General features: G+C 42.4%; 1 protein-coding gene across 1 annotated transcript; it reads right to left on the reverse strand.

Annotated features, from left to right (window-relative positions):
- Positions 1-489: 489 nt before the first annotated feature.
- Positions 490-53,711, reverse strand: LOC141103691 (sodium/glucose cotransporter 4-like). The gene is made up of 15 exons (XM_073593580.1): positions 53,591-53,711; positions 48,269-48,340; positions 35,565-35,669; positions 34,198-34,362; positions 29,681-29,786; positions 23,474-23,554; positions 23,135-23,340; positions 20,204-20,339; positions 19,653-19,760; positions 14,527-14,677; positions 11,797-11,965; positions 6,822-7,037; positions 3,547-3,670; positions 1,711-1,788; positions 490-981 (listed from the first exon to the last, which is right to left on the reverse strand). The coding sequence occupies exons 1-15, from the start codon at positions 53,702-53,704 to the stop codon at positions 773-775; spliced, it is 2,040 nt and encodes a 679-aa protein (XP_073449681.1). The 5' UTR covers positions 53,705-53,711; the 3' UTR covers positions 490-772.
- Between the last annotated feature and the right edge of the window lie 9,115 nt (positions 53,712-62,826).

A 62,826-nucleotide genomic window follows, 5' to 3' on the forward strand; every position in this document is an offset into this window, starting at 1 on the left:
GCGGACTTTGCGACCGGACTCGAGTTCGTCGGACAGATTTGAAACATGTTTCAAATCTAAGTCCATCAAACTTTTGAGAAAACAAAGTCCGCTGGAGCCCACACACGGTCGAATTGTCCGACGGACTCTGGTACACCGAACCATGTATGCCGGAAAGTCAGATCGTGTGTACGCGGCATATGTGTCATCAAGTGTGAGTGCTTGCAGGGAAATTATATTTATACTTATATTTCCAGAATCTAGACATATGTAACACTCCCATCATTTTTCAACTATCAAATCCCTGATGAAGGTGTTGGAATACCAGAAACGCGTTGGGTATCGGGGTACACTACCCCAGGAGAGTACACATGACATGATGATACATTTTTGTACTTGTTTTGTCTTGTCTTTTGATGGAATGTAACTGAGTTTTGTGTAGACGCTTTCACGTCTTTTTATTGTATTTCAATAAAATACTTTTTACTTTATAGAGTTGTTGGTCTGTTAAAGTCCCATGCAAGGGGGATACTCATACTTGTTTATGGTCCTTAGTCATGACTGGACCTTCAAACCTCATAATCCCAGGAACAATTGGCTTCACTCCAATTATACTGTGAAATGTAAGCAGTGATTGGTTATTTGGTCATTGTGGTTTGCCATATTGTATTAAGTTCATACATTGTGCATGTCACTTCCTTTTCTAGCTGGAACGGTGTATCCTTCCAGAACTACACATAGTGGATGTTGACCATTCCTTTAACTTAGTCACTGTTAACTGTCCAAAGATATCTTAAGCAAAATATCCCCATAGAAAAACATTGAAGGTGAGGAGGATGACAGCGTTAACATTGCACACATTTCTCCACAGCGGCTCTTCATCAATACTGGTCAGCTTCCTCTGTAATTTTTCCTCTTCCTCTGTAGACAGCTTGACTTCAGGCTGCATCGACAATCCACAGAACCAGAAACCAACCTTCTTCCACCAGGGGTATGAAGTGGCTGCAATCAGAATGTGGCTATTATCATTACAAGAAGAGGACATGGGGCAAATCTCTCCCCTAAGAAGTCTAGGGTGACCTGACTTTTCTAATCTGCAGAGATGAACTCAGAATCGTGCTAAGCTTTGGATCTTGGAGCTGACATTCTGCATCCACTCTTCTCACTGCTACTTACTTGACAATTAGCACAAGGGACATTACTTACAATCAATGTGAAGTGTCCCGTGTGCTGCTAGCTGAGTATTTTGTTGAAATTCTCAGACCTCTGATCCTCCCTACCCCTGCAACAGTAATCTTGCAAAGGTGCGGGTGTTATTATGAGCCAAAGGATCTGTCATATGAGTTTGTCAAGAGTGACGACTATGCCTGCCCCCACCCCCCTATTCATAGAAAATGTACTATAGCCTTCTATATATTCATAGCCTCCACGACTGAAAAATGATCTATGAATGGACCTTTTATTCATCCACCCATTCTCCATTCCACCTTTACAGATAGTTAAAAAAGATCATTGTTGTCCTGCTGCTAGCTCTATAAAGTGGCGTTGGACCTAAATATATGAGGGCACCATCAGATGGGTGGTCAATCAACCACAGCTCAAGGAACCCCTAGACACCTGTACAGAAACCCTTGTTGGGAACAGTTATTTTAGACTAACCATCAAACTATATCTTCAATGTCTTTTTTCAAGGTGATCAGCATTCATAGGGATAATACTCTTCTCACTCACCATTGCCCACTGATTTCTGCTCTTTGATGGATGAACTGTCGTTTAAAACGTCAACTTGTGGTTCTACTGATCCCCCTGCTGTAAGTGTAAACAGAGGCTAATATTAAAATATGTATTCTGATGATGAACCTGTGGCCAGAATATATACATGTATACATGTATTCATGTTATTAACAAGCACTTAAAACAAGCCCTCACTGACCTCTGTAGATGCATATATTGTGCAGCAAATTATAAATTATACTCAGAATTCAAAGCAGAATCAATTAAGTTGTTGAAGTCTTGTCTCAGCAGTTCAGCTCACCTTGCTCCCCCTTGCTAGAGCTTCTGTTCTGTGTATACATTGAAGCAGTATTTCTTAACCTTTTTTAGGTCAAGGCACCCTTTAAAACTATGGACAATCTCAAGGCTCAATTCTAAATTGTAAAAACTATTTTTAGTTTTACATGAGACCGCAGCAGTGACACAAGTAGAACACCCAACATTAGAGGTGATTTATTCTTCCAAAGTAAATACACTTTTGCACATTGGAACCGACTAGTATTCCAATCTTTCTTCTCTCCCTCAGCTTCTCTCCATCACTCAGCTAATGTCACCCCAGTGTTGATGGAGAGGGGCAAGGGAGGGTCAAACAAGGATGCTGTGTAGGTGATCAAAACCCTTCCTATCAACAGTTTTGACATCACTGGTTGATAGGATGCCGGTGGCTAGAAGGCCATAATGGTGCACAATAAAAACCTGTGGCCTTGTGTAACTAAAATGCAGGCTTGATCCACCTATTGGCTTGTATACATTTTTGGGCAATTTTTAGGCATTCTGCCAAGGCACCCCTGAAGAAACCTTAAGGCACCCTGGTTGAAAAAGGCTGCATTAGAGATTAGTAGTCTGGAGCCCTGCTGGGCCACTGCTGGGAAGTCGGCTAAAATAGTGTTAATTTTGTCAATGAAAATATTTTAGTTGACTAAATTAACACTGGTGGGAAAGGGTAAGAACCTCTGTTGAGTTATTTGAGTAAGGAATGGTTAGAAGCCCTCTTTTTTGCTGTCATCTGGGGCCAATCTGAGATACTTCCCTTCACTTTCTGTACCTAAAATACAGCTAAAAAGTAAGTGGAGAGCTCTCCAATGTGAGTGCATATTCATTCTTCCACAGCTGTCGTCAGAACAGGTTTCTCCATTGGAAGATTTCCTCTCACCTATTGTTCCTATGTAATAAAAAAACTTGGATTTCCTATACTAGAGACAATGGTACTCAGGACCAATAACAAGGGTGAATCTCCCAAGCAGGTAAACACTTTTGAGGAGTCTAGGAGTTGATTTTATGAAGGGTTAGGTTGACTAAAATTCCAACACATTCAGGGGATCAGGAATTTGTCTGATGAATGGGGGACCTTTTGAATCCCTGAACTGCATTGGATTTCTAGTAAATGTAACACTTAGATCAACTTCTGGATTTTACAAATGTGTCTTACTCTTTCCTTCCATTACTCTAGTCTGCATGAGATGTGCCTATATTTGGTTGTCCTTTGGAGAGCTTGCTAAAGGGAAACCCATTTGTCCTAACCTAAACAGACATTTTAAACAAGATCTAGTGCTCAACACTTCACACCTTCTGACAGAGGTTCTAACTTTTTCACGTTCTACTCGAACCTTAAAAAAATTACCGTACTTTACTTTTTTTTCTTTTTTCTTCAGCTCATTTGAAGCCTTTTGAGCTGAATCATTCCAGTTATAAAGTAAGGGTTGTCATGTGGGACATTATAATTTTCATGAGACTAGCTGTTAAATGCTCCTGCAGGAGGTCAGTATATCAGTAGAATAGGTTAACATAAATTACCTGGGACATTCTCAATTGGCAAGGTGCTAGAAGGTACTGCAGCATTATCTGATGTCTTTTCATGTTCCTCCAGGCTGGTATTTTTCTCTGGTCTATTTCGTGTCCACCAAGTGAAACGACCAATCTAAGCAAATCAAAGGAAAATACAGTGATTATGACTAAGAAGAGTAACACTTTAAGAAAGGAAAACATGAAGCAGTTTTACCTTCCTAAAATTAGTTCCCTTTTACAGTTCAACCAGTCCTTGGTCTAGGGTTGTCACCTTTTCTTCAAGCTAAACCTGAACACTTTAGCGGTGCACAGCAAAATAGTTTTTTATGGGGGAATACAGTGAACTCTGGTGTAAAGGGGGACTATGTAGTTTAGAATTATCGTTTTATCTCTGGAGTTAATCCCCCTTTTGATGTATGTCAATATTCTGTTGGCTTTGCTTTCTGCATCCTGGCATTGCATGCCATTGCTGAGCCTGTCATCTATGAGGACCCCCAGGTCCTTTTCCATCCTAGATTCCCCCAGAGGTTCCCTCCCTAGCGAGTAACTAGCCTTCATATTTTTGGCACCCAAATGCATTACCTTACATTTTTCAACATTAAACCTCATTTGCCATGAAGATGCCCACCCCATTCATTTGTTTAGGTCTTCTTACAAGGTTTCCACATCCTGCATAGAAGTTATTGCCCTGCTTAGCTTTGTATCATCTGCAAATACTGAGATTGAGCTGCTTATACCATCCTCCAGATTGTTTATGAATAGATTAAGCAGGATTGGTCCCAGGACAGATCCTTGGGGGACCCCACTTTCTACACCAGACCATTCCACGTACTCGCCATTTATCACCACCCTTTGGACTCGCCCCTGTAGGCAGTTTTCAATCCAGGTACTCCCCCTATGGTCCATGCCGACAGACCTTAGTATGTACAGCAAATGTTTGTGGGGAACTGTATCGAATGCCTTTGTAAAATCCAGATACACCAAATCTACAGGCCTTCCTTTATCTAGATGGCAGCTCACTTCTTCATAGAAGGTTAATAGATTGGTCTGGTAATAACGATTGTTCATGAATCCATGTTGATTACTGCTAATGTTACCATTTTCATTACTGAAATCTTGGATATAATCCCTTAACATCCCCTCCAATAGCTTGCAGACTATTGATGTTAGGCTAACTAGCCTGTAGTTCCCAGGGATGTACCTCTGCCCGTTTTTAAATATTGGTGCCACGTTGGCTTTTCTCCAATCAGCTGGTACCATTTCAAGTTAGTAAACTGTCCACAAAAAATTACGAACAATGGTCTGGCTATCACCTGGCTGAGTTCCTTAAGGACCCTTGGGTGTAAGCCATCTGGTCCCAGTAAATTATTTATGTTAAGTTTTTCAAGTCTATTTCTAATTCTGTCCTCTGTTAGCCAAGAGGGTGCTTCCTGTGACGTGCTATGAAAATTAACATTAATGTCTTGGTTACTGTATCCCCCCGTTTCTTTTGTGGAGACTAAGGAGAAGAATATATTCAAAACCTTCGCCATCTGTCTTTGGTAACCAGAATCCCTTCATCATACTTTATGGGACCAATATGTTCTGGCCTCCCTTTTCTTACTGTTTTAATACTTAAAGAATTTCTTGGGATTTTTTTACTCTCCTCTGCTTTGTGCCTTTTGTGTTTTATCTTAACTGCCCTGATTGCACTCTTACATTTCTTATGGACTTCTTTGTACAGTTGGAATGCTGACAATGACCCCCCAGCCTTGTATTTTTTTAAGGCCTTTTCCTTTGCTTTTATATGCATACCTTCGTGTACTCACTTGCTCAGAAGCAGGAGAGGGAAAAAAGGGAGGGAGAGGGTAGGCTTTGGTCACAGACAGAGGATGATGAGCTCACTCACCTGAGGATGTAGGCTCAGGCATCTTTCATCCGCTGCTGAGCTTCACATTTTCCACCTACACATCCCTTTTCTAAGGCAAAGCACCCCAGGGATTGGAGTGTGGGTGAGAAGACACAGAGGGGTAGGGGCGGGCAGGGGAGGAGCAGATCAAGCCCCCTCTCCTCTCCCATCCATGTGGGGGATGGAGGGAATTCTGCTAGCTCTGGGCAGGCTGAGAGACAGTATCACAGACACTAGGCTTAGACAACTGCAGCCAGCCCTCCAAGTATTTAGGGTGTGCCCAGGCACGCAGTGCCCATGTGCACGCATATGCACTCGGTGGTTGTGGTACTGGGCTACTTGCAGAGCCACATGGGTGTGCACTGGGCAGCAGGGGGAATCTGCACTGTATGGGGTGATTAGGGTGTGCTCAGGCAGACCCGGAACACCCCGTGTGCACATGCCTATAGGTCTGAAAAATATGTCCAAGTTTTAGGCGGTCTGAAACCTGGACACATGCTTCAAAACCTGCACTGTCCTGGTGAATCCCGGACTGGTGACAGCTCTACCTTAGTTGTGCCTTGAAATATGGCTGGTAAATCCTGGGCAAGACTAAGAGTATGGGTCTGCGGCTACATTACACTCTCTTGGTAGCCTTGGTATCTCTTTGCTTTGCTTTGTTTCCAGGTACCTCTTAAAAAGATGACAGTTTTCCATATAATACCAGATCAAGTGCCAATTTCATGTTTTTAGGTGTGTGAAGATGGGGCTGGCTGCTGGAAGAGGGAACAAGTTATCATGTAAGTCAGAAAACCTATACTGATTGCTGTTGCTCCAAACTGATATTCTCTCTTTTCCCCATTTCCCTACTAACTTCCCCTTTCATTGACATGCACACGCTGATAAAGTTTTTTTACTAGGCCATATTCACACTGAGCATTTAGCCCTTGTGGATCAAATCCCAGTGTTTTGGGGTTTCAAGGAGGCATAGGTACTGTGTCCAGCTTTGCCTCCTGCAGCCTGTCAAAGTCTATGACAAACTGCAATACACTGTGGCTGGATGCATTTGAAGGCTGTACCCAGTAGTACTCGCATTTAGGGCCCTATGCGTTTAGAGACATATGCAGGAATTCTGTTTTCTGGGCATACATAGGGCCCCAATTGAAGGTACCACTTGGTACAGTGACGAGATAGTACTTTCATTATTCACTCTTTTTGCATTGCTAAAAGAAGTGAAAAAATAATTGAGACAGAGAGACTCCTACTTCAGAAAGCAGGTAAGTCTGCTGACAGATGAAAAGCTCTTACCAAGCAATATAACAAGACAGTGGGTGATTCAACTCAAAACACCCAAACCATCTGTTTCAGAAAACCTATCTTCCCCTATTTGATTGAACTAAGTAGAAGACAGTCTTACCTCCTCATCAGACATAGCTGGGGTAAACAGGCTGATCACAATGCAGACAATTGCTGTAAACCCAAAAAGAAAGATTGCAAAATACAAATAGTGAACATCCTTCAGCAAAGCCGGACGGGTGTCCTTCTCTCCGCAGTTTGGGGCTTGATATACAAAATCCATTATCATTCGAACCAAACCCACCACCAGCCCAATGATCAGACCCCAGAAGGCTCCCTGCAAAAGACAAAAGAATACAAGTAACCAATGACAGAACTGTGAAGTTACTTAAAGTACACCTGTGATTTTGTGACAAATAAAGTGACATAAAGCAAGATTGCAGAGAAGGCAGGTACTTACCAACTGACCTTGACCTTCTTCCTGATACTGACCTTGACTCTAGCCTAGATCTAGTTCAGATCTAGCCATCTTGTGACTATGTGTGTGTATGTATATATATATATATATATATATATATATATATATATATATATACATACATACATACATATTTATACATACACACAGTATCACACAAAAATGAGTACACCCCTCACATTTTTGTAAATATTTTATTATATCTTTTCATGTGACAATGCTGAATAAATTACACTTTGCTACAATGTAAAGCAGTGAGTGTACAGCTTGTAAATTTGCTGTCCCCTCAAAATAACTCAACACACAGCCATCAATGTCTAAACCACTAGCAAGAAAAGTGAGTACACCCCTAAGTGAAAATGTCCAAATTGGGCCCAAAATGTCAATATTTTGTGTGGCCACCATCATTTCCCAGCACTGCCTTAACCCTCTTGGGCATGGAGTTTTACCAGAGCTTCACAGGTTGCCACTGGAGTCCTCTTCCACTCCTCCATGATGACATGATGGAGCTGGTGGATGTTAGAGATCTTGCGCTCCTCCACCTTCCATTTGAGGATGCCCCACAGATGCTCAATAGGGTTTAGGCCATGCTTGGCCAGTCCAACACCTTTACCATCAGCTTCTTTAGCAAGGCAGTGGTCATCTTGTAGGTGTGTTTGGGGTCATTAGCATGTTGGAATACTGCCCTGCAGCCCAGTCTCCAAAGAGAGGGGATCATGCTCTGCTTCAGTATGTCACAGTACATGTTGGCATTCATGGTTCCCTCAATGAGCTGTATCTCCCCATTGCCGGCAGCACTTATGCAACCCCAGACCATGACACTCCCACCACCATGCTTGACTGTAGGCAAGACACACTTGTCTTTGTACTCCTCACCTGGTTGTCGCCACACACGCTTAACACCATCTGAACCAAATAAGTTCATCTTGGTCTCATCAGACCACAGGACATGGTTCCAGCAATCCATGTCCTTAGTTTGCTTGTCTTCAGCAAACTGTTTGCGGCTTTCTTGTGCATCATCTTTAGAAGAGGCTTCCTTCTGGGACAACAGCCATGCAGACCAATTTGATGCAGTGTGCGGCGTATGGTCTGAGAACTGACAGGCTGACCCCCCACCCCTTCAACCTCTGCAGCAATGCTGGCAGAACTCATACGTCTATTTCCCAAAGACAACCTCTGGATATGACACTTAGCACGTGTACTCAACTTCTTTGGTTGACCATGGCAAGGCCTGTTCTGAGTGGAACCTGTCCTGTTAAACTGCTGTATGGTCTTGGCCAACGTGCAGCAGCTCAGTTTCAGGGTCTTGGCAATCTTCTTAGTTTAGGCCATCTTTATGTAGAGCAACAATTCTTTTTTTCTGATTCTCAGAGAGTTCTTCGCCATGAGGTGCCATGTTGAACTTCCAGTGACCAGTATGAGAGAGTGAGAGTGAAAACACCAAATGTAACACACCTGCTCACCAGTCACACCTGAGACCTTGTAACACTAACAAGTCACATGACATCGGGGAGGGAAAATGGGGTAATCGGGCCCAATTTGGACATTTTCACTTAGGGGTGTACTCACTTTTGTTGCCAGTGATTTAGACATAAATGGCTGTGTGTTGAGTTATTTTGATGGGACAGCAAATTTACACTGTTATACAAGCTGTACACTCACTATTTTACATTGTAGCAAAGTGTCATTTCTTCAGTGTTGTCACGTGAAAAGATATAATAAAGTATTTACAATAATGTGAGGGATGTACTCACTTTTGTGAGATACCGTACATATACACACAAATCTGGAGAAAGTACATAGGGGAATCTTTTGCAGTTGGTGATCACCGTAAAAGTCAGTATGTGTAAGGCCGGCTGCAACGGATTAAAGAAAACCTGTACTATTGCTGACCTCTCCTTCTGAAAATGCTGGTTGATTGGTTTTTAATGCTGATACATTGGCTTTGGTAATTACTGACTCAGGACAATTAAAAACATAAGGAGTTGTGATTTTACTTTGGCTGAACATGCAGCGAGAACTCACTATCGGCAGGTTTGTCATACAGAATACTGCAGGGCAGTAAAACATCTGTGTGTAAGCAGGTTAACTTTAATTCTGCCCCAGCTGGAAGGGTTAGTGTTAACATGCTTCCCGGGTCTTTCTTGGCAAGCCTTCTTGGGTCCGACCCACTGACAGGGTTCCGGTCCAGAGATATGATGATGATGATAATGGGGTGTGCATAATGTAAGACATGACAACGTTGCCGGAGCCCTTCCATCAAGTTTACTACCGAAACTGGAGCACCTGAGGATAAAGAGCCTTCTACAGTGTATGGGATCACTGAAACCTGCAGTTCACCTGAAGATAAACGTTCTGGAGATCTGCCATATTCGACTCTATCCAGTGCAGGTACGCCGGGGCAGCTACAAAGCCTGAGCTAGGAAAACATTTAAGGAAAGACTGTTACTTGTTTATCAGCCGCTTCAGCCCTGGAAGATTTTACCTCCTTCCTGACCAGAGCGTTTTTTTACGATTCGGCACTGCGTCACTTTAACTGACAATTGCGTGGTCGTGCGACATGTCTACCAAACAAAATTGACGTCCTTTTTTCCCCACAAATAGAGCTTTCTTTTGGTGGTATTTGATCGCCTATGCGATTTTTATTTTTTGCGCTATAAACAAAATAAGAGTGACAATTTTGAAAAAAAAACGCATTATTTTTTACATTTTGCTATAATAAATATCCCCCAAAAATATATAAAAAAAATTTTTTTTCCTCAGTTTAGGCCGATCATATTCTTCTACAAATTCTTGGTAAAAAAAAAAAAAAATCGCAATAAGCATTTATTGATTGGTTTGCGCAAAAGTAGGGGATAGTTTTATGGCATTTTTATTAATATTTTTTTTTTTACTAGTAATGGCGGCGATCAGCGATTTTTATTGTGACTGCAACATTATGGCGGACATGTCGGACATTTTTGACACATTTTTGGGATCATTGTCATTTATACAGCGATCAGTGCGATTAAAAGTGCACTGATTACTGTGTAAATGACACTGGCAGTGAAGGGGTTAACCACTAGGGGGCGGGGAGGGGTTAAGTATGTCCTAGGGGAGTGATTAGTAACTGTAGGGGGGATGGGCTAGCAGTGAGCTGTGATCAGTGACACTGTCACTAGGCAGAACGGGGAGATGCTGTTTACATCAGCATCTCCCCGTTCGCCCTCTCCGTGAGGCGATCGCGGGTATCCCCGCAGCGATCGAGTCCGCGGGACCCGTGACCCGACTCCCGGAGCTCCCGGCCGGCGTACCTGTAAGTCCATTTTTCACATTGGGGTATGAAGACAGTTTCGTAGGAGTTAATACCGTGTGAAGACACAAGCGGTTACCAACTAAACTTTCTCTAGCAGCCTGTTGTAAGTGTGTACATGTGGCAGGTGGGATAGCCTCTGGCAGGAGGAGTTGTTGTAGGCACCCTCTCCACGAGTGCTAGGCACCGGGCTCGCAACCGTCCTGGGAGTGAGGTAGTGGAGATACACTGGATAGGTGCAGAGGGCAACAGCCCTGCGTGTCCCTCCTAAATGCAAAAGTGACCATAATGGTGTTTATTAACATTGGGAGACTTAACTGGAGTTCAGTTGTCTGTACAAGTAAAGGTAACCAATGTGTAAGGCAAGTGACCCTGTTAGGGGGGCCTAGCATGGCCCAGAAGAACCCACCCCAGGGTAGGCCTCCAATGTGACCCACACTTGGCGCCCAATAAAGAGGGAAACATGGAGGAGGTACCACCCGCCTACCCACCTATCCCTTACATGTGTGTATGTTTTGCTGCCTCACTGGCTTGATGAGTGAGACATAGCTCTCTTTTAGAGACTTACATTCTGCATCATTTTCGGCAGCGAAGCGAAGAAGTGACAAATTGCTCCACTTGCCAACGAGGGAGCAACAAATACAAGCAAATGTTTTCTCTGCACATCTCACTAGGGACAGAATTACCTTGGGATTTAGAACACCGGTTTTATGTCTGTAGGTGTAAAAACAGGGTAGTGTCTTAAGAAGCGTTGAGTACGTTGAGTATAATGCTTATAGCTGAAAATCTAAAAGGTGAGAAAAATCAATGGTACTTTAACTCTACAGGATCTACCAAAAGAAAATTTGGGGTTGACTGACCCTTTGATTGTATAGTTGGTATTCAGACACTGCAAAAGCTGTAGTACATGACTGACCAAAGTGTTGGGAAACACAAAGATACCTGGAAGTCAATTTAGGAAATAGTAAATACTTCCAAAAACCAAATAAGTTATAGGTAGTGTCATCATTTGATGCACATAGGGGGTTATTTACGAAAGGCAAATGCACTTTGCACTGCAAGTGCACTTGAAAGTGCAGTCCCTCTAAATCTAAGGCGTAGATCTGAAATGAGTGGAAGCTCTGCTGATTTTATCATCCAATCATGTGTAAGCTAAAATGCTGTTTTTTATTTTCCTTGCATGTTCCCCTCGGATCTACAGTGACTTGAATTTTCCTTTAGTAAATAACCCCCATAGTCTCCAACCATGATCAGGACCTATGCAGTCTTACATCTTATTTCATTGCCATTGTACAATAGTTTGCAATATTCATGTGATGTACTTACTGATTCATTAGCTCTCTTGACAAAAATTGCCAAAATAAATATGGCGGTGACCGGTGGGGAGAGGTAACTAGTGACAGACTGCATATAATCAAACAGTTGCCCGCTGTTTGCTGCCTGGATGATGGGGATCCAAAGGATACTTATACCCACTAGTATGACTATGAATACTCTGCCAGAGAGAGAACATAAAACATTATGTAAACAAAACATTACAGTAAATGTATGATAATTATACAAGGTGAAGTTTAAAAAATGTGATATTATGTTATTGCAGTGTTACTAAAACCAGGACCCTGCATTCACCATATCTGGTCTCCCACAATGCACAGAACATGGAAATGCAATAGTTATAGTAAATATAAACTGCTAAATACCTTTTCTCATTAGCAGTATAAAGCAGTCTTGTGACTTCTATCAGTGTCTGGTTAAAGCTTGTAGGAGGAGTTTTCATTCTACTCTGACTGTCCTATGAGGATACAGGATGCCTGGCCCTCTGTCTGGACATTGCTGATTGGCCCTGTGCTGATCACATGCACTCTCCCATTAAAATAAAAAAAAACTCTCTAGCAATACACACCAAACTGGGCATGTGCAGCTTTTCCCCTAGCCTCTGTTCTATCAGGAGATGGTTTGGGGACTGTGGGAGAAGGGGAGGATTAGAGAAGACAGATCATACAGCCTTTTTACACAATGCAGAGAATTAACCCCTTAGATTGCACAGTGAGTATAACAAGCATGCTTTATTGCATATGCAGACTGATTTTACTGTTGTGGGTTTAGTAACACTTTAATCATGGAGGTTGTTCTGCCCCGCTTTCATGCATTTTGCAATTCTTGTATTGAACTGCAGTATATTATCATTTTTCTGTAGTATGCTGACATTTAGTGGTGGTTTCTGGCCACTACAGATAGTTTACTAATAGTTTTGTCCTCTGTTCTCCCCTCCTCTTTGGTGCTAGTTGTTTAGTCCTAGCCAGACCCTCCCCACTTCTTCTAAGTTCCCTCATCAGTGTTAGTTATCAACAGAGATGGGGCTTAGGAAAGTAATTGTCTTCCTAAACTTCAAAAGACTGTAAAAACATCCTCTGTACTGCAACTGTTTGGAGTAAAATTGATTTGGATTAAACTTCTGTGTCTTATTGAAGAGTTATAGGCTAAGTTCACCTTTTTTTCCAGCAGAATTTCACTTTTCATAATTAATAGAAGCCTTTTCTAATGTCTTTTCTACCCAAGCCATCCCAATGTGCTTATCTCTCACTTACTTAGTCCATGGAAGTTTTGAATCTCCACCTTTCTGTTCAAAATGTTAAAAAATGCTTTCTGAAGATACCTGTTCCTGTAAATCATCATGCAACAATGCAAGAAACTTCATATCACATCGTGCACTGCCTTACTGCATCACAGTAATTTTTATTTCCACCTCTCCGTATACACATTCCAAAAATAATCAATCCAACGCGTTTTGTCATCACGGATATCAAGTGGAATGGTCACTCCCCTTGATGTGATGAAACGCGTCAGTTTGGACCAACATGAGTGACGCGATCGCGCCAGTTGTGACCCAGAGGTTAGATGCACAACAGGAGGAAGGATCTAGATTACCTGTAATCCAACATTGCAACATAACATACCACTTATTTTTTATAATGGCCTTGTGAGTTTGTTTTTAATCATTGAATTAAAAAGATTTTAATCAATGCTACACTATGGGAGCCTTATTGTTTTTCATTTAACTTGGATGGATCCTTTCTGGAATGTGGAGAGCTGTTATCTGGAGGTTTGACGATTCCCAATTACTTGGAGTATATACAAAGCTTGTTTGACCATCCGTTATAGGCGGTCACACATTCTGGTAAGGTGCATTATTCAAAGCACTTTTTGTGTGGTGGAGGGTTATCTCTCTTCGCTTTCTGGCAGAGAAGTCCCCTTGGATGATTACTTCCGAACACTGCTGGAATCTTTGACTAGAACTTTTTTCTATGTTTGATTTATCACATATTTGGACTTTGTTTATTTTAATTTTTTCTATACATGTTTTTTTTCATGTTCTTTCACTTCTTTGGAGTTTTTTCCTCTTTGAGGTGGATTTATCCTTCTCATAATAATTTTCATTAGATTCAAATTACCAATTTTTTTTCATTTAATTGCTCATATATCAATTCATAAGCGCTATACTTTCTTATGTATTATTAAATGTAAAATAACGTACGCTACAATCGTTGGTCATTGGGCTGCAGTCAGGATCTCACCATCAGGCTGAATCAAAATGGCGCCTACTTCCCCCGGGCATAATAGGTTTGTCTCTACTACTCTGCCTTTCCTGGGCGTTTCTCTGACCCAATTGAAGCCTTGTTTTTTTTCTACTTGGCCTGCAGAAGTCGCACCATATTTGAATAGTGTGTGTGCATGTGTATCGACATCCCCAAATGGCTGTGGATTTCATAGGAAGGCTGGCCCAAGTGACAAGTGGCGCTCATGCATGACTTGCTTAAGTCCAGCAGCGCCATTTTGGGGTGGTGCCTTCAATTCTTGTGGTGCCATCCCTAACATGGCTACTCAGCAGAGCAAGGTTGCGGAGGACTACACTATCAGGGAGACTGACACGGACATTTGTTTGCTGGGGACAGACACCTCAAAAAGGGGTCTGTCTCCTGCAAACAGGGACAGATGGCAACCATACTATAAATAGTTTAGTTTTATTTTACACATGTTACTCAATGAATACTGCACCTGCCAACAATCATAAGCTCTTGTTCTGTGGCATTTCTTCGAATACGGGACCAGACATCCAATGTGAAGATTGTGCTGGCACTATTGAAGATGGACGTGAGAGAGCTCATCAGAGCAGCCATGATTACCGCTATCATTAACCCCTTTAGTCCTAAAATATAAAAATCCATTACAAGTCATTTCTGAATAAATAAAAAACATTTGATACAGAAAAAGAAAAACTGTGTGGCATGCAAAAATTACACATTTGCTTTATAGGTGTATGCCATCTCATGAACTTATCGCTTTTTTAATATTTACATTATTACTTAGTGCTGTGCTCCCAGTGCAATGACACTGGACCTGTCGTGCCTTCAATATACACTATACAGTATTAAAGGAAGACAATAGCAAATATTTATTCGCTATTGCCACACAAGTGGGTCTGCTCGGGTGGGTCTGACGCCTTTTTTTTTTACGCCTATTAGAGCCTCTGGTTCTAATCACGTGCTCCAAAAAAAAAGAAACCCATTGGAATCCATACATCCAGCTCCCCGCATGTAGATTAGGAGGCCGGACGCATGGATAGGGGGGACGGAGCTCCTGCGCCCTGCTTTACGGGCTGCCACTGCTTTGCGGCTATAACAGCTTCAACTCTTCTGGGAAGGCTGTCCACAAGGTTTAGGAGTGTGTCTATGGGAATGTTTTGTGCACTGGTCCAAATCATTTGGTGGAGGGGGATTATGGTGTGGGGTTGTTTTTCAGGGGTTTGGCTTGGCCCCTTAGTTCCAGTGAAGGGAACTCTTAAAGCCCTTTCACACTGCGTGGGGGAGTCTGCAGTAAAGTTTTAGCGGCGCTTTACTGTCAATTTTGCAGCGCTTTTGGAACTGAAGGGATAAAAGCGCCCGCAAAGCGCAACTGCTCAGGCACTTTGCAGGCGCTCTGGCGGCGCTGCCCATTGATATCAATGGACAGGGGCACTTTAGGAGCAGTGTATACACCACTCCTAAAGCGCCTCAAAGAAGCTGCTTGCAGGACTTTTTTGGACGTCCTGCCAGTGCAGTGCACTGAGGCTTTCACACTGGGATTGCAGATGAGGCTTTTTTCAGGCGTTTTACAGGCGCTATTTTTAGCGCTAAAGCACCTGAAAAACGTCTCCAGTGTGAAAGGGGTCTTAGGGCACTTTCACACTGGGGCGGGCAGGCGTTGGCGGTAAAGCGCCGCTATTTTTAGCAGCGCTTTACCGTCGTTTTTGCAGCACTTTTTGGCCACTAGCAGGGTGCTTTTAACCCCCGCTAGCGACAAAAAAAAGGGTTAAATGTGCCGGCAAAGCGCCGCTGCCCATTGACTTCAATGGGCAGCGGCGCTTTAGGAGCCATGTATACACTGCTCCTAAAGCGCCTCAAAGATGCAGCTTGCAGGACTTTTTTCAGCGTCCTGCCAGAGCACTGCTCCAGTGTGGAAGCCCTCAGGCTTTCACACTGGAGTGACAGAAGAGGCGCTTTGCAGGCGCTATTTTTAGCGCTATAGCGCCTGTAAAGTGTCTCTGTGTGAAAGTAGCCTTAAGGCGTCAGCATACCAAGACATTTTGGACAATTTCATGCTCCCCACTTTGCGGGAACAGTTTGCGGATGGCCCTTTCCTGTTCCAACATGACTGCACACCAGTGCACAAAGCAAGGTCCATAAAGACATGGATGAGTGAGTTTTGGGTGGAGGAACTTGACTGGCCTGTACAAGTCCTGAGTCCTGACCTCAACCCGATAGAACACCTTTAGGACGAGTGCAGACTGCGAGCCAGGCATTCTCGTCCAACATCAGTGCCTGACCTCACAAATGCGCTTCTGGAAGAATGGTCAAACATTCCCATAGACACACTTCTAAACATTGAGGACAGCCTTCCCAGAAGAGTTGAAGCTGTTATAGCTGCAAAGGTTGGGCCAACTAGTAAAGGCAGGTGTCCCGATACTTTTGACTATATAGTGTTGCAACTACAGAGTTGTTTGTAGCTGTTGTACCTGACTCTCCTGCCCATTCACAAAAAGACATTGTATTATGTGAACCCATTCACAAAAACCAAAGTATTCTATGAATGGACAGCAGAGGGGAGGGGCAAGCAGAGCAGCTTCTGTACATCAGAGCACATATTTCCTGTCAGAGGGCTGAAAGTATAGCGGTAGCTGTTAAGAAAAGTTGTAAGTAAATAGTAAGCTGTAAAGTAAATTGTAAAAAAAAAGAGATTGGCATACACCTCATTGGACATAAACTCTTAAAAATCAGCTTAAATTGCTGTAATACCCAGAGATCCCCTTTAAGTAATGACAACGTTTCCTAGTGGAAATGTAAACATCTCTGGTTCATAAGGGGTTCAAAGGTCTGAGAACTGAAATGGTTAAAGTATATGACAAGCCAAAACTTTTTAATTTATTTCCGTGTTGCTATTGGAGCATTCCCGTTACTTCCTGTCTAGTAAAATGTTGTCAGTGACAGGACTGGTGCTACCGTAAGGTGGCTTAAGCATGCGCCTTAGGGCGCCAGGATGGGGGGGAAGCAGCACTTTCTGGAGATTCAGATATTTACAGTGTTGCAGACGTGTTTTTTTACACACTCCTGGCTGCTACAGCGGCCGGGAGTGTGTGTACTTTAGGAAAGCCAACTGTCAACTTTCATGTTGAATTGATACAAGTGGCTGTGAAGCCGCCAATCACTTCCACCACCACCTTTGTGATGTGCCGCCCCTGCCATGTACACCAGGCTCCGCTGTCCCACCTGCAGGCCTGGTGCTGTCATGGCGCTGACAAGAGCGGTGGGAGCTCAGCAGAACTCCATCCGCTCAGCCCCCCTCCTGTACACAGACCAGGAAGTGACGTGTATGATGTCACTTCCTGGACCGAAGCTGTCATTCTCCAGGATCAGTGCTGGGGGAAGCAGCTGATGGAATCTTGGGGTTTATTTACTAAAGGCAAATCCACTTTGCACTACAAGTGCACTTGGAAGTGCAGTCGCTGTAGATCTGAGGGGGACATGCAAGGAAAATAAAAACAGCATTTTTGCTTGTACATGATTGGATGATAAAATCAGCAGAGCTTCCCCTCAGATCTACAGCGATCCACAGCTACTGCACTTCCAAGTGCACTTGTAGTGCAAAGTGGTTTTTGCCTTTCGTAAATCAACCCCATAGTCTGTGTTCCATCAGCTGCAGTGGATTAGAGAGGGGACATCCAGGGTCTAATAGATCCCGGGTGTCTCCATTAAGAGAACCTGTCACCCATAAGCTACCATATAGGGGCTATTGGTCCCCTATGTGATAGCAATAAAAGTTATGTAAAAATAAATACAAACTAAACCAAAAATGTTTTAAGCATATAAGGAGACCTTTAACAAAAACAATGAACATTTTTTTTAGAGCCTCCCTACACACACGCCTACGAAAAAAACACGTGCGTCGGGGCACCTACGTATGAAAACGGCAATTGTCCTGCACATGTTATATATATCAGCGCACACGCCAGAATGAGTGCAATAATTTTAGCCCCAGTGCTCCTGCGTTACTCTAAACGGATGACCTGTAGGGGATTTTAAATCATTGCGGGCCCAAGCAATGTTCAGGTTTAACATGGGTACCTATTTACTTGACACAATCTCATCTATTATAATTTACTAAAATTAGTTAGGAAATAAATATTTTGTTCTCTAGGGCAGTGTTTCTCAACTCCAGTCCTCAAGGTGTCCCAACAGGTCATGTTTTCAGGCATACCATTATTTTGCACAGGTGATTTGACCCGTTTCACTGCCTTAGTAATTACCACAGCCGTTTCATCTGAGGGAAATCCTGAAAACATGACCTGCTGGGGCGCCTTGAGGACTGCAGTTGAGAAACACAAAAAAAAGATAAAAATGTAAAAACTGGCTCCGGGACTGCTGTTTTGCAGGGGGTGGTGAAAGACGTTGGGGGGATTGGGTGGTGTAAGGACAGTGGGGGAAGGGGGCGGTGGGCGCACCTTCACCTAAGTAGACAAAAATCTTAGCACCGGCCCTGGACTTATCAGCAAAACAGAAAGTGAGGATATATCCAGATAGCAGTAAAATCCCAAAAAGGTTTCTAACCCTTCCCTAATCTATCGAAAACTAGGGAAAAAAGTTTTGGCTTCACATATAGTCATGTGGTTGTTAGCACTGCTAATGAAGAACAGACCATCAAAAACACAAGAAAGTAATCTTTCTAGGTCCAACCTTTGGTCGGCATATTCCACGCAGAATTCTACTATATGACACTGTGCAAAGTGCATACAAAATGCCAGCTCCTGGACCCTTAGACCTGGTCTCTGCAAACAGTATGGAAATGATCAATAATTGCATCACACAACTAAAATGATATTATGCATCGCACAGTGCAACATTCAGGGACTACTAGGCGGAAAACTGCTTAAAGTGGTTGTAAACCCTTACATATACCCAGTGAAGTGATTGTCCTCAAGTTATACACAGAGAGCAAACAATTCCTCCTACATGAGCTGTACCTGTTTATCTGCGGTCCTCTCTTCTCCGTTCAAAGTCCAGAATTTAGAAAGCTTGTATGAGCTGTCAGAAAGCTGAAATGACACTCTGTAGAGCTCAGTGAGGAGAGCTCTGAGAGCTGATTGGCGGGAAGGGACACACCCCTCCATACAGCTCACAGGAACAGAGGCTGTCAATTAGCTAGAATTCTCTTCCATGTCACTTTTTTTCTCTTGGTGTCAGGAAAACTTGTCAGAAGAGAATTATGCTGATAGCAGAAGAATGAATCAACAGACAGAAATAAAACTTAGTGCCCTGGATTGAGACACTATAGAGGGATATGAATTGTTAATGTTCCATGTCTGAGGTTTACAACCACTTTAACAACGCATCCATTGAAAATATATTCTTTTTTAAAGATATTTTTAATTGAGAATGTATTAAGCACCGCCAGCTAATATGATGAGTTCCCTGGGTAAGGTCCCAATCCGAGGGAGTTTATATGTATTAAAAACACGTCTTGTTGGCAAAAAACAAAATAACACCTAAAATCATATATGAATGCAAACACTTTTTCAAAGCATTTGTATGAGAAGAACTTTTATGGTTGTGTAGACATACACTAACAGAGAAGATAAAGTGACATCTCACCGACAGGCATGAGTGTAATTACCAGCTTGGGATAGGCAATGTTGGAGCAGCTTGTTTCAATCTGACAATATTTCCGGCATTCGTCTGGATGAACACAGCCAATCTCATCTGGAAGAATGGGGTGAATGGTAAAGGAAACTTGTAATGAGAGAAATATTGGATCTGTCCCTGTTGGTATCTGTCTGAGAATATTAGTTTCTTGGTAACAATTCTTTCTGGGTTACTAACCCAGAACAAGTGGCATGTTAGTTGCAGTGCCTCTGAAAACAATAAAGCCATTGGATCAGCATGACAGCCAGGCAACTAGCATTTTCAGAAAGAGAGGATGGCAGCGGCAGCCACTATGTTCATATATTTCACATTATTTGGGCTAGGGTTGTATTTTCTGACATAAATCATACATGGTAGAAATATGGCAAACCCTTTCAGATGGTGCTAGTTCCTACCTGTCATTCTTATCCTCCAGCTTCACTATGGAACACATATAAAGGTCAGGTGTTTTGGCTATACGTGAGCTTAGAGCCAATATCCAGAATCCAGAGGGATCTCACCTGGAAACAAGGCTCTGCTAATCATTCCTGGAAGTACTACAAAGAATGCTGGAAGAATTTTCAGGTAACCCCCAACTATGGAGCCTCCCTTAGCGTGGGAGAGGTTCTTGGCTGCTAGGGATCGCTGAACGATAACCTGGAACACATTTAATAAATTATTTTAATAGTAAAATAAGAATTATTTTTAAATAATAATAATAATATTAAGTGTGTATATATAAATATAAAACTTAGTGACCACTGAATAACACTGATTATCTTCTTACAATGGCATTAGACAGTTGGTGGGATATATTAGGCAGCAAGTAAACATGTTGTCCCTGAAACTGATGTGTTGAAAGCATACAAAATGGGAATTGCATTTGTGGCTGTGTAGATGCAGAATGGTCAGGATGCCCATGATGACCTGTGTCCACAGCCAAAAGCACCTACAGTCAGCATCTGAACTGGATCAACGGAAGAAGGTGGCCTGGTTTGATGAACCATGTTTTTTTTTACATCATGGATGGCCAGGTGTGTGCATCAGAGATGGCACCAGTTTGCAGTATGGGAAGAAGGCAAGCTGGCAGAGGCAGTGTGATGCTTTGGACAATGTTCTGCTGGGAAGCCTTGGGTCCTGCCATTCATGTGGATGTTACTGTGACACATACCGCCTACTTAAACATTGTTGTTGAACAAGTACACCCCTTCATGGAAATGGTATTCCCTGATGGCAGTGGCCTATTTAAGCAGAATAATGCTTCCTGCCACACTGCAAAAATGGTTCAAGCATGGTTTGAGGAGCACAACAATGAGTTTGAGGTGTTGGCTTGGCTTCCAAATTCTCCAGATCTCAATCCAATCAAGCATCTGTGGGATGTGCTGGATAAAAAAGTACGATCCATGGAGGCCCCACCTCACAACTTACAGGACTTTGCTACTTGCTGCCAGGTACCACAGCATACCTTCAAAGGTCCAGTGGTGTCCATACCTCGACATACCAGGGCTGTTTTGGCAGCAAAAGAGGCTGTTTTGGTGGAAAAAGTGGGACCTACTCAATATTAGATGGGTGGTCACACCATTATGGCAGGTTGGTCTCTCTCTCTCTCTCTCTCTCTCTCTATATATATATATTTACAAACAGTATAGGATAATATAATAATAATAGTCAAATAATAATTCCTGAATGCATTTATTTAATTTAATAGTAAAATAAGAATTCTGTAAAGTTTATCTTATTAAAAGCCCTTTACCTAGAAGGCATATTAAGCATAATTATCATTTTTTCTGCAGGAACCCAATCAGGTTCTTGATTTTATTGAATTTTAAAGCAGTTGGTAGGTGGGAAATGTACTGGACCTGAAAACAGCTGGGGGGTTTTAAAAGCAATTTATCTGCTTTTTTTCTTTTTACATTCTTGTTTTCTTACTTATTTTATTTGTATTTTGTCGTATATTCTCAATTCTAGCTCTGGAAGATTTTTAATATTGCCTTGGATAGTGTCTTGTGATTTGTTCAAAGACTAAGACTTTAGATTATAACCAAAAAAAATAAATTACCAGACTTGAAGGTAAGAGTCCAAAATGGATTGGTCCAATAAAATAGCCCAATAAAGAAATTTGCCTAAAATTTACAAAGCTAGATAATACGTTTCAGGCGTCTGTGGAAATGCCCCTTCATCAGGGCTTGTAGTGTTTGAACTTAAAGGTAATAAGCTATGAATACTTGAGAGGAACCAAATAATGGTAATAATAATAATGAGAAGTTGGTCTTTGCAGCCTCGTTGTGGCAGGGGGAGGGATCCTTAGACCCATGGAAGCTCCAACCCAGTGTACAGCAATTTAGTGCGAGGATTCAGTAGGTAAGCAGGGTGGCTTTAAACGACTTCCTTCTGATGGCTTGGTGCCAGATACCACAACATACCTTCAGAGGTCTAGTGGTGTCCATGCCTCGACATGCCAAGGCTGTTTTGGCAGCAAAAGGGGCTGTTTGGGTGGAAAAAGGGGAACCTACACAATATTAGGTGGGTGGTCCTAACATTATGGCTGATCGGGGTATATACAGTATATTATAATAATATAATAATAATAGTCAAATAATAATCCCTGAATACATAAATTAATTTCATCTAATAGTAAAATAAGAATTTTGTCAAGTTTGTATTACTGAAAGCCCTTTACCTAGAATGCATATTAAGCCTAATTATAATTTTTTTCTACAGGAATTCCATCATGTTCTTGATTGTATTGAATGTGAAAGCAGTTGGTAGGTGTGAAATGTACTGGACATGAAAACAACTGGGGAAAATTTAAGAGTATCTGGGGTTTTTTTCATTCCTTTTTTTTTTTTTTTTTTAATTCTCGTTTTCTTACTTATTATATTTATACGGTTTTGTCCTATATTCTTAATTCCAGCTCTGGAAGATGTGTAAATATTGCCTTGGATAGTGTCTTGTGATTTGTTCAAAGACTTATGCCGCGTACACACAGTCGGATTTTCCAACGGAAATGTTGGATGTGAGCTTGTTGGTGGAAAGTCCGACCGTGTGTATGCTCCATCGAACATTTGCTGTCGGACTTTCCGCCAACAGATGTTTGCTAGCAGGTTCTCAAATTTTCCGCCAACAAGTCCGTCGCGGAAAAGTCCACGCATGCTCAGAAGCAGAAGCGGTCGGTTTTTCCTTCCACTTTGTGCTGGTGTATCATATAAAATCCCAATAAAATACATTTACCTTTTTGGTTGTAACATGAAAAAAAAGTGGAAAATGTCATGGGGTATGAATACTTTTTCAAGGCACTGTATATAATATAATTCCTTTAATGTGTTTTGACAATTTATACACTTGCTAGGAATGCATATATTTTCAAGATTTCTTTCAACACAGTGCTCCCTAAAATATCTTAGAGCTGTGAGATTCCTGAAAGATATGACACCACAGCGGGATCACCTTACCTGATCAGTGCACCAAACCCAGGTGGCCAACACTGTCAGACCAAATATAAGGCCAGGCCAGGGTAGGTCCCCAGTGATGGGGTCACGCATCATATGGAATGCATCACTGCGGGGCAGATGGCAGGTTGTGTTCGGGACAATTATTTTTGGAATAGCTTCCATGTACTTCTGCTCCAGTCCTGTGTACCAGCCAATCTCATTAAATGCTGGAGGGATAAACAGATTTGAATATAACAGTTATGTTATCAGTTTTTTGTATTTATGATACAAATGCTAGTAATGGGGTTGCCATGTTTAGGTATTATGGAACAGTAATACAATAAACAGCAGTATACTTACATATAAACATAAGAATAAAAGCCCCCACCACCATAATGACTGTCTGTAGGGTGTCAGTGTAGATAACTGCAGTAAGCCCACCTGTTATAAAGAGATGAATGGACATTAATGGACAACAATTCAGGCATTTAGGCATACCTCCCAACATTTTTAGATGGGAATGAGGGACACCTACCAGCAAATGTATGTAGGCATAGGACACGCCCCCTGCCACACCCCCTTAAAGGAGAATTAACCAAAAAAAGTTAATTAAATCCACAAGGGCTTTTTTTTACCACTACTATTATTTTATACTGGCTTTTAAAATTTACAAATGTAGCAATTTAGAATTTGGATGAAAGGTTTAGCACTGGGAAACACTTTTTGAAAGATAAAAAGTGCATTTTATATACAACTATATGGATCAGACCAAAATGAGGGACAAATGAGGAGGAAAGAAGGACAGAGGGACATTGCTCCAAATCAGGGACAGCCCCTTTGAAATCAGGGACAGTTGGGATTTAGGTAATGCATTCAACATGTGTTCCTGTATTTGCCGAGGATGTGAACATACAAAGAGGTTGATTTACTAAAGGCAAATAGAGTGTGTACTTTGCAAAAGGCAGTTGCACTCTGCAAGTGCAGTTTCTCCAGAGCTTAGTAAATTAGGTAAAGCTCCACTTTACAAACAATAACTAATCACATGCAAAGGAAAAAAAAATGCATTTTGCTTGCATATGATTGGATAATGGAAATCAGCAGAGTTTCTTCTCTTTTACCAAGCTTTGAAGCAACTGCTCGTGCAGAGTGCAACTGTACTTTGCAAAGTGCACAATGTATTTGCTTTTAGCAAATCAACCCCATTATGTCTTTCTAACCAAAGAAAATACTCAAGTTTCTGATGCATGTATGGCTATAAACTAGGGTTGCACCTATACGCTTTATTAATTGGCGAGTTTGAGTACCAATGCTTTTGGTCAAGTACTCGCCCATATTGAATACCGAAACTTTGCGGTGCTATTTGAGCTCATGCAAATGAATGGGCTCAAATCGCAGTGAAAATAATTGCGCACTGCATTCCTGTTCAAACTGCATGCAATTATTTTCACTGCGATTTGAGCCCATTCATTTGCATGAGCTCAAATAGCACCGCAAAGTTTCGGTATTCAATATCAGCGAGTACTCGCAAGAGCAGTTGCAGAATCGTATTTGGTTTCTCCCACCGCTTCTGTGTGGATCCAAACTTGTCATAGTGATTTCAACCCGGGTTCACACATGAGGAGTGCAATAAACCGCATGCGATTCGGACAGGAATCGCACTGCATTTCTGTTCAAATTGCATGCGATTCTTTGCAGTGCTATTTTAACCTATTTATTTGTTTGGGCTCAAATCGCACCGCAAAATATCAGTTTCTGAGCATTTTGACGAGTACAAGTATTTGTGAAAATACTCGGCATTTGAACCATGCATCTCTACTAAAACCTGTCCATATAATAACATTTCTGTTGTGAGGCTGAACTAGAGAAATCACTTGATTCCCCTATCCATGTTAAACAGTATTGGATGGATGACTCTGCAGTGCCGGTGTCCTGAAAAAATCTCCAACCTATCAAAATTCCAACCGCGTCATAGGTGGGTGTATTGCCCATGTGCGAGCGCGTGCACAAGAAGGGGCTTCTTCTGCAGGTCAGATTGTCACGTAAAAGGCATCAAATACACCAACTGCTCTCGCCACCGCAGCGTGCCTGCGTGGCATTCGTATCACAGACTAAAAGAATGGCATCAAATACTCCATCTGATATCACAGCATTGTGCCTGCGCAGGATCACTGCTGCGATCTCAGTTGGAGTATTTGATGGCATGGGCAATGCTGCCACCTATGACACGGTTGGAGTTTTTGATAAGTTGGAGATTTTGGCAGAACACCGACTATTGTATTCTGACAACCAGAACCCACGGCTGTCAGAATACCTGAACAGTACCTATAGCTGATTGGATGCAGGTGTTTTTCAGCTGAGAATCTTCCAATTGGCTCAGTGACAAAAGACGATTTAAAAAATCAACTTTTGTCAAGCCAGATGGTGTCAACAAGGCAAAGCATGGAATTAATTTGTATAAGATTAAACAAGAAGCAGCTGAAATACGATCAGTGTATGGCAAACTTTACCAGCAATGCATCAGAGCTTACGCATTTTGTGCTATATAGGAACCTATGAGTAATGCCTCGTACACACGATTGGATTTTCCGACGGGAAATGTGTGATGACAGGCTGTTGGCGTAAAATCCGACCGTTTTTACGCTCCATCAGACAATTGTTGTCGGATTTTCCGCAGAAAAATGTTGGATGGCAGGTTTTAAAATTTTCCGTGTACAAATGTGTGTTGTCGGATTTTCCGATCGTGTGTACACAAATCTGTCGGACAAAAGTCCGAAGTACAAACACGCATGCTCGGAAGCAAGGATGAGCCAGAAGCGGTCGGTCTTGTAAACTAGCATTCGCAATGGAGCATTATCATTCGTGACGTGGCAAATTATGAAATCTCCAAATGCAGCGCACAATTCTCTTCTTCTTTAATGGGATAATAATGAAGCTGCTTTGCTGGTGATACTGATGGATTATTGCAAAACAACTTTTTAAAGGCTTTTTTCTATAGTGATATCAAGAATAATATTATTATGCTTTTTTTTTTTATTTAGGCAAGTTACCACAACACCATTATCCTGTAGTTTTTAAGATCAAAGATACAACTATGTTGGTGTCCCTTGTCAATTTTACATTTTTTTTTAATGTAACTGCCTACTCCCAAACTGTCATTTGAAGTAAAACACATAGCCAAGTATTATTCTACACATTTTTTTTATTGTGCATTAAAAAAAAAGAAAACAAATAAAATTAGACATGCTATCTGCCAATAGAACTTAACCAAAAAGTGCATTCTATGCATCCAAAAATATAGAAAATATACCAAATCAAATCATTATTATTCAACCAAAAAATAAAATAAAAGCCTCATGAATGTGTCCTACTTCTTAATATAGGGGGTCAACAATGCCAAGAGTTGGTGAAAGCAGGGGTCCAGCATCCGGAGAAAATTCCGAAAATCATCCGGATTATTCTCCTGGAGCTCCCGCAGCAAAGGCATATGACATAATTGGTCACGATTAATAAAGCAACCAATTTTTGGTCCAAGAAATCCTCCTCCTCCTGTTCCTGGACTGGACTTGGGTCAAAGCAATAACTCCAAGGCCAATAATAAATAACACGTTATCTCCTCCGATTCCACAACATGGCTGGTTGAAGAACAGCCATTCAGAAACTAACTGAAAAGCGCAAAATGAAAAACGCGAACTGAAAAGTGCGAAATGAAAAGCGCGAATCAACACTCACCAAACTTTTACTAACATAAAATTAGCAGAAGGAGCACAAAGGGTGGCACTAAAGAGCTAAAAAAAACACGTAGTACATCAGTACATTCGTGTTTGTTGGCAAACAGTTCTTTGCCGTTTGTATGCAAGACAAAATCCAGGCACAAGCCTTCGGACAAGAGTCCAAGGTTTTGTCTGTGGAAAATCCGATTGTGTATACAAGGCTTAAGGGAGGTTGGATTGCCACATACCTCACTACAAGCAGTAATCATAAATGAGAAGCTAGCAGCTAATTTGTGGTTTACTGCACTTTTATCTGTCATTTTAGAGTTTAGTGCAAATAGGCTACTGAACTTCCACTGATTGTAACGTCACATAAGGGTTTCCAACTCGTCCTTGATTTACACAAGACACAAATGTTTTGTGCAGTTGGTTTAAGTTAACTGACAGATTCCACTCATGGAACAGGCATAACTTAGTTATGTTGATTTAAATTGTATACAAACCAAAAGAATGAATTTCACTTATATGGTCCCTTTGGTCTGTTATATAGCATTGGAAGAATTTTTAATTCTATTCAATAAGTACAAAAAAAAAAAAAAAGGGGGGCCATGAAAAGTAGTTTTACGTAACCGATCCTCTGCTCTCCTGGCAGTCTGCACTCTCCTATATGTTCCAGCAGAGGACTGTCCTTCAGCATCCTCGTGTCCAATGCAGGGCTATCGGCTCTGCTTGGTCTTGATAGCATCAGAGGAACCACTAGAACATTGGGTAGAGGAGGCTGTGGGGTACTTTCTAGCAATGCAGAGCGGAGGATCGGGTAAGAACTTCTTGCAGCCCCCTTAAGCTCTATGGGCATTTAGCTCTTGCAGTGTGGGGGCAGCCCGACTGCATGACAGCAACTTTTGTTTATTATACACAACAAATCAGTGTGATGCTACAACCCTCAGACTCATGTATAATGTGAAGGAGCAAACGAGTGCCAGATCTGAAGCTGCACAGCTATCACAGAAGTATCCAGAACAAATCTTTATTAGGAATTCCACAGGAGTACAAAACCTTACATAAAGAGAATACTGATGTGTTTCAGCCTACAGAGTGGGCTTTAGTCATAACCATTCTGGCTGAAACGCGTCAACAGTCTCTGTATGTATCCTGTGGATTTCCTAATAAAGAAAATGAATGTTATGAGCATTTATACGGTGATGCTGGTCCATTCGTTCTAGCAATTTTTTCTTGCTTTGGAGTTTACTTTTAAAAGATATAATAAGCTGATAAAGGGTTAAAGTAAAGTAAAGTCAGAAGGTTTTTTTATCTTATTGCATTATACGCATTAAGGAAAAAAAGCCTTCTGCATGCAGCAGCTCCCCTAATACTTACCTGAGCCCCCTCTTGATCCAGCGAGGTTCACGAGTGCCTTCGGCTGTCTGGGACTCTCCCTCCTGATTGGCTGAGACACAGTAGCGTTGCAATTGGCTCCCACTGCTGTCAATCAGAGTCAGTTAGCCAATGAGGATATAGAGGGGCGGGGCCAAAACACATCTCTTTGTCTGAATGGACACATGGAGCTGCTGCTTGGCTCGGGTGCCCTCATAGCAAGCCGCTTGCTGTGGGGGCACTGAATAGGGGGGAAGGTCCAGGGAAGGACCCAAGAAGAGGAGGATCATATCATTGTATAACATGTTTGTTATTTTTATAGAAAAAAAATGAGACTTTAGTATCACTTTAAGGGCTTGTTGACATGTGTAGCCGGGGGGGGGGTCACACAGTTGAGTCTTGGTTTTACTGCCCCAACTGTCTGCCTGAACAGAAACATGCAGTCACTTACAGCTGTACACATGCTGTGGCAAAAAACAAACACCTGTCTCTTTTGGCAAGTGGTGTCTGTTGCCGATTGCGACAAATGCAGGTTAATGGGGCCACCCTTCAAACCCACAGGGCATTGCCAGAGAGGGGAATCTTAAAGTATAACTAAACGCTAGACTTTTTTCTTTAGTACAGGATAGAGTCGAGAGTGATTTGTCACTTGTCAGTTTTTTATTGCTGTCTGTGCCCCCATTAGAGAGATCCCCCCTCTCTATTTGTCCTGTTTACCGTTATTATTAAAAGTGAAAGTAGAAGAAAATCCTATACTTTGGGTTGTCCACAGAAAAGTAATAGAGGGGAAATCTTCCAATGGGGACACCAGTTCTGGTGACTTGGGAGTCCCCAAGATATTCTCTTAAAGTGGTTGTAAAGGTAGAAGTTTTTTTTTTTATCTTAAAGCGTTCTATGCATTAGGATAAAAAGCCTTCTGTGTGTAGCAGCCCCCCTAAGCCCCCCCCCCTAATTTTTACCTGAGCCCCATCCCCATCCAGCAATTTTGCACAAGAGACTCGGCTGCCCAGGACTCTCCCTCCTTCCTACTGAGACAGCAGCAAAGCGCCATTGGCTCCCACTGCTGTCAATCAAAGTCAGTGAGCCAATGAGGACTAAGAGGGGCGAGGCCGGGCTGCAGCTCCATGTCTGAATGGACACAGGGAGCTGTGGCTCGGATTGGGTGCCCCATAACAAACTGCTTGCTGTGGAGACACTGAACAGGAGGGAGGAGACAGCAGCAGGGACCCGAGAAGAGGAGGTAAATCTCCCCAATGGCACATATATGGCAAATATAAACCTTACAGGGGTTATAACCCTCCCTTACTATATCCAAAATGAAAAAAAAAATAAAAATGCTGCCTATAGTTCTACTTTAAAGTCTGATAACTCACTGACTAACCAAATGACCATTATATACTTGTTCACATTCCTATTCCCACTAATTCCTTTTGCAAAGTTCAATCCAGAACAATCTTTAGAGGATAAAGAATATGACACTTACCAGCAATAGTGTAAATTGCGGTCACAACCAGCAGTAAGACAGTGGACAGGTAAATGTTCCATCCCAGTGACACCTGGATGAAGAGGGCTCCAGAGAAAATGTCTGTCTGAAACAGAACAAAAAAAGTAGAATAAACAAAAATTTAATTCAGCTAAAGTCGATCTCCAAGCAAACAGCCCATTACATGATTGCATGTGAGTTGCTTAACCACTTGCCGACAAGCCACCGCAGTTGTACTGCAGCAGAATGGCACGGCTGGGCGAAACAACATTATGTACTTCGCCCTGTGGCCACTAGGGGCGCGCGCCCCCTGCTCGCCCACGGAGCCAATGGGAGTGCCCGGCGGTCGCGATCACCGCCGGGCTCCCACGATCGCTCGGGGCACATGGAGAACCGGAATCTGTGTGTGTAAACACAGTTTTCGTTTCTCTGAGGAGACAGATCGTCTGTTCATACAGAGTATGAACAGCGATCTGTCATCTCCCCTAGACAGTCCCCTCACCCCTTCAGTTAGAACACACACTAGGGAACACAATTAAACCCTTGATTGCCCCCTAGTGTTAACCCCTACACTGCCAGTGACATTTTTACAGTAATCAATGCATTTTATAGCACTGATTGCTGTATAAATGCCAATGGTCCCAAAAATGTGTCAAATTTGTCCGATGTATCATAATATCGCAGTCCCGATAAAAATCTCAGATCGCCGCCATTACTAGTAAAAAAAAAATTAATAATAAAAAGGCCATAAAACTATGCACTATTTTGTAGACGCTATAACTTTTTCACAAACCAATCAATATACGCTTATTGCGATTTTTTTTTTACCAAAAATATGTAGAAGAATACATATCAGCCTAAACTGAGGAAAAAAATTTTTTTTTAATATATTTTTGGGGGGTATTTATTATAGCAAAAAGTAAAAAATGTTGCGTTTTTTTCAAAATTGTCGCCCTTTTTTTGTTAATAAAAACGCAGAGGTGATCAAATACCACCAAAAGAAAGCTCTATTTGTGGGGAAAAAAGGATGTCAATTTTGTTTGGGTGCAACGTCACACGACTGCGCAATTGTCAGTTAAAGTGACGCAGTGCCGAATTGCAAAAAGTGCTCTGGTCAGGAAGGGGGTAAAATCTTCCGGGGCTGAAGCGGTTAATCTGCCAAAGGATTTGTATCTCTGTTCATTCAGTCCTGGGATTTACACAGCTCTGCCACATAGCAAAACCTTTTGTGTGGTGGGGCAGGAGACCTGACCTTCCTCTGTAGCAGTACCTTACTTTCACTTACAGGAAGGGCTTTTTTCCAGCACCTCCAGCACTAAATGTATGGCAAGGGGTGCTGGGGTGTGATGGAGGGTCTACTGATGATGGCTGCTGGGACATCTATTGTTGCTGGTGTGGATCGATTTTTGCATAGCTATCTATTGTTGCTGGTAGGGGGATCTTTGGTTACCGGGGGGTCAATTGTTGCTGGAAGGGATCTACTGTTTAGGGAGGGGCCTACTGTTGCTGGCTACTGGAGAGTCTATTGATGTTGGCTGCTGGAAGATCTGTTGTTTCTGCTGGGGGTCTATTGTTGCTAGGGGGGGTGTTTATTGCTGCTGGCCATGGGGATCTTTTTTATTGCTTTTCTTGTTATCATTACCAAATACCATACAAATTACAAAATGATACTCTGTATATTCTCTAAAGGGGCCGGTACTGGGAGGTGGGTAGGGGGTGGAGTCAAGGGTCAGTGCTCAGAGGTGGGTAGGGGTGGAACCAAGGGTCAGTGCTCAGAGGTAGGTAGGGGTGGAATCAAGGGTCAGTGCTCAGAGGTGGGTAGGGGTGGAATCAAGGGTCGGTGTTCAGAGGTGGGTAGGGGGTGGAGACACAAAGTGACTTAGAAGGGGGGAGTTCCTGCACCTATTATCTGAGAAAAAAAGCCCTGTAGAGGAAGTCAGCTGTCAGTCAGCTGGATAATGTCACCCAACTATACCGCCTTTATTTTAAATAACTCACGTAATTTCCTGAAACATATTCAACAATAACTAGTAAACTTAGTATCTCAAAAACACATGCATATTTTTAATACATTTCAGATATAGGCAGATGAGGACTGGTCTGGTGGGAATTTGCCCCCCCCAGGCCAGTACCTTTAGGGCAGGCCATACATTATACACTTTTCTTTTTTTTTTCGTTCTACCACCTGGTTAAATGAAAAAAAAAAAATGTGCCGATTCCCTCATCCACACATTTGAGTGCTATGGTGTTCTTATGGCAGGGAACCTTCCCTGTCATCAAAACACAATGATTAGTGTTGCTGGCTATAGCTAGCAGCACCAATAATTCAGAAAAATATAACAGGGTGATTATACAGAAGTCAATCGATAAATTGACTTCTGTACAACTAGGGTGCCTATACATGGATTGAAATATGACCGGTCCCTGCTGAACCGGCCAAATTTCAATCCATCTATGGCTGGCTTAAGTTGTGTCTGTTTGGAGAAACCTCATCATTCAGACATCAATCACAATGGTACCGTCTTTCAGTGACACATGCTGGGCATCATATAGCTACCGGCCTCCTACGTAGACCTGCAATTCAAGCTCCAGCACCAGCTTCCTTTGATGTTCTAAAATGTCATATGACTGAATGCTGATATCTACAAAGAAAGTTGGTGCTATAAGGTGTGAAAAGGTGTGTCACAATAAATCATGTCCTTTAGGAACCTCTACCTTTCATACTGATTAATCGATGAAACACAACACTTTGCATGCTATACTTTCTTGAGCCCTTCCATGAAAGGACTAGTTGGTTGTGTTTTCCTCCTCAAATGTCACCAGTCCTCTCTTGGACAGAGTGCTCATAAACTGACATCTCCCTTCAATGGCTTAGAAATAATACAGTGTCAAACAAACTAGGGTAATAGGGGAAGATTACAGAGAGACACTGCAGTCCACACAGTCTAGCCAATGGTATATGAAGGGAATACTCCAGCCTTGGATTGCCTAAAGTTTATTAAAGCCAATTTTTTGCCTTCTGTGTTCCATCAAGATTTCCCTTTGCTTCCTGTCCTGTAGACTAAACAGGAAGTAAAAAGAAGTCTCTCCAGTAAAGCTGGCCATACGCTTTAGATCTAGGCCATAAACCTTGTCTGCCCGACGCATTTGATTTTCCAAAAGAAAGATGATGGATGGAAGTGTGCAGACAGGGCCAACCATTGAACAAATTTTGGTCGGTTCATGAAGAATTGGACAAAATGTTGCTGTGTGTATGGCCAGCTTAGGGAAAATCATCTCATAAACTAATCTTTCTCAGCTTTTTTTACTCCAGAGAACCATTGAAATAATTTTCAGATTTCAGGGAACCCCTGCGAAAAAAAACATTTATTTAAGGGTCATTGGGAAGAATGCCCCCAACTTTGGATGTCATGAAAGAATTCTCCTCTAAAACCGCGTACACAAGTGCGGAATGTCCGACAGAAAAAGTACGACGGAAGCTTTTCATCGTCTATTCCGATCGTGTGTAGGCCTCATCGGACTTTTTTTCCCCGAAAATTCTGACGGACCAAGAAATAGAACATGTTCTAAATATTTCCGACTGAACCAATTCCCCTATCGGGAAAACCGATCGTCTGTATGCTGTTCCGTCGGACCAAAAACGACGCATGCTCTGAAGCAAGTACGAGACGGAAGCTATTGGCTACTGGCTATTGAACTTCCTTTTTCGTGTCCCGTCGTGTTGTACGTCACCGCGTTCTAGACGGTCGGACTTTGGTCGGACTTTGTTTTGACCATGTGTAGGTAAGACCATTTTAATGGAATTCTGTCGGAGTTCCGTCGGGGGAAACCTTCGAAGTTTATTCCGATGGCAAAACCTGTCATGTGTACGCGGCATAAGGCTTCATGTACACTACAGCTCCTAAACTTGAGTTTAGAAGCTTTTGGCATTTTTTTTTCCAAAGCTCCTAAACTTAACTCTATAAAAGCATATGTGTCCATGGACACATAGGCTTTGAGGATCGTTTAGAAGCTGCCTCAGTTAGGGGAGGTTCAACCTCCCCAAACCTCCCTCTCCTGAACACAGAAGAATTGTGTTCCGGATAAGACTGTTTTGACCACCGGCTGTAAATCATGGCAAAATCACAGTAAAATCATGGCACAATTTTGCAGTTTTTGCGTTTTCCCATGGCTGATGGTTAAAGTAGGCGTGTACATGAAGCCTTACAGTGGGGATCAGAAGTCCCACCCTCACAGACAGTTAAAAAGATCATTGGTGTAATGCTGCTGGCTCTGCCAAGTGGTGTTGGCCCCCAAACTATACAGGGATCATACAATTGGAGGCTAGCCAGCAATAGCTGAGGGAACATCTAGCAAATTCTGAAGGAACCCTAGGGTTCTACAAGACCCTGGTTGAGAATGGCTATCTTAGACAGATGTCATTGCAACAAGTCCCCAGTTCCTACCTGTGCATTACAGTACATAAAAACCAACATGCCTTTTTGTTCACCTATCCTGTGATTCTAGGGTCAACGCACCGAAATTTTAGTGAAGATGTAGAGGAGGAGCGAAAGAAGAGACATGTAGATACAAATCCGTTTACCACCAAACCGCTTTTTCAAGTATTCAGGCATAGTGACAACTCCAGCAGCAATGTAAACGGGAACAAAGATCCATCCAAGGGCTACCAGCACCCAGGAAGCCTTAAATTAAAAAGAGAAATTGGTGTTAGAGGAACAGCCCATCTCACTCTTTTTTGACATGGATGAAGTTAGTAAATTTTGACCTGAAGCAATCCTACCAACGCACAAATTTATTTATTAACTAAACCAATTTGTATAACACTTCCCATTTTCTGCAGCACTTCTACAGAGAGCTTTGAACAAATTACAGCAGGAAGACCCACTTAAAGTCGGGTTCAATTGAGTGGAAGGCAGTTCGTCTACCACAGTTTTTAACTGAAGGAGAAACACAGTGAGTACATAGAGAATCAATGCAGTTATTGTTCTTGAATTAAACCCAATATTTAAAAGCTGCAAGATAACACTGTCAGGCATTTGGTCATTTTGAAAAAAAACTTTAAGTAAGTTTCCTTATACTGAAAATTTTCAACCCAGTTTTAAAGCCTTATTATCCATTAGGATCCCCCATGAGCCTTCGATGAGGTTTAAGAGAAAGGCTCATTATTTTCATATGATCTGAAATCATAGATTTTCCTTGGTCTAATTTCTATAGACACGTTACTTGCTCTTAAGTTTACTATTCTATTTTTTTTCAGATTTGCACAGTGATTATGTTTACAAATTTGTAAATAGTTTCTTAAATTTTGTAATATTGATGCTCAGTTTACATATGTGCGAATTGGATGCGGATTTCCCCACATCCAATTCACATGATATGCGAGTGTGTCGGGCACACAATGGGGCCGGTTCACACAGCTCCGGGGCGGGCACGGTCCAAATTCCAAAAGGGTCCTGTGCAGTTCAGGTGCGAATTCAAGCAAAAATTCGGACTTGATTCGCACCGGACCCCATGTTGGAAACCGTGGCTGTACATATGTGAACTCAGCCTTAAACTTGAGCACCAGAAAACCCCAGTTAAATTAATGTATTTTTTAATACATTCTTACATTTTTGAATGCCCTATCCACCAAAATCCTACTTTCTACACAGAAATCCCACTGAGCTAGTACAACAGACACATCCATGCTGAAAACATTAGCAATTTCAAAAATGTGACAGTTATTTTAAGTCCATTAAGGTTTAAATATTACAGCCACGTGGCTTGTGTAAAACTTTTTGAAATAAGTCCATTTATTCTTAATGTTATCTCTAGTATAATTTTTTTAAATGGGAAAATGCACTGAAAAACAGTTATTCTTACAAGTTACAGAATACAGACTTACGTTCCATTCAAAACCAGAAACTGCCAACCCTCCTGCAGCCCCTGACCCAGCCATCCCAACAAAAAGACCACTTCCAACATTGCTGGACATCAGTGAGGCTCCAATCTGAAAAAAACAAAACAAAAAAAACCAGAGTATTATTATTAAAAACATACAGTTCATCCGTGGCGTAACTAGAACCTTCAGGAGAGGAGAGGGGAGGGGGGAAGCCGGTAGAGCTGCAGGGAACAAGGGGTGGTCAGGGGAGAGCACAGGGGGGCTGAAGAGCACACAGGAGTGCAGCAGAAAGAAGATGGATGGGAGGAGCATACAGAGGAACTGATCTCTCCATTTTCCTCCTGAAGGCCTGTGGGAGGGAGAGGAGTAGAAGCGGGCATTCAGTATGTGCGGAAGAAAAATGGAGAGATCGGTCTCTCTGTATGCAGCCACCCATCTGCTCCTCAATCCTCCTATCCAGATGTACAGGGGGAGTCACACAGGCCCCCTGGAGCATAGGGACAGGTTGCAATTGTGACCCTTGTGACCCCTGTAGGCACACCCCTGCAGTATGTTATACATAACAATTTTAGTATTTTGAGTAAGGGTCCAAATTTTCAATGCTTTTATTGCTGCATCCTGGGAGGAGGTCACATGCGCTACTAAAACCTGAAGCATCAGGTATTTAGCAAGGTCTCAGCTGGAGCCATGCATACATGGGGGAGAGGAGTGAAAGACAGTATCAGTGGGCTGAACTTATTTTTACAAGACAACCTGTCCTTTTGTCATGGTATAATGCACTGCATTCTCAGGATGCTGTGCATGCCTAACATATAAATCTGTGGAACAAGAGATTGAGTAGCGGTTGAAGAGGTATCAAAACACATAATCATCAGGTGATGTTCACCTTTAGATTCTGTTCTGAATATGGCTAAATCCTGCCTTGTTAAAAGAAATAATTGATATGCACATATATTTTGATGGAGCTCAGTCCTTCTTTCTAAAGACCTAAGATAGACTAACCAAGCTCCTTCAAATCTTTGACTTATTTACACTGAAAGACCCATGAGTGCCTTTATACACACACAGTATATATTGGAATGACCAACTCTTAACATCTATCAGCCACTTATACTGCTATTTAAATTTAAGTTCTTGTAAAGGCAGAACGTTTTTAACTTGCATTCTCTGCATTAAGGTAAAAAACTGCTCATCAAAGTGATCCACATTCCGCACCACCATTACTGCTCTTAAAATCTTGTTTATTGTAGAAACCACAGTGTACAAGTCAGGAATACAGTGAGTTAATGTGTTTTAGCCTACACGGCTTTAGTTATAACTATTATGACTAAAGCCCTGTAGGCTGAAATGTGTCAACTCACTGTATTCCTGATTTGTACACTGGTTTCTACAATAAACGAGATTCTAAGAGCAGCTACAGTGGTGCGGATCACTTTTATGAATATATGGCACAGCTGTGATAATAAGGATCTGGCACCTGTGAGCTCTACTACTGCTGGATTGCTTGGATAGTAGCACTAAGTACTATTACCTCATCAAAAAACCTTCTGCATGCTGATCCTCCCAGCCCTCCCTTATATTTACCTGAACCCGATCTTGATCTAGTGATGTGAACGAGAGCAATGACTCTCTTAGCTTTCTCCCTCCTCATTGGCTCAGATACAGTCATGGGTGCCATTGGCTCCTGCTGCTGTCATTCACAGCCAGTGAGGAGGGAGCGTGGGGCAGGGAAGAGCAGCATGTGTCTATGGACACACAGAGCCGTCTCAAAAGCAAACAACTTGCTATGGGGGCACTCAGCAAAGGGGAGTAGCCAAGATCATCAGCAGGGGACCTGAAAAGAGGAGGATCGGAGCTGCTCTGTGCAAAACCATTAAACAGAGCAGGTAAATATAATCTACTGTATTTATTATTTTAATTAAAACAAATATAGAATTCACAATCACTTTAAATTAACATCTTTACACTGGCAGTTTGACAGCAAATCACACTTTCAGCCTTGTGACTTGAATAAATAACAGATGTCCCAGACTTGGTAGCTCTATATTGATTTGATTATGGAATTTGGTGATTTCACAAACCTAGACACCACGCGTCCAGTTTTTGGACAATCAACATCTCCAGAGACAGATTCTATGACAGTGGTCTCTAAACTGTGGCTCAAGGGCCGGATGTGGCCCTTTGCTTGCCTTTATCTGGCCCTTGGGGCGTTATTCCTGCCCACTGACACCAATCGTGGGGCACTATTTCTGATACTGACACCTGCAATGGAGCACTATTTATTCCAAAGAATGCCAGGATGTTTTCTGGTACCAATGATGGGGCAGTATTCCTCCCATTGACACCAACGATGGGGCGCTATTCCTCCTACTGACACCAACGATGGGACACTGTTTACTCCCACTGACGCCAGAATGTTTTCTACTTCCATTATCCACAGTCAGGCCCCCTAACCTCTGAATGACAGTAAACTGGCCCTTTGTTTAGAAAGTTTGGACGCCCTTGTTCTATGGTAATTGGATAAGGGTGACTGAGACGCTATAAATGCTGGGGTATCATCCTTTGAACTAAGTGGTGAAACTTCTTCAGCATTACAGATCAGGCTGGTTGGATTTGACTAACTACTTAAAGCTATACCATAACCTGGATAAACGAGAACTTTCACAGGTGTCTTATATTGAAAGTTAATATTTTTAAACATTACCAAACACTTTATTCCTTGTTAATTTGTTTAATAGTAATTCTGAACATTTATTAACCAAACAACACCAATGGACCTATATAGAAGTAATACTGTGACCAGGGAACTATTAACTTGGCAACATGCCTTATTTTAGAGTTTGAACTGCACACTTGCTCCACATGGGATAGGATCATTTTTGAAGCCCAGTGTTTGAAAAACTAGTGAATTTGTATTTTGCTTGTCTTGACAAATTTCTCTGTCTTCTGAACTCGTAAGTCACAGGTAAACAACCATTAACTTCAATGCTTTAACAAAATATTTTAGAGATTTCTTTTTGAATTTTCCAAATACGATATTGCTTGTAATCAGATTACAGTTGGTGTGCTTGGAATATAAAGGTGCCTTGAAACTGGGCACAGTGTGGCCAGATCTCCAACTTGTTTTATTGTCCTCATCCTGCTTTGTCACAGGGGAAAATCCTCACAACGAGGTCACATACAACACTCCAATCTCAAGTTGTAACTATTTTTTTCACTCTATCAATAGCTAAATTAAATGCATTTACTTGAGGCTGGCTTAAAGTTGTTGTAAACCTCAGACAAGATTATGAACAAAGCATATCCCTCAATAGTGTGTACTTGTCTCAATTAAAAGTTCTAAGTGTAATTCCTTTCTGCTGCCACATTCCTCTGCTATCAGCATGAATCACTCCTGACAAGTTTCACCAAGAGAAAAAAGGGTGACAAGTGAGGGACCTCCAGCAGATTGACAGCCTCGGCTATGTTCCTGTGAGTTGTGTGGAGTGAGATGTGTTTTTTCCCTTCCAATCAGTTTTCAGACCTCACCTCATTGAGCTCTGCAGAGTGTAACTTCAGCTCTCCGCCCCCTTTTTTCTGAACTTTCAGACAAGCTTATAATTGAACAATTGAATGGATATACAGAAGAGAAGACTGCAGATAAACAAGTACGATTTATGTAGGAGGATTTGTTTAATCCCAGTGTATCACCTGAAGATAGTTCCTTCACTGAGTATAGGGAAGGATTTACAACCACTTTATTAGGCAAACTTTGACTTTTTGGGGTTTTAAGGTTCATTCACACCAGCAGTGTTTGCCAATGCAGGCACAACACACTGCAATGTTGTGTGCTAGAAAAAAAAAAAAATATAGGACATGTTGAATTTTTGTGCAGCACATTCTGACCTGCTGAAATGTGCCGGAATGCATTGCAATAAGCTGCAGACTTTAAAAAATAAATAAATAAGGACCAGGAGGTGTTTAAACATCACATGGCAGCTCACGTTTTTACTACACACCAGCGCATATGTGTTATGCACACAATAACGCATAGCAAAAAGCCTGGATATGGAACATTTGATAAATCTTTAAGCTGGAGACATTCTTAAAGATAGTTTCCAAGGTACTTTACAAGACCTGTAATATACATGTGGTTATAAGTAAATATGTCCTCATATAGGTAGGTATTAAAAAGAAACAAGGATTATATGTGCACTGTTATTACCACTAAACTGAGCCATATGTTGAAGTTTTGGATTAGTATGCTTGATGACACCAAAATCTGTTTGCTGTCACAGTGTCAGGGTTTGTTATATTCAAAAATTAAAGCGTATGTAAAGACAAAGTTGTTGTTTTTTTTTTTTGGATAGAGTGTTAAGTGTTCATTTGGTGCCCATGTCCTCACCGGGGAGATTCACCCTCTGTATGTGTCCTGGTGACAACTGTCACAAAACAAAGTGATGAGAAATCTATACCGATCAGCCATCACGTTATGACCACTGACAGGTAAAGTGAATTACATTAAATATTTCATGACACCTAAACATGTGTTGAATATATTAGGCAGCCGGTCAACATATTGTTCCTGAAGTTGATGTGTTGAAAGCAGAAAAAATTGGCAAGCATAAGGATTTAACCGACAAGGGCCAAATTGTAATGGCTAGATGACTGGGTCAGAGCAACTCCAAAACTGCAACTCTTGAGGCATGTTCGTGGTCTGCAGTGGTCATGACCTAGCAAAAGTGGTCCAAGGAAGGTGAACTAGCAAATGGGAGACAGGGTCATGGGTGGCCAAAGCTCATGGTGGTACGTGGGGAGTGAAGGCTGTCCCGTGTAATCCAATCCAATAGAAGAGCTACTGTAGCTCAAATTGATGAAAAAGTTAATGCTGGTTCTGATAGAAAGGGGTCAGAATACACAGTGCATTGCAGTTTGTTGTGTATGGGGCTGCATAGCCGCAGACCGGTCAGGGTTCCCATGCTGAGCATCAGAACTGGATTCAGAAAATGAATCACATTTTCTATTACACCATGTGGATGGCCGAGTAAGTGCGTTTCTTATCTGAGAAAGAGATGGCACCAGGATGCTGTTTGGGGAGAAGGCAACCCAGATGGCAAGGATAACTTGCCACAAATTTGTGTCAGTGTTGAATTGCAAGTCTTGTTAACTTGCTGCACATTTTCACTGGCAAGTTGCACACCTGCAGAGCACTTGAAGCACAAGTTCTAGTTGACACTTTTCTAATTTGTAGCAAATTTGCATGGTAAGTCTCTAGCAAGAGCAAAGTTGCAGTGGTGAGTCTACAGAGCTCTGAAAGTCTACAGCATCAAAATTCATCCACAGTGACCCCTGTGGTGGGATGACTATTGCACAACATAACTGAATCAGAACTTGCAGCAGAGTTACAGAATGTCTGCAAAGAAAGTTGATCTGGAGTCATGCAATGCTGACTTGCTGCAATTGTGCAACAAAGTTGTAAAGCCTGGCAAGTCTAGCAATAGTTTAGCAAGCCATTTCCGAATTGTAGCACAATTGCTTGCTATCTGGAAAGTTAGTGGAGGCTGTGATGCTTTGTCTAGTGGTGTCCATGCCCCAATGGGTCAGGGCTGTTTTGGCAGTAAAATGGTTACCAACCCAATGTTATGGTGGGCGGTCATAATGTTATGTCTGCATGGTGTAAACCTTAAGATTTCATGCAAACTGCTGTAGAGCGGCCTTCAAGTGTACAGAGCCTGCATGATGAAATACCAGGGGCCTGTTGCAGGCATGTACAACTGTCCATTGAGATGTTTTAGAAGAGGCGGCTGGGGTTGCACACACACTATCTGTGTTCAGTGTATATGTCAGTGCGTATTCGGAAGATGGATGCAACTCCTGGTGTTCACCCATGTACAGCCACCTTTTCTAATGCATCTCAATGGGTGGCTTTATGCAGTGGGGAATGTCATTACAGCTCTGCATGCTGTACGACCCCTGTATGCCCGTATGCATGAAACCTTAGATTTCTTACCAGAACAAAAGATGATGGTAATTCATCTAATGGGCACAAATGTTCCAGTGTTATCTGTCTGAGAGCATTGCTCCCCTCACTTTGGTGACATCTCCTCTCTTTTCTATTGTGACTCCAAGAAGGAGAAGTGAAGGAAAATCTCTCCAAATGAGACACAGATGGCAATCCTTCCCCACTCTATCCGAAACAAAACAATGTTTTTGGCTTTATGTACATTTAAAAGAATCCTTGAATGAGAAAAACATGGCGGCTGCCATTGTTGACCACCTAAATATACTAATTGCTTGGCTGTCATGCTGACACTCTTCCTTCAATACATGGTATCACAACAGCTTCTGTCTTTACCGACCTGCAAACATTTTATGGAACAATGACTCTACGGTGCTCAAGCCACATGGTCAACACAGTTTCCAGGCAACTAACATTTTCAAAAGGCGTACAGCAATGGCAACCCCCGAATTTCACTTATGATAGATTTACTTTGAAATGCACATAGACTCAAAATCTATATTTAAGTATGTTTGGCATCACTCCTTACTGCTGGAGTAGTGTCTGAACCTGAAGGAAGCTGTAAACATAATCGCATCCCCACTGGCCCAGTGAGCTGTGTATGGGAGATTTCCCAACCCCACAGCTGCATGTAACAAAGGGGGGAGGATGCTTGTGACATCTCTAACCTAATATGACCACAGCTTATTGCCCAGCAATACAGCTAACTTCTGAGTTTGGACCGAACCCAGTTCAGACCAAACTCAAGTCCATTCCTGCTCACTGTACTGCATTCTTAAATTTTTTTTATATTTTTATATTTGTATCTGTTGCAAGAAGTCTTACCTGGAGATCCTGCCAATAACAGCACTTTCTGTTGCAAGCTGACAACATTAAGCCACGGCTTTGCAATTGACAGCGGTGTTGTCCACTTGTTGTGCAGGCTCCTTCAGGTGACCATTGGGCTGCCTAACAGCCAAGTGAAGGTGTCAGCACAGCAGGCTGACACCACTGCTGCTAATTGCGAGACAGTGGCTTAGCATTGTCAACATGCAACAGGATGTGCTACTGGCAGGATCTCCAGGTAAGAAATTTCACCAAAAACTATTTACAAGAAATTGAAAATAGTTTTACAAGAAACTTCACAAAAAGAAATCCAGTTCTATCAAGAAAAACTGTATACAGTGAGGCAAGATGCCAACCTTACTGAAAATAAGATTTAAAGTAGAACTATAGGCAAAACTTCTTTTTTTTTCTATTTTGGAAAGAGTAAGACCCCTTTCACACTGAGCCGACCCGGGCGTCAGCGGTAAAGCGGCGCTATTTTTAGTGCCGCTTTACCATCGTTTTAGCGGCGCTATTCGGAAAAGGGGTTAAATCCACCCGCAAAACAGCAGTATAGCAGCGCTGCCCCAATGTTTTCAATGGGCAGGGGTACTTTAGGAGTGGTGAGTTCACCGCTCCTAATGTGCTCCAAAGAAGCTACTGGCAGGACTTTTTCTGATGCCCTGCCAGCGCACCGCTCCAGTGTGAAAGCCCTCGGGCTTTCACACTGGAGTGAATAGAGCCGCTGTTTCAGAGCGCTTTGCAGGCGCTATTTTTAATGCAAAGCACCTCAGTGTGAAAGGGGTCTAAGGGTGGGTTATAACCCCTGTGAGATTTTTTTTTTTGCCATCTGTGTCCCATTGTGGTGATTTCCCTTCCCTTCCTGTCCCTGCAAATTAAGGGAATTCCTTGGGGACTCACAGGTCACCAGAACTAGTGTCCCCATTGGAAGTTTTCCCCTCAATTACTTTTCTGGGGAAAACTCAAAATTTGTGCTTTTCCCCAGGCTTTCCGCTTCTCCCATAATATCACACATAGTGTGAACCATTGGGAACTGGCCTTAAAAGTCTCACTCAAATGGTATCTTACCCCATGTAGATTAGAAAAAATGTTTGACACAAGCTCTTTGCTATGTTGGCGTTGTTGTGGAGCCTCAGGCATCATCATGCACATTCTATGGTCATGCAACAACACTCGAAGCTTCTGGTGGAAAATATTCCATTTGATATATGAGGTAACCGGAATTACCACCCCGGCACATCCAACACTAGCCTTACTCAATTTGGATACAGATGAGTTTCCAGTTATATATTGTGGTATTGTGGCTAATATCCTATTGTCTGCCAAGTTGTGCATCACTACGGTAGTTATTGGAAACAAGACCTAGCACCAAATCCATCAGAAGTTGTGAATACAACCCACAAACATTTTCTATGGGAAAAGTCTATAGCTCTCCAACAAAAAACCTTCCGTGGTTGTAAGATCATTACTGTATATGGAAACCTTGGAGCCTTTGGTACCCCTCTTAGGACCCTAGATTTCTTTATACTCCGTGATATTTACAATTTATGGGAGCTGACTTATTTTTAAAGGTTTAAGTTCCAGGGTTGCCTCCTGCCCCTTAGCTTCACTACTTCACTGCCCCAGAGCAAGCCTGTGCATGTGCATCCCATCAGATGCTTTATCCAGGTCAGTAAATGAAGGAGAAGGATAAAGCTTCCAATTCAGAGCCCGTACTTTCAAAAAGTCACCAGAGACAACATTTGTGTTTCTCCCCACATAAATTCCTTGTTACAGTTAACACTGAAGAAGGAAAATAGAAATACCAACACAAGGTTTGGACTTTGGCAATTTGTATATTTATTAGAGCATTACAATTTGCAACAATAGCATTAATGCTGCCAGACTATGAAACTGAGATGAGGATTATCTGGGTTGTGGCTGTACATCAGGGACGTGCGGTGAGGTCAGCGGCTGGTGAGCCATTGACTAGTATCAAAGCCAGATACACACAGGTTACATACGCCGCAAACATTAGAGCGAAAACAATAATTCTAGCACTAGACTTCCTCTGTAACTCTAAATATGTAACCTGTAAAAAATGTTAAAGCGTCGCCTATGGAGATTTTTAAGTACTGAAGTTTGGCGCCATACCACAAGTGTGCGCAATTTTAAAGCGTGACATGTTAGGAATCTATTTACTCAGCGTAACATCATCTTTCACATTATACAAAAAAAATTGGGCTAACTTTACTGTTTTTTTTTTTTTTTATTCATGAAACAGTTTCTTTCAAAAAAAGAAAACGCAATTGAAAAATTGCTGCGCAAATACTGTGTGACATAAAAAGTTGCAAAGACCACCATTTTATTCCCTAGGGTGTCTGCTAAAACAATATATATAATGTTTGTTGGTTCTGAGTAATTTTCTAGCAAAAAATTATGATTTTTACATGTAGGAGAGAAGTGCCAGAATTGACCTGGGTGGCAAGGGGTTACCATAAGTAAGTAATATACAAATAATTATTAAATATTGTCTTTAAGGTAATTTACTATATTTTCAAAAACTGTACTCAAGCAGTTGGCTAAATGGACACATTACTGAAGTTATGCCACGTACACACGACCGTTTTTGTCGTCGGAATAAACTCCGAAGGTTTCTCCGACGGAACTCAGACAGAATTCCATTCAAGCGGTCTTGCATACACACGGTCAACCCAAAGTATGACCAAAGTCCGACCGTCCAGAACGTGGTGACGTACAACACGTACGACGGGACTAGAAAAAGGAAGTGTAATAGCCAGTAGCCAATAGCTTCCATCTCGTACTTGCTTCAGAGCATTGCGTCGTTTTTGGTCCGTCGGAACAGCATACAAACAAGCGGTTTTCCCGATAGGAATTGGTTCCGTCGGAAATACTTAGAACATGTTCCATTTCTAGGTCCGTCAGAATTTTTGAAAAAAAAAGTCCGATGAGGCATACACATGATCGGAATAGACGATGAAAAGCTTCCGTCTGACTTTTTCTGTCGGACATTCCGCTCGTGTGTACACGGCTTTAGAAGTTAAAACTTCAAACCAGTAATTTCACCAGTAAAATTATTATCTTATAACATATAGTATAATAATTTATGAATTAGCTTGTTTATAACAGTACCTTTTCAACAGCAGCAGATTCTCATTCTCCCTCTTAACTGTGTGAGAAAAAAATGGTATTATGGGTAAATCTTATACCAATAAACCTATGTTTTTTCCTTGTAGTTAAGAGGGCTGGGCTGGAAGGGAGCATTTGTCTTTTAAACACATGCCCCCTTCTATGACACTGCAGTGAGAGGCGTGCCTCCACTGCAGCATTTTTATTGGACGACTTGGTCCAATAGTACTTTACCATTGGTCCAAGGCTCCAAGCTATCCCTTGAGCTCAGTGCCTCTGACAAGAAGTGAGAGGCACTGTGAGCTCATCCTCTCAGTCTGCTGCAAACAGAGTGTGCCAGCTTGTATTTAAACTGGCCGCTCTGTATGTAGTTTCTGAGCTGAGCAAGGAGCCCCATAACTCTGGAACCATAGATGATAGGAGCCCCAAATTTTGACCTGTGCTTTTCTATTGTGTAGTATGCATCAAACGTATGTAATTGATTTTAACCGCTTCCCGACCGCCTCACGCAGATATACTGCGGCAGAAGGGCACATACAGGCAGATTAACGTACCTGTACGTTGCCCTTTAAGAGGCGGCTCGCACATGCGCCCACCGGGAGCTCCATGACCACGATCGCGAGTCCCATGGACCCGATGTCCGCGGGGATACCCACGATCGTCTCGCGGTGAGGAAGAACGGGGAGATGCTAATGGAAACAAGCATCTCCCTGTTCTGCCTAGTGACACTGTCACTGATCAGCTCTACCTGTAATCGGGTGCGCTGATCAGTGACGTGTCACACACAGCCCCTTCCCCCCACAGTTAGAATCACTCCCTAGAACACACTTAACCCCTACAGCGTCACCTAGTGGTTACCCCCTTCACTGCCAGTGACATTTTTACAGTAATCAATGCAATTTTTTAGCATTGATCACTGTATTAATGCTAATGGTCTCAAAAATGTGTCAAAATTGTACGATGTGTCTGCCATAATGTTGCAGTCCTGATAAAAATCGCTGATCGCCGCCATTACTAGTAAAAAAAAAAAATTATCAATAAAAATGCCATAAAACTATCCCCTATTTTGTAGACACTATAACTTTTGCGCAAACCAATCAATAAACGCTTAATGTGATTTTTTTTTACCAAAAATATGTAGAAGAATACGTATCGGCCTAAACTGAGGAAAAAAATTTTTTTAAAATATTTTTTGGGGATATTTATTATAACAAAAAGTAAAAAGTAATGCGTTTTTTTCAAAATTGTATCTATTTTTTGTTTATAGTGCAAAAAATAAAAACTGCAGAGGTGATCAAATACCACCAAAAGAAAGCTCTATTTGTGGGAAAAAAAAGGACGTCAATTTTGTTTGGGAGCCACGTCGCATGACCGTGCAATTGTCAGTTAAAGCGACGCTGTGCCGAATCGCAAAAAGTGCTCTGGTCAGGAAGGGGGTAAATTCTTCCAGGGCTGAAGTGGTTAAAAGTAATTATCTATCTATCTATCTATCTATCTATCTATCTATCTATCTATCTATCTATCTATCTATCTATATTGTTCTCTGCAGAGTGCAAGTGTCGTTTTTAGGGTGCCCAAATCTCTGCCTATTGACATAGAAATGTTCCAATGGGTCCAGCAGTAGGGTCCTCACAAGGCCCTGAAGGCTCCAGTTATGACATCACAAAGACGGCAACAAGACCAGTTGGCAGTGGGCCAAGAATGCAGCAGTTGATCACCAGTCATTACTCCTGGAGAAGGCGCCACGATAGTCATGTTAAAGTGTGTTAAAGTGGATTCAGATAAGTGAAACTTTTTTTTTCTTTCAATTGTTGATAGCTGGGGCTTCTAATTTTTAACATGAAAAAAATACAGTATATCTGAAGCTACGTCCACTTTAAGTTACAGGTTCATGTGATCAATCATGAATTCCATATGGAGCATGCATCTTGAATAAATAAGCTAACATCAACTTAAAGCGGAACTTCACCCAAAAGGAGAAGTTCCACTGGTTTGCATTCTCACCCCTCCAGTACCACATTTGGCACTTTTTGGGGGGGATTGGGTACCTGGTTTTGGCAGGTACCCGATCCCACTTCCAGTCAGATCGCTGTGGCAATCTGTGCGGAAGTTCTGCTCCCCCTTCTTCCCCTGCAGCCTTCTGAGACATCACAGATCCCAGAAGACTGCGGGACCATTAACAAAGCGTAGCGCGGCAGTAGGACACCGGCTGTAAAGCCGTAAGGCTTCACTGCTGGTTTCCCTTAGCTAAGATGCCGCCACCTGCACCTGAAGCCGATTGAAGAATCGGCTTGTGTGAGGACATCACTGGATCCCTAGACAGGTAAGTGTCCTTATATTAAAAGTCAGCAGCTACAGTATTTGTAGAAAAAAAATAAAGAAAAAAAAATGCATTTTTAGATCTCTTGTCTATGGATTCCATAGAAAATAAAACCATTTTTGTAAGTGTAAGGTATTGCCTAAAAAGCCTAGTCCCCCCCCCCCCCCCCCCCCAAATACAATATACAGTATGTACTACTCTGTTATCTCAAGTAAAGACAACGTTTTCGCTAGATAAACAAGCCCATAGTGGACATTTAAAAATTGCTCTGGTCCACAAGTGATATATAAGGGATGAGGGCTGGAGTGGTCAAAAATCCATGTGAATCAAGATTTGTACACAAACTGAATGTATGAAATGAGAAGCAGTTCTGAACAAATGCCCATCTACACCAACCCTACCACCAACCAAGAAAGTCCCAATATGTTCACTTACTGGCCACCACTTCATGGTTCTTCCAGCTAAGAAATAACCACCGACTGTCCCCTTGCTTGCTCGGACCGAAGACTACAAAAGAAAACATTTTAGAGTTTGACTATCACTATATTGCATTTTTTAGTACTTTATAAAATAAGACATTTAGAACAAGCAATTGATGTATACATTTTCTTTACGTGTTTATGGTCATTAAAGATTTTTTGATTTTTAAAGAGAAATTAACTTGCTCTGGTTCCTACTCATACATTACCATTGCAGCACCTCATCTGCCTGGACCGCTTTTAGGGAACACCAATCAGATTGAAATTTCCAAAGCAGCAGTGGTGGCATGTCCATAGGGGGTACATTTAAAATAAATAAATAAATAAATAAAAAAGGTCCTTTAAAGTGGTTGTAAACCCACGATCAATAAAAAAAAAAAAAAAACCTGCAAGACAAAGGCATAATGAGCTAGTATGCATAGCATACTAGCTCATTATGAATTGCTTACCTTAGATCGAAGCTCCTGCAGCGGTCCTCGTACACCGCTCCGGCTAGCGACATCACTTCTGGAGTTAGTTCCGGGTATCGACGGCTCCGGCGCTGTGATTGGCCGGAGCCTTAATGACGTCACTCCAGCGCATGCATGCGGGAGCCGCCGGTAACGGCACACTCACTGAAGCAACGGCACGTACGTGCCATTGCTTCAGGGCGCATGTGCCAATGATGTCGGCACATGCAGATACAGAGGATATCATCTAAACTATGCAGGTTTAGGACATATCCGGGTTAGCTACAGGTAAGCCTTATGATAGACTTACCTGTAGCAAAAAGTGGTTGTAAAGGGTTTACAACCATTTTAAATGCACTGTGTTTGGGCACGGGACACAGTGCACTATGGAAAGCAGGACATCTATTTAATCACATGATTGCAGACGAGACACTTCATTTGCAGGGTTTTGACCTGCCTTGTGGTGCAATGCATTGCGCCGGAATACTTCCGCCCCATAGTATTACTACAGGTGCTTTGTTTTTGATTGGCATCACCCTAGGACATGGCAGCCTGGAGCACTGGCGGCTATGGTTGGCAGGCTAGCCTTGTAGGATCTCCCTGAGCTGCTGGACATGAAGTAGAAGGGGGACAGGGTGCTGGATAGTCCAGACTCAGGACTCCCCCCAAGTCCTTGTCCCAGCAACTGACTCCTCAGCCCAGCAACAGCAGACAAGTTCTCTGATCAGGAGGTGTCCGGGCACACAGTGTGGGTGGTGAGTACAGTCCTGTCTATGTACTACAGGTCATTGGGCTGTCACATAAGAGCCTGTACAAATATAACCTCATGGACTCTAGGGGGCACCAGGTGTACAAGGGCACACTGTGTTCCATCAATGTGATGTTCATTGATGATGTGATCATTGGTGATCAGTAATGGGATGATGATCAGTGATGCAATGTGATGATAATCAATGATGTGAACAGTGATGACCAGTATGCTGTGATTCTGGGCTGTATACTCTGCTGCGATTTTGGGCTGTACACTCTGCTGTGAATCTGGGGCTGTATATTCTGCTGTGATTCTAGGGCTGTATACTCTGCTGTGATTCTGGCCTGTATACTCTGCTGTGATTCTGGGGCTGTATACTCTGCTGTGAATCTAGGGCTGTATACTCTGCTGTGATTCTGGGCTGTATACTCTGCTGTGATTCTGGGCTGTATACTCTGCTGTGATTCTGGGCTGTACACTCTGCTGTGAGTCTGGACTGTATACTCTGCTGTGAGTCTGGGCTGTATACTCTGCTGTGATTCTGGGGCTGTATACTCTGCTGTGAATCTGGGGCTGTATATTCTGCTGTGATTCTAGGGCTGTACACTCTGCTGTGAGTCTGGACTGTATACTCTGCTGTGATTCTGGGGCTGTATACTCTGCTGTGAATCTGGGGCTGTATATTCTGCTGTGATTCTAGGGCTGTATACTCTGCTGTGATTCTGGGCTATATACTCTGCAGTGATTCTGGGGCTGTATACTCTGCAGTGATTCTGGGGCTGTATACTCTGCTGTGATTCTGGGCTGTATACTCTGCTGTGAATCTGGGCAGTATACTCTGCTGTGATTCTGGGCTGTATACTCTGCTGTGATTCTGGGCTGTATACTCTGTCCTGTGGTGCTGGGGCTGTATAATCTGTCCTGTGATGCTGGGGCTGTATACTCCTGACACTATGGGTGGAAGCAAGTGGAATACAGGGGATGGAGTGGGTGGATGCTATAGGGGTGGGGCTTATAAGTGGGAGGGGTCAAAAAGGAGGGGTGGATCTGGCACAAAGCAGATAAATATATGATAGGTGGCTGTAAGAAACTATTATGGCACTCTGACACATTGGGCTTTCTGTATATGAGAGATAGTAAGGCTACAGTAGAGATGTTTGGGAATACCTTTCCTGCTGTACAAAGTAAGAAAAAGGAGTTCTCAGATGTGAAGACAGCAAATAAAGGGAAGGGGGTAGATTTTATATGGTACATGAACGTCTGTGTGGTTAATATATGCATCTTAAAGCAACCCTGTCACCAAATTGAAAAACAAAATTCTCAAAAAGAAGAACAATACTTATCCAGCTTGTCACCCAGAGCAGTGCTGGGAATTTAGCAAGATCTTGCCACTGGTAGTACTGGAAAATATAAAAATCCTGCAGAACGTAAGTTTGGATGGACAACCCACTGAACCATTTCATTTATTGGGCAATTACAGGGGTTGGACAAAAATATGGAAACACCAGACGACATCTGCTCTTAAACATTTTTCTTTTTTTTTTTTTTTTTGAGTCGTCCTCTGTTTGGGGTTTCTTTTAATGCAATTTCTTAGTACACTTTCTAGTGAGAAGAAGATGTTTTATATTGTTACATACATTACAGGCCCTTTCACACCAGCCATTTCAACTCACATCAGCAGATCCGCTGCTGAATTGGAGCCGAATGGTACAAATGTGATTTTTGTGACTTCAGTGTCCATTTGTTTTTGCCTTCCCAGAGCATAACAGATCCAGGTTAGGCATACGGGCAGGCAGATGTAAACAAACATTATTTCCCCAAAAAATTAAATGGGGGCAGGCCTTTTCCTTTTCTTTTTGGACCTAGACACATTCATTGACATCTGGCTGTACAACATAGGCTAACAGGGAGCTTCCGTTCAGATTCGCCTGAAAAAACTGACAGTGACAATGAATAGCACTGCAACACACAACACGTTGAGCAGATGTGTTGCCAATTCAGGCCTTTTTTTCAGCGGGAATGTGGGGGAACGCAGTTTCGGCACCTCTAGCACTGACTGTATGTAATGGTAAGGGGTGCTGGGGTGTACTGCAGGGTCTATTGCTGCTGGCTGCTAGGGGATGCTATGCTAGCTGGAGGGGATCTATCTTTGCAGAAGGATCTGGTGGGGACCCTTTGTTGCTGGGGGGTCAGTTATTGTTAGGAGAGATCTATTGTTGAGGAAGTGGTCTATTGTTGCTGGCTGCTGGTTGCTGGAGAGTCTATTGATGCTGGCTGTGGGGAGATCTGTTGTTGGTGCCGGGGGTCCATTGTTGGTGCTGGGGGGAATATGTTTCGGGAGGTCCATTGTTGTTGGGGAATCTATTGTTGCTGGGAGGGGGCTCTATTGTTACTGGCTAAGTATACAAATTACTTATCGCCACAAAATTATACTTGGTTCTGTATTCTCTAAAAGGGCAGTAATGGGAGGTGGGTAGGGGGTGGAACCAAGGAACAGGAATTGGAGGCGGGTAGGGGGGGAGAAAAGCAGTGACTCAGAAAGGGGGAGTTCCTGCACCTATTCTCTGAGAAAAAAAGCCCTGGTTGCAATGCATTATGGCAAAGCACATTAGTTTTCGCGTGCATTGAAACTATGGAAAAAATGTAAATAGACCCTAAAGAAACAAAAAAAACCCAAACGGTACTAGGTAAAAATTCACCACAAATTTTTTTTTTTTTCATCCAACACAAATTAAAAGTTTGAAAACCCAGGATAAGGGCTCATGCAAGGGGTGGTTTGGCCACTACACTGTAAAAACCTGGCACTTTTGGGTGCAAAGAAGAAGCAGGTGCAGCGTACAGCCTGCTGAATGCAGCATGTCAAAATAAATTATGGACTGAAATATGCAGCAGCGTACCTGGTTGAACAGAGCATGAATGCACTAAATTCCTGCGCACGGGGCATGCATTTCTGAACACATAAGCCCCTAAATGCAAGTACTGCTCAGAACAACAAAAAAGCCACTATGTTTTCTAGCATATCATTAAAGTGTAACTCCAGTTTTGTTGAGAAAAAAACATCCCCCCCGGGTAATATATTTATATTGCAAGGATTTTAACAAACTCTGTTGCAGATTCCTACCTTTTGTTATTCTGAAGAAATCCCTGTTTGTTTCTCTGTGCCCATGTTGGAAAGTGGGTCTAATGGGAGTGGTTTCATAATTATCAACCAGCTGTGGCACCTGCAGGGCTCTAATCAGAAAAGCTGCTGGGCCTGTATCCCTTTAGATGTGTTCTTATTAGGAGTATCTCACCAAAAATGACAATTTTGTTGCAGGGGATGCTTGAAATCTGACTTGTATCTTAGTGCAGACTTGGTGAGCCAATCACACAAGCAGGAAATTATGTTTCTGGGGAGTGGTCAGTACACATTTTGTGTACAAAACACCTCCAGGTAGCCATATTGCATTGCATTTTCAGAAAAATTCAGCGGCTGCAGATCGAAAAGGAAAGGTAATTTTTGATAACATTCAATTACAATATGATTTGTGTCACAATTGTATACACTATATTATTTTTTCTTTTTTTTTTCCAAGAAAGTGGAGTTACCCTTTAATTTTAATAGGTTGCACCTGTCTCTTCCGTGCACCCAAAAACACCACATTTTTACATTGTATGGGTCAAACTGTTCAGGTACATGAGCCATTAAGGAAAAGTACTGGAGAAGAAAAGTATTTGTGGGCTTACCCAATCATTTTATACTCTTGAATTGCTTGTGGTACATATAATAGAGATAGGGCAGGGGTGGGTCCTCTACCTGCATACATTGTGCTATAAATTATCCCTCTTTCCTATCTCAGAATGATGGGATTTATTCTAATCTGTGGTTTTAGGTGTCCTTGATGCAGAAAGGTGTGCCTAGGCCTTGTAATTGTTCACATCCATCCCTGTCCCACAAACAGCTTGCAGTCCACTAATACATACCTAATAGAATAGCTGATCAACCTATTACTTTGGTAGAGTACCTATTAATGGACTGTTACTTTGTTTTTTCTAAAGAGCACATTTGTGGAGAAAGAATACAAGTCTCTGGACTTACCCATATCCCAACAGCAAGGACAAAAACAAAATAAAGCACGACCACAACAATATCTGGAGTCTCAAACTTGGCACGTTGAGGGCCGCTGTCTGGAGCTGTAGTGACGTTCTCCATGATTCCTGAAGAAATGAAGTCAACATCTATTAAAGAAGAATTACTTATCTACTTTTTGTTTACTAACCAGCTGTTAATGGCTAACAGGCGTTATCACCGTGCTGACAGTTATCTAACAATTATTGATTCGATTTACACATCCATCAGCCATCATACACATGAGTATACCTGAGATAACTAGAGGAGGAATAAAATAAATATTATGTTAAAGTCATGGTGCGAGTCACACAGTTAAAGCGGAAGTAAACCCATCGATTTAACAGTTTCAAACAACAGTTACATTCCCGGCACATGCCGGAAATGTAACTCTCTCATTGGTTGAGCTCTCAACCAAACTGTCAAACCTTCCAATGGCTGGTGTCATAACTGATCACTTCCACTTTAACAACTCCATGCCATTATGTGTAAAGCTGGACTTATAGTACACTGGTAGATTTTCGAACTAATGAGGGGGGTTTTGGCTCTAAAAAGAAATATCAAAACATCCATATGTTCAATACCTCATATTCTGTGAGCATTTGTGCATGTGATATATTTAGTAAATTGATAATTACCACTCAAGAAATTGAGCTCTATCCTATAGCCATAAATTGTTTAAAAGGATCCCAGCGGTCCAAAAATCTCCACACGCCATTCCCACCTCTCAAGATGAAGCCCGGGTCCTGAAGGCTTGGAAGGAGCCACATATGTGGACCCTCCTGGGATGGGGAAATGTACAGCACCTGTAATGTTTTACAATAATCTCAATTAATTAATCAATGAAATGGTGAAAGTATAGTAAAATAAAAAAGATCACTTCGTCCATTTGCAGTACCAGTGGAACATGCCGAGTCTGTTAATGTCCATATATACCGGTTTGTTTGGAATTATATATTGTTATTTATTTATAGGATAGTGATGTATGGCCTGTATACGTCATGTATGAAAGCAAGTATATTTTGTAAAGTATTTCTGCTGCCATCTAATGGTGACACAGTGGCATAGCTAGCACATCTGGCACCCGGGGCTGGACATTTATTTGCACCCCCTCCCCCCCAAGAAAAATGGTATGTGGCAATATAGCAGCGCCACGCCAAAACTGTGGGTGTGGTCAGATTGCATAAGCAGTGGGAAGGACTTAAATGGCCATATGCTTTAATGACTGTGTCACAAGCGAGTATGTATCAGAAAGTACAAACCTCAGTATACTCATTTTAATAAAATAAAACGGTTCTGTTGCATATCCTTTACTACACACCAGCTAACCATAAAGTGATATTAAAGTCTTGTTTTTTTTTTTCTAAATAATAAACATGTTATACTTACCTGCTCTGTGTAATGGTTTTGCACAGAGCAGCTTGGATCCTCCTCTTCTTGAGTCCCTCACCGGCACCCTTGGCCCCTCCCTCTTTCTGGGTGCCCCCACAGCAAGCAGCTTGTGTCCATCCACACAAGGAGCCATGGCTCGACTTCGCTCCATCTGTCTTCTGATTGGCTCACTCACCGTGATTGACAGCCAATGGCTCCCACTGCTGCCAACAGCCAATCAGGAGTGCGAGTCCCCAGACAGCCAAGGCTCTCATGGACATCGCTGGATTGAGAGGGGGCTCTGGTAAGAATTAGATGGGTCTGGGGGGGCTGCGGCACACAGATGGTTTTTTCCTTCATGCATAGAATGTTGTGCCTTTACAACCACTTACCAAAGAATGTGCTGTACTTAGAATGCAGTAGTCAAGAGTAAGAAATGTAAAACACAGTGAGGGGAATTTATCAAAACTGGTGCAGTCAGAATTTGGAACAGCTGTGCACGGCAACCAATCAGCTTCTATCATCAGCTAGTTCAGCTTTAAAAATGAAGTTGATTTGATGTGAGTTGATTGGTTGCCATGCACAGCTGTTCCAAATTCTGTCTACTCTAGTTTCGATATATTCCCCTAAGGGCTAAGCACACAGGTCCTGTATGCTGAGCCATTTTTTGCTGCATCTGCATGCACCAGAGAGTTTCACCTATAGAAGTGGGTGCACAGATCCGAATGTGCATTTGGATACATACATCCCTTCTTGTCTGCATGTCAAATTTGGACATGCGACTGTCCATGCAGCTGCTGTGTCCCAATTGACTTTGACTGGACTGCCTGCACAGGGATGCACAGAACACCATGCATCCCCTTACGTGGTACACGGCCATTACACTGGGCATGGATGCATATGCTCCATGTAAATGAGGCCTAATTGTCATGTGGGCCAGATAGCAGGAAAGAAAAGATGTAGGGTAATTAAAAGAGAAGTGTGGGAATTTTATTTATGAATCATATTTACCTAGGTAGATGCTGCATCTGTCCCCCACCAGCTCTAAGGCTGAGAACCGAGTAATCAAACAGCCGATCACTCAGTTCTTGGAGCTCCCTGAGCAGAGAGCTGGTGGCTGTCAGTCTCTGGCTCTGCTCTGCCCCCGGTGCTCACTGAAACACTGGGCTGTGGAGGGGGCGGGAGCAGGTCCAAGCATGTGAACAGATCCCAATCATATGGGTGTGATCTTTCTCCAGCCTGGACCGATTCTGTGACATCAGCCAAGAGCAGGCTTAAGCCCGCTGTCAGCTGAAAATGGGTCACAGGATTGCAAAACAATCTGCACTGATGTGATCAGCAGGAGAAGTACAACCAAACAGGCTTTGGCAGTACTTCACCTTTAATAAATCTATTACACGACCTGTCTCTCTGCTCCTGTTTGGCATTACTCCAGGGCCCAGTCAGGCTCTTCCTCAGCACAGGCTTTAAATCCAGGCTCTTTCTCCCTGAAGCTGGAAGGTCATTCAGGCACCCTCTTTCCTAGTCCAGAGGGCCTCCACAAACCCCCTCTCATAGTCCAGGGCCTCCAAACACCCCCTCTCCTAATCCGGGACCTCCAGGCACCACCTCACTTAGTCCAGTATCTCCCTTGTTCCCCCACCTATCCAGGGGGCTTTGCCACACCAACCACCATTTCCTAGTCAATGGCCTCCTCTGTACCCACCCCCCTAGTCCAGGGACTCCTCTGCACTCCTCTGCTAGTCCAAGGCCAAAATAAGAGCCTCCTCTGCAGCCTGCTCTCCGAATCCAGGTCCTTTATCAACCCACTTTTCAAGTCCAGGGCCTCCTCTACATCCCCCAGTCCAGGGCCTCCTTTGTACTCCCCTCCTAGTCCAGGGCCTCCTCTGTATCCCCAGCCCAGGGCCTCCTCTGCACCCCCCCCCCATTCCTTCATGGGCATATATATAAAGCCAATGAGTCTTATATAAATATTGTCAAATCTATGGGCCAACTCTCTTGTCTGATAGGCTTGATAGCTGTTTCTGTATAATTTTTTGGGGATATTTTTTACGAGGTTATCAGGTCTTTCCTCAACCTTCCCCAAACCACTTGGACTTAGGGCAGGTATGAAAAATGTGATAACACATGTGTATAGCCAATTTGGACAGGAGCCTATTAACTTAAGAGCACATCTTTGGAGTGTGGAAGAAAACTGAAGTACCTGGAGAAAATCCAAGCACACAAAGGGACAACATCCAAACTCTATGCAGAAAGTGTCTTGGCTGAATGGCCCTATTGCTGCAAGGAATGAGTGCTAACCACTAAGCCAACGTACTGCCCATTTCTCACAAACGGTAAGTGTAATGTATGAAAGTGTCATTGGTAGGAAACTCCTGACAGCTATCAATTTAAACCTTGGTTAGAATCTGACTGTGATTGGTGATACATCAAGAAGAGAGAGCATAATTTGCACCATGCATAGTGGATGGCTAAGGACTAAGATTAACTCCTTCCCATCCAGCCCCAGTGTCCCTTTAATAGGCTCTGCCCAGAGACAGGAAGGATCGGCGATCATGTGACCACTGTGAGTGGCTGTCACAGTGGTCACATGATCAGGAGCTGTCCCGCTGGCTACTGATCATTAGTGGGACACGACAGCCATCTTTGACAGCTCAGTCTCTGTTTCGGGAGGGCATAGTGAGCGCACTCTCCCTATAGAAACAACAAGCTGCCCAGTGACACATGTGTGTGATCCTTAAAGCCCTACCTTTTGCCATGGCCAATGTGTTACGCAAGCAGCAACAGGTGCAGGAAATTAGGTGGGTTTTCTGATTGTATCACAGTTATAATGTTTTCTGTCTAGTTCTCTGACTTACTTCACTTGTTGGCTGGAATTGCTCTTCACTGGAACTCTTAATATCCCAACCTTTCACACTGATACTTCGCCCCCCTTGTGCCTCTGTTTGCCTGATAGAGACCTAAGTTATTAGACCTGTGTAAGCTCATTTTCTGTCTGTGTCAGAGCTTACACAGGGCTAAAAACCATCACCCTGTCCCCACATGATATTGGTCGGGGAGTGTATGCAGCATCATGAGAGCAAGGCGAGAGGGTCACATGATATCCCATACTTGGATGTACCAGGTAGTTTGCATTGCTCTGGCAGGTTAACAGAGTAACCAGGGAGTACAAAGTAAGTTTGTTGCAGTGGAAGGGCAAAAGGGGTACTAAACTGTTTGAGAAGGCAATTTTTGGATAGAGGGGTAAGGGGTTAGAACCCCTGTCAGGTTTTTTGGTGGGGGCACCATCACCACTGCCTCTGACTGATCCCATCCCCCCCCCCGCCCATCAGGCAGTGGTGATGGCTGGGCTAGGGATGACATCAGTGGTGGGGATAGAGATGACATCAGTGGTGGGGATAGGGATGACATCACTTGTAGTGGTGGGGCTAGGAATGACATCAGTGGTGGTGGTGGGGATAGGGATTACATCAGTGGCAGTGGACTGATGTCACGCCTATCCCTACCCTCGCCACTAATGTTATCTCTATCCCCCTCACTGCCACTGATGTCATCCCTATCCCCACCACCACTGATGTCATCCCTATCCCCACTGATGTCATCCCCATACCCATCCCCATAGGAAGAATAGGCAAAAATGTCACTCTCTGGATGTGTAAAGTTGGTAGAGACATACCCAAAAAGACTTTAGGCTAGGTTTCCACTAGTGCGTCCCCAAAGTCGCGCGATTTTGCCGCGATTTCTTACCGCGATTTTACCGCGACTTTTTACCGCGATTTGAAGCAATGCCTGTATCTATAGACCTCAAGTCGCATCAAAGTGGGACCAAAGTAGTGCAGGGACTACTTTGAAGTCGCTGCGATATGAACGGTACTCATTGGAAATCATGGGAAACAATTTGTCATGCGACTTTTCAGTCCCAAGTCGCATGAAAAGTCGCACTAGTGGAAACAGAGCCTTAAAGGCTGTAATTGCAGTAAAAGGTGGTTCTACAAAGTATTGACTCAGGGGGGCTGAATACAAATGCATGCCACACTTTACACATATTTAGATGTAAAAAAAAAATTAAAACCATTTGTCATTTTCCTTCCACTTCACAATTATGTGCCACTTTGTGTTGGTCTATCACATAAAATCCCAATAAAATACATTTAGGTTTTTGGTTGTAATATGACAAAATGTGGAAAATTTCAAGGACTATGAATACTTTTTCAAGGCACTGCACTTTAAAGGAACCTGGCAATCTGCCCATTGTGAAAGGTGAACTTTAAACTTTGTCATTTTTGCTTTTTGTACTGTTCTTTACTACTGCTTGTATCACATTCTTCCATGTCCAGCTCTCCTCATTATAACAAGTATTAGAAGAAATTCTGGATGTGTAAGTGTGAATGAGTTACATAAAAGACAACCACAGGTGGGAAGTGTGAAGCCCTTTGGAATCATGCCAATGAGGTAATGATTTATTAGATAGTTAATTAACTATGTTTAAACTGTCAGCACAATGGTAGGGGACAATTTAGCTGATAAATTAGAATGTCAAACCCAAAAACAAACTCACTGCATGTCCTTCAGGCTGCTTTTAAATATTCAAATCATAACAGGCATGTATGTCCTGTACTTATAAAGCTCTACACACAACAGATCACAGACAGGTTCACTTTAAGGCTCTATTCACATCTACACTATGTGGGTGGATGCAGGTTCGGGAATTGCTATGATTCCCCACTTGCAACCACCTACAGTGAAATGTGCTGCTGTAAAAAAACGCACGGGGCTGCCATTCATTCTGAATGGCACCCCAATGCATGTAAAAAGCAGCACGTTTGCGGGTGCAGGAACTGCAGGGAAATTGCATAGTCAAAAGGACCATGTGGCTTCCCTGCTGACTGCGTTTTGAAAAAGGTGCATGCACCTTTGTCTGTGGAAAAACGCAGGCACGGCAGTCCATTCAAATGAATTGGCTGCCGTGCCCGAGCAACCAAGCCCGCACATATGCAAAAGTGTGAATCAGGTCGGTATTAACCTTTTCGCTGCCAGGCCCTGTGCTACACTTTTAAACTCAGCTGGCCGGACCATTTTTGCAATTTTTCCTTTGCTTTTTTATTTTTCACTTATAGCTTTCAGAGTTTGTAAAAGACCCCCTCAAACCATATATTTTCTGAAAGCACATGACCTGTAGAATAAAAATAAGGTGCTACTGATTTTCTAGGCCCCACAATATTTGCGCAAGTGTTTATCAAACAATATTTTTGCTAAAAGTATACTAAAACCATTAAAAATAGCTAATTTTACAAAATTCCTGCTAAATCCCTACTAAGTATAAAAGCTTTACCTGTATTGAGTTAAAGGGGTTGTAAACCCTCGTTTTTTTTTTTTTAAATAACAAACATATTATACTTACCTCCACTGTGCAGTTCGTTTTGCACAGAGTGGCCCCGAACCTCCTCTTCTGGGGTCCCACGGAGGCGCTGGTAGCTCCTTCCCACATCGAGTGTCCATGTTGGAGAAGCGCTCTCCTTGGTGGACACCCGTGCGTGCGCGCTCCCGAGTCCCGCATCTGGGTCCATTCAGAATGCAGGACTCGGCCCCGCCACCAGGCGCCGCGTCATTGGGTTTGATTGACAGCAGCAGGAGCCAATGGCTGCGCTGCTATCAATCTATCCATTCGGGACACGACACACCAGCTACAGATGGTGTGCTGGTTCCCGGACAGAGGATGACAGCGTCCAAGTAAAACGGGGGGCTGGGGGGCTGCAGCACTAAAAAGGTTTTTTACCTTAATGCCTAGAATGCATTAAGGTGAAAAACCATGAGGGTTTACAACCCCTTTAATAAATAACAAATATTTGTAACTTTTACATGGTGAAAATCGAACGTAGACAAAAATGTAAATATCCAAAATTTCTCCAGATTTCTTAAAAAATCTGAAGGTTTTCATTTTCCCTTACAGCTTTAAGAATTTGTAAAAGACTCCCCAAACCATATAAAGCACATGACCTGTAAAATAAAAAGAAGGAGCCACTGATTTTTAAGACCCGCGATATTTGCGCAATTGTTTATCTAAACAACACTTTTGCTAAAAATACACTAAAACCATTATTAGTAGATAAAAACACAGCTAGAATACCTGCTAAATACCTACTAAATATAAAAGCTTAACGTGTATTAAGTTAAAGAAAATAACAAATATTTGTAACTTTTAAATTGCATCTTTTTGCGAAATAGTGAAAATCAAACCTACGCAGAAATGTAAATATTAAACATTTTTGTAAAAATCTGAAAGTTTTTCCCTTACAGCTTTTAGAATTTGTGAAAGACCCTCCAAACCATATATTTTCTGAAAGTCCATGACCTGTAGAATAAAATGAAGGTGCTACTGATTTTTAAGGCCCCGCGATATTTGCGCAAATGTTTATCAAAACAATATTTTCACTAAAAATACACTAAAACCATTATTAGCGGATAAAAACACAGCAAAATGTACAAAATTCCTGCTAAATTCCTACTAAATATAAAAGCTTAATCCTTGTTGAGTTAATAAATAACAAATATTTGTACATTTTAAATTGCGCTTTTTTGCAAAATGGTGAAAAATCGAATAAAAATTAAAATATCCAAATTCTCTAAAAATCTGAAGGTTTCCATTTTTCCCTTACAGTTTTCAGAATTTGTGAAGAAAAACCCTAAACCATATATTTTCTGAAAGCACATGACCTGTAGAATAAAAAGAAGGTGCTACTGATTTTTAAGGCCCCGCTGTATTTGTGCAAATGTTTATCAAAAGAATATTTTCATTATAAATACACTAAAACCATTATTAGCAGATAAAAACACAGCTAATTTTATAGAATTCCTGCTACATTCCTACTAATTTTAAAAGCTTAACCTGTATTGAGTTAATAAATAACAAATATTTGTAACTTGTAAATTGCGCCTTTTTGCAAAATAGTGAAAATCAAACATATGCAAAAATGTAATCCAAATCTCTCTAAAAATGGAAGATTTACATTTTTCCCTTAGGGCCCTTTCACACTGGGGCGGTTTGCAGGCGCTATTGCGCTAATAATAGCGCCTGCAAACTGACCCGAACCAGCCGCTGCCGTCTCTCCAGTGTGAAAGGTGCGCTAGCAGGACGGGAAAAAAAGTCCTGCTAGCAGCATCTTCGGAGCGGTGAAGGAGCGGTGTATACACCGCTCCTTCACCGCTCCTGCCCATTGAAATCAATGGGACAGCGCGGCTATACCGCTGGCAAAGCGCCTCTGCGGAGGCACTTTGCGGTGGTTTTTAACCCTTTCTCGGCCGCTAGCGGGGGTTAAAACCGCCCCGCTAGCGGCTAAATACCGACGGTAAAGCGCCGCTAACAATAGTGGCGCTTTACTGCCGATTCCGCCCCCGCCCCAGTGTGAAAGGGGCTTTACAGCTTTCAATGATAACTTTCAGTGATCTCACCCCACCTCAGACTATCCGGCAACAGTATTCAAGAAGACCTAGGACTGTCCAAATCTCATTAACCAGCTTTCTTTTTACATACATCTGTTCAGTGAGTTTCACGTTGGCAGAGACCATCATGGATTCCTTGACTGTTAAATGTAATAATGTTCTTTTGCATTATATAACAGGACATCTTCCCAAATCCTTGTAGCTCCTTCAAATGCCAGTGCCCATAGTCAGTGGGTAAGAGGCTTGCCCCTAGTCCTCCCCAAAAGTCCCTGTCCTGGTTAGGTCTGTCACAGTAACACTTTAATATCCCCTCACTAACACTTCCCGTAATATTTGTTATCCTATCCTGTGAAATCTCATATACCCTTAAGATATTGTTCTGTTCAAGCAATAAA

This window comes from Aquarana catesbeiana, linkage group LG07 (assembly GCF_042186555.1).
Source record: "Aquarana catesbeiana isolate 2022-GZ linkage group LG07, ASM4218655v1, whole genome shotgun sequence".
NCBI lineage: Eukaryota > Metazoa > Chordata > Amphibia > Anura > Ranidae > Aquarana > Aquarana catesbeiana.

What these genes read in the sequence shown, in the direction of transcription:
- LOC141103691 (XM_073593580.1), bottom strand. Translation starts at nt 53,704, where the DNA reads ATGGAGAACGTCACTACAGCTCCAGACAGCGGCCCTCAACGTGCCAAG. An exon ending in GAACCATGAAGTGGTGGCCA is followed by an intron (nt 35,670 to 48,268) that starts GTAAGTGAACAT and finishes TGTTTTTTTCAG; the next exon opens with ATTGGAGCCTCACTGATGTC. An exon ending in GCAGAAATCAGTGGGCAATG is followed by an intron (nt 982 to 1,710) that starts GTGAGTGAGAAG and finishes TTCTGATTGCAG; the next exon opens with CCACTTCATACCCCTGGTGG.